The 61405-nt window shown below is 43.1% G+C and overlaps 1 protein-coding gene across 1 annotated transcript; it reads left to right on the forward strand.

Annotated features, from left to right (window-relative positions):
* The first annotated feature begins 19991 nt into the window (after positions 1 to 19991).
* On the forward strand, positions 19992 to 51763 carry RESF1 (retroelement silencing factor 1). Its single transcript, XM_052789846.1, has 6 exons — positions 19992 to 20148; positions 24702 to 24784; positions 41745 to 41829; positions 43244 to 48645; positions 49436 to 49510; positions 50709 to 51763. Exons 4-6 carry the CDS (start codon positions 43284 to 43286, stop codon positions 50849 to 50851), a joined length of 5580 nt encoding a protein of 1859 aa, XP_052645806.1. The 5' UTR covers positions 19992 to 20148; positions 24702 to 24784; positions 41745 to 41829; positions 43244 to 43283; the 3' UTR covers positions 50852 to 51763.
* Positions 51764 to 61405: the final 9642 nt, after the last annotated feature.

The raw sequence follows: 61405 nt of genomic DNA on the forward strand, positions 1-61405 counted from the left end.
CTCTGTCAAGACAGTGCCATCCTACTTTCATGCTAGTTTCCTATCAAAGTTTTCACATTAATAGTTTCTTCTAAAAAGCTAATGACTGTTTTGTATCAGGAGGTGTCAGTTCCTTTTGGTTCCCAACAAGAAAGGCACAAACATGCTCAAGAAAAATAGTTATTTTATTAATATCCCAGAAAAGGTGATAGCTAGTTAAAAAATCTCACATCCCTTCTGATATTGGGAACCCTGAGATGATACAGCATGATAGATCTCTGGTGATGCCATAGCATGCTGCGCAGATCCTATCCGTGGTGAGGTTCACCAGCTCCGTGCTGCCGGGAACCCTGAGATGGCACAGCATCAGGTGGTGATAGCATGGCACGCTGTGCAGATCCCGTCCATGGTGAGGCTGGCCGGCTCTGTGCTCACCTGCACTCTTATAGAGCTTTGCTCACAATACAGATTCATGAGCCCCAATAGCAATCAGATCTGGGATGTGGACTCAGCTTTGAGAAGTCCCTTGGCAATATACCCTAATATCCTTATCACATTAATAAACCTACAGTTCCTACAGGATTAATATATGCAATTGGTGATCAAATGTTGTCCCACAAATGGTGTTCGTTTACCCGGTGTGCAAGGCAATAACACACAGAGTCGAGGTATTTTCAAAATAATTTCATGGATGTGCATGAATGGGTGCCTGTTTCAAGGCAGCACACCCTTGTCTCAAAAATTCTCATAATTATACACTTAACTAATACATATTCATTGTTATTTTCCTTAATGATTGGTTCTTTCTTCTTTGCCCCTCATGTAAATTAGTGCCCAGACTCTGTCTTCTTCCTTCACTCTCTTCTTTTGAGTAGGTGGTATCATTTGAGTAGGTGTTCAATGAGTCGGTGGTCACGATCTCCCCCTGTAGGAATTACCTTTTGCCTAGTTCTTCATTAATCTTGGCAGTTCCAAGCGGCTCTTCAAGGTTTATTGACCAGACTACAATCCATAACCTTTTCTGACATAAACATAAAGCCCCATTGTCTAATAGTTAGTTCCTAAACCCTAAATCATGTCTAGTTACTGTTTCCCTATTTTAAATATTAACTGATAGGGGCTGTACACAGGACTTCAGCAGCTCCCTGGTTATTTCAATCGTATTATACATATTAATAACACAAAGACAAACAATATTTCAAGTGGACAGAACAATATACTATACATGTGCTTGTGATTAAACACATTGATTAATTACACAATGATTAAATACACATCTGCTAGGGTTCAGCAACGGTCACGTGGTATTCATGATACAGGGGCAAACACCTGGATTTGATATTATGTGGATCGCTAACTCCTCTCACTATAGTCTTACGGGCTGCCCACTACAAGTGACATACGTAGAAATCCTATACATCAGCAAAAGATTCTCTATAACTGTAACTGTAAGCTTAAAAAGTTTATGGGGCACATGGGAGACTGGAGAGGGCATCTATCATAAGCCTATGCTAAGGCATAGGCCTGTGCAGGCAAAGGTAAGGCTTTAGCAGAGTTAGAGCTACAGGAGATATAAAGCAGGAAATGTGAACAAGAACTAGCAGGGTGTTAGAACTGATCAAACAGCAAATTTAAAATCAATTGAAGTAAAGCCCAGTTAGTGCAGATGGACATCAGATGATTGGAAATAACAACTGTTACATCAGGAATGTCAAACAGTAAAAACAAAGCAAAGCCAAAACTAAAAATGCCAGTCCCTGTAGGGGATTGCTAGGAATGGTATTGGGAGAACTGCACCACCAATTTGCACCTGCATACTTCTAAATATGCAGAAATAGCCCATCTGCTAACACAGTTTTAGAGAAGGAAGCTGAGTGGGAATGGGGTCCAAGGCAGGAAGAGGCCATAAGACAATTAAAATTGGCAACTTTTCAAGCTGCAAGGCTAAAAATGCCAGATTCAACACATCCTTCTTAGCTACCATGCCAACACCATAGGTTATAGTCTTGCCATGAAAAACATCAGAAAGGCGATCTGGTCCCAGCTACAAATCCAAAGAAACAATCAGTACTGAGTCAGATGATACAGTCCATGTTTGGAAATGTTTGGACAAAACAAATATTCCAGGTATATATGGTCAGAGATCCTAAAACCCCCTTAAAGATATAGCTTATCAGGATCATTGGCAGGAAATAGAGTTTCTTAGACTTGTATTGCCTGAACCAGCAAATACTCCTGAAACTTTAATAAGATGAAACAGAAATACGTAGCACTGTAGAACGGCAGGGATTGATTCTGCGCGCCTGATTCTGAGGCGATGGTGCCCGTACCATACATAGTTATTATTATATTGGAATTATAACTATTAGCCTGCTGATGGTGTGTGGGGTTTCTTGTTGCTGTTGCAGTCTTAGGTGCACATCTAAAGATGGTTCCAGTTCTGATATCAGTTACACGCATCCTCAACAAATTCTGCACATGGTCAAATTACATGTCCCTTATGCAATGTTTGAATCACAGGTTTTTGGTTTTCTTCAATATCAGGCTGCAACATGTACCATTTGTGCGGACTAAAGAAATACACTTTACTAGCACAAACAATTTATTGTTTGCATAACTAAAGTCTTAACAGGAAAGCATTGTTATCAGTCTGGTGATGACAATGCTACCAATATTAATAGTCCAATTCATATAATAATTACAGGAAAAGCCACATTAATTAGCAGTTAAAACAGTTGTACAGAAACTTCCTAGTACCTACCCCTGTTCTCTGGTGTAACACTTGCCCTTCCACTTCCCTTCTGGCCCCAAAGGTTGACAGTGACAACTCTTACTTGAAAAGGAGAGTTGATTCGTTGGTGTCCCTTGTTCTTCACTGGAAAGAATCTGATGTTGATGGTGGGAACTTCTTCCTCACTCTAGGGTCTGTGCTTGGATTTATTTTTATATATTTTGTAACATGTACCACATCTTCCTCTTTCTTTATTGCTTCACAGTTCCTTATTATAAAAAAATTCACTGTCCCACATTTAGTTTATATTGTGTTGAATACTTGCTCTTTGTTCTCTTTGTTATACTTAAACCCGGTTTTATCCAGCTCCCAAGGCTGCATTCCTTTAGTGATCAGTAATTGACCACCCGCTGATTTGTTTATAACCCTGGGGCATCTGGTATCATCTGGTGCCTGTACTTTCAAGGCATCTGCTATCATCCTGCACTTGTACTCCTCTACACTTCTAGGACACAGACAGTTCCCTCTACACAGAATAATGACCTATTTTCACTAACTGTAGTTACAGAAATACATCAAAACTACTATAACAGTATAGCACACTATTGCACAAAGCTAACTAAAGTTAAAACAAGTTAGGTAATATTATAGGTAATCTGATTGTAAGGCAACTGCTGGTACAGCTAAACAAGGTAAGGCAAAGACCCAGGCAGGCCAAGGCAGGCCAAGACAAGCCCAGACAAAGCAACTGTTGACAAATCCCAGCCTTGAAGCAGTACAAAACTAAATCGCAGCCTCTGGTCTCTATACCAGCAATGGCAACACCACTTTACCTGGGCTACAAGGCTACACCATCGAGATAAAGTTTCCTGACAGCATTTCCATTTGTGACTCCATGAATTTGACATCTATCAAGATATAATTCCTTGGTAGCATCGCTCATGTTTTCTCTGATGTAGCTTAACATACTTTAACATACAGTATCTTGATAGTGTTATCAGGATGTAGAGTCTGGATGTGTGCCTCAGCTCATTCCAATGTGGTCTCTTCTAGGGTTAATGACTAGATACTTTCCTGTTCTAGCAACCTTCAAAATTCACTTTATACATTAATGGGAAAATAATACATGCATACAACACCTTCTTCAACTGCTTGTCCTTAATATCTATCTAATTATGGCATATTACTGGTATGAGTTTAAATCTGATTCTCTTCAGGTTATGATACCATGCCCTTAGTAATGAAGGACCAAACCATGAATGCCCAACCACTGTAAAAGAATACCCTATGGGTAGAAGGCTTTGAAGCATGAAGGCATAATTTCAGCACAAGCAAAATTTGGTTCACTGTTGGAAGCTCAGTGTTAAGTGGAAGATGGCACATTGGATGTGCAGCCCTGAACATCCATGGGGACAAACTTCTGGGCAGGTAATCCCAGCATGCAGGCCTGCAAGTGATTTTAGAGATCGTGAGGTGATAAAAAGATGAGTGGTTTGAGATTCTGATTATTGTGTGCAGGGAATACGATTCTGGATATTTGTTTGAGCCAAAAGGTGGTGGAAGTTAGGAGATGGGAAAATTATTTCAAATAAGGATCCGTGTAAAGAGATTGATAAATGGATAAGTCAGTCTGGGAACCATTTGTGGATCAGACGTGAAAGCTCATCAGAGGAATAGGATTAGGAAACTGAATGAAAGAATGGTGGATATGCCTGTTAGAGAAATTGCCAGCCTGAGGCATGCGATACAATCAGTAACAGCAAACATTAGTGCCCAACAGGAACATGAAAATCAAGAAAACAGGAAAGGGAAAAGAATACAGAGGAATAAATAAACATATAATGTATTACATGATAACTGGAAACATACCCCACGTGTGTGACTCCACAAGTCACTGACTCAGCTGGAGGCCTTTGCTTCAAGGCTTTAGTGACCATGACTAGTCTCCAAGGTCTGAGGATGAAGCAAAGGTTGCAAGTGCTGAATGACCTTCAGTCATCCTGACTGCACAGTGGTACATGAAAACCAAACCATTCCAGAGGCACTACGGAAGATAGTGAATAAGAGCGGGAGGGACTGAAATTACCAGTTATCCCTGATCATGGTGGTTTTAAGACGCTCCCGTTGATCGGCCTCTGGGATTTAGTTCTTCCAAACCCTTTTTTGGAATGAAGATGCTGTTTATTATGCCCTTAACTTCACTGGAAACTCCTTCAGAGGGAGATATTTTAACCTGGATAACTGAGATGCATCAGGAATGGTCAGAGATACAAGAGAAAATAAAGTAGAGGATTGAAAGAGTAGGAATGATAGAAGTGAAGGTGCCCCTTTGAATATGTATATATGCAGAGGTTGGGGACACAGTTTTGTATTTGTGTATTTGTGTATTTGTGTATGAAGTTGTTGACAGAACACAATTTGCAGGATAAAGGTGAAGGTCCATCTGTAACTATAAATAGGATGGGTCCTCTGTCTTACCAAATCAATGAAATGCCGTAATGAAAAATGAGTACGTGCATCACAGTTCAAATGTATGGACTCCTAAGAATATTCTGCTGTTTTATATCCCTTAGACAGCAGTGTTATTCGTTGCGAGATGAGGACTCGGAAGACTGGCGAGGAGTCAAGGACGTGGCTTGGTATGCATGATCTAGTCTCAGTTCACAAAGCGAACATCCTGCCCTTGCTGATAATCATCAGTTCACAGTGACCCCAGCTTCTAATTACTGCAACATTGAATTGTTTGATGTGCAACCACGTGAGCGTGATAATACATAATCTGCTGTCAAAAGGAAAAGAGTATATAAGCAGAGGCAGGGACATCCCTGAGCTAAGCCTCAACTGGACGCCTGCCCCGACTGCTTTTCCCATGGGCAGCAGGGCAGGGCTGGCAGCTGGGGCCGTCCACCGCCCCAACTGGGGAGCAGGGCAGCCAGGGGCAGCCCCAGCCCCTGGCATCGGGCACTGCTGGGACATCAGCCCATGGATGGGGGTCAGGGTCAGGCCCAGAGAGGGGAACCAGGGTCAGACACAGCCCCAGGATGGCCGGGCAGGGCCCTGGGGATGGGTCAAGGCTGGGCCAGGACGTCGACCTGTGGGTTGGTGCAGCTCAGTGGGGCCCATGGCTGGGCAGGGCAGGGCAGGGCAGGGCTGGGCTGTGGGGAGCTGGAGACCGGCCCTGCTGCGGTGTCGCTGGGACAGGGACCGACAGCCCTGGGAGGGCTCTGAAATGGGGTCCTGGGCCATGGGCAGGGTAGGGGGACCCCCTGGGGAGCTGGGCAGGGACACCCAGGGCTGCTGGTGCCCTCAGGTCCATGACGTGGATCTAGGTAGTACAAAAAAATGGATCCAGTTTGACAACATCTCCATCACAAGCGAAACACTGTTTCTTTCAGTGAAAATAGATTTTGCACCTATTACTAGTGATGATCATGGAAATAACAAGTGTGTCTGCCTTCACTACTCTGAGAATTATGGAAAGTCAGTGCAACGGGTCAGTAATATTGTGTGTATTTCAAGATGCTGGGAACAACACTTCTTCATTGGAAGAAAATGAACTCTGTGTGGACTAAAAATGATAGTAACCTGGCTTGGAGAGTTTATTCAGACTCAATCTTGTTAAAAATCAACGTAACATAAAGCAATTATAATGGAATCTGGACATCTAGATGAGCTGAAACACATGAACAAAACATGCCATGAACTGAGATTAAAATGAGTGTGAGACCCCAAGACAGAGTGGAAATTGGAACCAGGATGTGTTTAGTCCACGGTACCTCCATTTTTGAATACCACCATTGAGAAGCACTTGCCGTTCTAGTGCCAAAAGATCCCACCCTTCTTTGTTCTTTACCTCATATTATACCTAACTACCCATTTTCTCTTTCCTTGAGCCCACCTTTTCACTGTCACTACACTTATCTGCTTCTCTCTGCCGAGATTCCTCCCAAAATAAACACCACTTCCCATATTACTTCTTCCTCATTGGCCTTAATTCTGCTACTCCTGCTTCTCAACCTGGTGTTTCCAACACTGTTACCTAGACAATTTTGGCCCAAGGCAGGGTAACTGATAAAATTGCTGGATTGTATCAGCCTTCAAGTTGAGCAGGCTTGCATCCCGACACTACCTTCCAACACTTAATTCATGGTGGTTACGTTTCATTTATGTTATATGCTTTCTAAACAGAATTATATCACTTTATCCTTCACTCCCTTACTTTTTCAGAGTGCTCTCCTATCCATAGTTCAGCCATTGCACACCCCAAGGCTCATTACACACAGTTCCTATTTGCATCATCCTGCTGGTCACACCTCATTATAGGTAGCTCCTGTTTGCATAGTGTACTCAGCTCTTGACCAAGGAGAGGCCATGCCTGACAAGTGGAGGAAGGGGGCAAGGATGCCACACAAACAGCATTAGGTTGGGAGGCATGCTCTGGTAGCTTGGAATCTGGAGAAGGCAAAGGTCAAGGATCCTCAAAAGATTAAGCATGGAGTGACGAAAGAAACCATAAAGCTTTGGGCAACAAGAAAACCAATACGTGATAAGCACCCCAAGCCCATCTGCTGCAACAGACTCCTGATCTCTTTGCTGTAATGGGAAGTTGTGAAGTACATGTGAGTGTGTGTGTATGTGTGCAAGAGTAATTAGAAACATAGCATGATATTGAGCTTGTCTTAATAAACAAGTTTGAATTCCTCATTTGCATTACATCTGTTGGGCTCATGAAACCTGCTTAGCATGTTGAGGTGGCCTGGAAAAGGATATTCACCTCTGTAGCAATTGATTTTCAGATCACAGAATCATAGAATATCTCAAGTTGGAAGGGACCCATAAGGATCATTGTGTCTAACTCCCTGCTCCTTGCAGGACTACCTAAAATTAAACAATATGACTAAGAGCATCGTCCAGACGCTCCTTGAACTCTGACAGACTTGGTGCTGTGACCACTTCCCTGGGGAGCCTGTTCCAGAGACCAATGAGCCTCTCAATGAAGAACCTTTTCCTAATGTCCAACCTGAACTTCCCCTGATGGAGCTTCATTCCATTTCCTCGTGTCCTGCTGCTGGTGACCAGAGAGAGGAGATCAGCACCTCCTCCTCTGCTGCCCCCCTTGAGGAAGTTGTAGACTGCGATGAGGTCACCCCTCAGCCTTCTCTTCTCCAAGCTGAAAAAAACAAGTGACCTCAGCCACTCCTTGTGAGTCTTGCCTTCGAGACCTTTCACCATCTTGGTCACCCTCCTCTGGACACACACTAACAGTTTGATGTCCTTCTTATACTGAGGTGCCCAAAACTGTGCGCAGTACTCGAGGTGGGGCTGCACCAGTGCAGTGTAGAGTGGGACAATCACCTCCCTCGACTGGCTAGCTGTGCTGTGCTGGATGCACCCCAAGACATGGTTGGCCCTTTTGGCTGCCAGGGCACACCTTTGACTCATTTTCAACTTGCCATCAACCCAAATCCCCAGATCTCTTTCCACGGGGATGCTCTCCAGCCTCTCGTCCCCCAGTTTGTACATATCACCCCATCCCAGGTGGAGAATCTGGCACTTGCTCTTGTTAAATTTCATACAGTTGGTGATTGCCCAAGCTCTCCAGTCTACCCAGATCTCTCTGTAAGGCCTCTCTACTCTTGAGGGAGTCCACAGCTCCTCCTAATTTAGTATCAGCAGCAAACTTAATGTACATTCAACTCCTGCGTCCAGATCATTTATAAAAACACTGAAGAGCACTGGCCCTAAAATTGAGCCCTGGGGGACCCCACTTGCAACTGGCCACCAGCCTGATGTAACAGCATTTACTGTAACTGTTTGAGCCTGACCTGTCAGCCAGTTGCTCACCGAACGTGTTATGGACTTGTCTAGCTGTGTGGTGGACATTTTGTCCAGAAGGACACTATGAGATGGTGGGGCCTTCAATGCTGACTTTCTGTTGCTGGTACCACCTCAGTCTCTGAGTAGCCCTTTAATGCTTTTTTTTTTTTTTAGTTTCTGTGATCTGTGCCCCTTGTACTTCCTTATATCCTTTAGATTAACTGCTAATTGTCCCTGGCAAATCACAATTTGCATAACCAGCCCAGAGATAATCAGAGATAATTCGCCACTGAGCCCTTATCCTGCAGCTTTCTTAACACGCCTTTCAGATGTTAAATAAGCAATCTTTTAAATGTGCTAAACCAGCATGTTGGTCTTGGTCTCACCACAAGAAATGCTAAATGCGTTTGTGTTGTGTTGGGAGTTTGGTTACTGTCCTGTGGTGGCACATGGTCTCATTTCCCCTTCTGTGGGTCTGTTGCCTCTGGCAGTTCTTAGATTTCCTCTTACAAGTGGGACCAGAGAGATTTTGAGGTTGTTTTGAATAAAATGGGGATGACGCATTGTTACCTAAGGTCAGTGGTTCACCTGGATCATAGCACAAGCTACGCATGGTTTCATTCAATAACCAGACAGCAAGAAAATGAAGCCATGTGACTGGTATCCCCTGCTCCTGACACCTGGTACAGGATTGTGCCAGGACATGGTGACACCCATTATGGAACAGCGAAGAAGTGTAACAGTACGTGAGATACTCTGGACTGCAAAACCTGTGATCCCCCGGTGACCAGGGATGCCTCCTGTGATTGCTCACTCAACTTTTGCTCAGGTTTTGTTTAACACACAGCTCATGCTTAAGGCCTGATGTGTGCTAGGAGCAGCACCATTAGGTCAAAGCCAGAGCAACACCAGGTAGGCAGGATGCACCGGACAGGAAGAGATAAAGATCATTATGCAGCCATTACCACCCACAGCTTGCTGTCTTCAGCAGCCAAAATTCTTGCATATTGATTTTCTGGCAGCCTCTTCAGAATCTACTACTTTATGGAAGTGGTAAAGACCACACTCCCAAATTGAGAGGTATAAATACATCAGCTTATCCGAGAGGTTTTTGAAGCGGATTTAACAGCAGCTGGACTGCTAAGGCCTTTGTGTTTCCCAGGGTGATACAGGCACAGGGAACACCGGCACCTTCACTGTCGCTGTCCTGGTTTAACCCCGCAGGCAGCTAAACAACACACGGCCCTCCGCTCACTCCCCACCCCCCCCTGCCCCCAACCTCCACGGGGTGTGGGAGAGAATCAGAAAAAAAGTAAAATTCCTGGGTTGAGATAAAGACAGTTTAATAGGACAGAAGAGGAAGGGAAAATAATAATAATAATGATGATGATGATAAAAGAATTAGAATATACAAAACAAGTGATACACAATGCAGTTGCTCACCACCTGCTAACCGATGGCCAGCCAGTTCCCAAGCAGCAGTCCCCGACCAGCTTTCCCTCCAGCTTTTTATGCTGAGCATGACATCACATGGTATGGAATACCCCTTTGGCCAGTTGGGGTCAGCTGTCCCAGCTGTGTCTCCTCCCAACTTCTTGTGCCCCCCCAGCCTACTCACTAGCAGGGCAGTATGAGCAGCTGAAGAGTCTTTGACCACTGCTTAGCAATAACTAAAACATCAGTGTGGAATCAACATTATTCTCATACTAAATCCAAACCACAGCACTATACCAGCTACTGGGAAGAAAATTAACTCTATCCCAGCCGAAAGCAGGACAGTCAGCTAGAGTATCGGCTTCCATTGTTCTTCTTCCTCTGCGGGTTGAGTGGGTGACTCATGTACTTTTAAAAGTCAGAGTCTAGATTATGATCACCGTATCCTGCACTGATTATTAAGAATTTGACCCGATCTGCAGAGGAGGTCCAGGTGACTAAAAAGTCTAGTTAACTGAAATTTTAGGTAATAGGAAAGCTATGCCAGTTGCTAGAAATTCTGTGTAAGAATAAGCTACGCTGATTGCTGAAATCTTTCTATAATAATGAACTACGAACTTGCAGCCAGTCCTCACTCTACCAAGGATCCTTAAAAGAACCTGCCTGTCACCATAGGGTAGGGTGACAACTGGTCTGGAGCCAGAGGGTAACTAGAAAGGGAGAACAAAAGCACAGCATTGACTCAGCAACGTTTTCTTATGTGGAGGCAAAAGATCATGGTAACTGTTGACTCCAAAAGGTTATGTTATAAATTGAGACCACAATGGATCATAATCCAATAAAAATTTATTAATTGTAGCAAGTAGAATATGAGCAAAGACAGCGCTGGGCGGCAGGGGAGTCTATGTTCCGCCAACTGCCGCGCCTCTCATTTGAAACACCCTCTTTTTATCAGTCCTTCAGTTCCGCATTCGTGGAGCAATCTGCGCATGTCTCGGTTGTTGTTAGGGGGTCTTTTTCTGCCTCCTGATGGTCGTTGAGGCTGAAGGCTGAAGTCTTCCTCGGTTACCTTTAGATAACCTTTTCCATATATGGTTTTCAACTTGCTGTGTGGTAATTCTTAGAACTGTTTTACAGGCTCTATTAACAAACACTTCCACGCAAAGCAATAACTATTTCCCGTCTTGCGCAATCCTTATCTTCCGCGAAATAGTTCTACCCGTCTTGCGGTTTCTTTAAGCAATCCTTATCTTTCGCAAAATAGTTCTACCTTATGCGGTATCTGACTAGGCTTATATAAGCAATTATCTTTATATTGGCTTAGCATAAATCTTAATAAACAATACTCTAGTCTCTAGTTTCTCACAATCCCCCCTTTTTCTTTTTATTCTATTATTGTTTATTAGACACTACTTTCATTCTCAACATTATAAGCCAACCTTTTTCCACAACCCCAACATTTATCATAACATTCACAAGGTAATATCTCACGGTTACATTCATAGCATTCTCGTGGCATGGTACACTCACAATAATCTTCATCTTCATTGGTAAATATCTTCTTGTTTTCCTTCTCCAACTTCGTGGTTAGGATAAGTAGTTTGGTCATATCAAGCCGTTTCTTAATAAAATGTAAAACATAGCGTAGTATACAAGGCCCAAATATAAGTCCTAGGATTAACATAATAAGCGGTCCTGCTAAAGTAGACAACAAAGTGGTTAGCCAAGGTGAAGCATTAAACCAGTTTTCATACCATGGTCTACCTGTTTCAAAATTCTTTCTGCGTTGTTCTAATCTTTTCCGAAGTTCAGCCATTGCGTCCAGGACTACTCCTGTATGATCAGCAAAGGAGCAGCATTCTTCTTTGAGGGCTACACACAACCCTCCTTTTTCTAATAACAACAAGTCTAGTCCTCTCCTGTTCTGTAGCACTACTTCCGATAAAGATTTTACTGAAGTTGCTAAACGTTCAATGGATTGTTCGATTCTTTCTAGGTCTTCATTTACGACTTGTTGTAGACCTTGCAATTCTTGACTCTTTACCAAAGAGGCTATACCTGTACTTGCTCCAATTCCGCTTGCTATCAATAGCGTAGCCAAAGTTATTGCTGTAACTGGTTCTCGTTTTTGTCTGTCCAAATCTCCTTCAAAATGGTGTAACACCTCTTCAGAGGTGTGATATATTAGACGAGGAACAATAATTACCTGTACACAAAACTGAGATTGATCAAACACATTTAGGGATATGCAAGGTGTTATTCCAATGTCTGAGCAAACCCATTTAGCTCCCGGTGTTGGGATAGCCCATTTTTTAGCTTGGTTCTTATACTTTGTTATGTCAGTAATTGTTTGATTACACAAAGGCTGATATTCTTCGGGTACTGTACCTATACATTTTCCTTGACCTAATACCAATTGAATAGTAATTCCTTGCGTATGGTTCTTCTGGTCATCCCATGGGCATTCTTGTGGGTTTGAACCACTAGACCATTGAATCTTATCTGGTGTTCCGATTGCTTCAAAATATGGTGGTCTGGCATTGTAACATAACCAACAGTCTTTAGTTAAATTTGGTTTGCTCTTATTAAGGGCATGATAAGAGGCTTGTACTAAATCCCATAAGGGGTCTTTAAATTTCGACATTCCTGCATTCTTAGTATGGATAAAAGGTGTAGCACTTGTATTCTTAGTATGGATAAAAGGTGTAGCACTTGTATTCTTAGTATGGATAAAAGGTGTAGCACTTGTAGGAATAATACTTGTGGGAATAATGTTTTTCCTTAAAAAGGTGGGTGGATTCAGTATTTTATTCGGCCCAACAGGGAGTGGATCATGTGGTATTTTAATTTTTCTTATGAGAAAGTGTCCTCCCCAATCTTTAGGAATTCCCGCATAGACACGTATTCCCCATGTTCGTCCTACTAACCACGTGTCATCTAGGGGATGTAATACTTGAAATTTGATGTGTGTACAGATCTGTTCACGTGGAGCTACATAATCCACATCACGCAGACCTGTAAGATCTACACCTGTATTTTCGGGTACACACCCATTAGGGGTCCAGGCTGCTTTTATATATTTATCAGGAGTCTTTACTGTCCAGCCCGAGGCTATTGTCTCACATCCCCAATAACCACAATAATAGTGCCCGGGATAATTGCAGTAAGGCTGTCCAGAGGCCGGGCATATATAGAATGGAGGTCCTTTTTCACAAGGTATCGATACTAAATCACAAAGTTCTACTATGAATTCAGGTGGCCCTGGGCTGTTAAAAGTGGCTATTGTTTTCGATCCTTCCCAAGATATTAGTTCCCACTTAAATGGTTCATGTGGGTTTCCTCCTTCTGCTTGGGTTATTATCAATAGCACAATTAACGGTATACCAGGAAAAAGGGTGTTCGTTAATCTTTTAATTAATTTTTGTAAATTCTTACCAGTCCTGGGGAAGTTCAGCCATGATTGCCTTTGCATCCCATTTTTCTGATTCATTTCTCCACAGTTGGTTTCTCTTCTGCCTCGCCCATCGACTCGGTTGCTTCGAGTCACGGGGTGTACCATCTTCTTGGCAGCAAAGGAATTCTTCAGGAGAATAGCTGTTTCGGGTTTTCTGCCTGTGTACATAGGCCTCCCACTTCGCAGCTTTAACTAATGGGGTCAGGCAAGGCACGGTTAGTACTTTCCTCCGACACCGGACAGTTATGATCTCAGTCACAAAGGGGACTGGTTGATTTGGGTGGTAACAATAATATTGGGGGTGTATTCCCTTAACAAAAATATCCCACCATTGGGGGGATCCTTTTACAATTTCTCGTCTTCGTTCAAATTGTTTTAATTTCCAATCAGTTAATGATCGTTCAGATTTATAGCACTGTTCACAGACTCCGTTCGGAGGGTACCCCTCATAACAGTGCACCCACCATTTGTCCTGGCATACCTTACATTTAAAACATACAAATGGATAACAATCACACGGTGGGTTGTTACACCTTAATCGTAGGTTTTGTATATAATTGTTCCTTATTTCCGTAGGATCCCTATATTCTATATTAGGTTGCATGAATATTTAACAATTTTTACGACCACACTTAGTATGTTTCCACAAGTAATACACCACTAGAGATCCTATGAATGCAATTACAAAACAAATCACACACTTTACACCAAAGGGCAGGGCTTCAAAATAATCAAACCAAGCGTATATCATTACTTTATCTTCTTAATATAATCTTGGTGTCACCGGGTGCACTGACCACCTTCCAGTGGGGTCCTGTTACTGGGCCTTTAATGCGACTGGCATGAGTCCATCCACGCTCAGCAGTCCGAACAGCTGTGTCTGTTGTAAGCAAAACAAGATAAGGTCCCTCCCAATTGGGTTTCAGGGTTTCTTCTTTCCATGTTTTAACCAATACCCAGTCCCCAGGTTTGAGATTATGAATTTTTAAGTCCAACGGGGGTCGTTGTACAATCAGTCCATGTTCCCAAAGCTTGTTACGATGTTCTGCTAATTGTGAAACATATTCATTAATCACACGGTCTCGAATTAAAACATTTGTTTGTGGACTTTCAATTCTATAGGACATTCCATACACCATTTCAAACGCTGATATTCCTATGTCTGTTCGGGGTCTGGTTCTGAGAATTAATAGTGCCATGGGTAGGCACTTAATCCATGATAATTTGGTTTCTATCATTAATTTAGTCAGAATAGTTTTGATTTCTCCATTCATCCTTTCAACTTTTCCCGAACTTTGTGGATGCCATGGTGTATGGTATTCCCACTTAATACCCAATCTTTCTGTTAGGTCTTTAACAATTTTTGACACAAAGTGGGTTCCTCTGTCTGAGTCAATTACTTCAGGTACTCCATATCGAGGTATAATGTGTTCGAGTAACACTTTAGTAACTTGGTTAGCCGTTGCCTTGGAGGTAGGAAAAGCCTCAACATAATGTGTTAAATGATCCACCATTACTAATAAATATTTGTGACGCCCTACCCTGGGTAGTTCAGTAAAATCCACTTGTATGTGTGAAAAAGGTCTGTATGCTGGGGAACGTCCTCCAAGAGGTTTTTGTCTCATACTGTTTCGATTAACCTTTTGACAGGTCTCGCAGGCTGCTGTGACGGTTTTTGCGATGTTATATACACCTATACAGGCAAACAGTTGATTAAAATGATCAACTAATGCCTGGGTTCCCCAGTGTGTTTTACTATGTATTTTTGAAAATATTTCGAGTGCTATGCCCTTCGGCAAAACTTCTCTCCCATCTGGCAGTATGTATTTACCATCCTGTTCTTTAGCTCCCATTTGTTTTAATTTTTCTTTTTCTACAGACTCAAAACTCAAATTTTTACTAATAGATGTCTGTTGTATAGTTAGAATCATATTATAATTGCCTGCCACTAGTTTTGCTTCCGTATCAGCTGCATTATTTCCCCTGATTTGGTAACTTGTACCCCGTTGGTGTCCCTTTATATGTACAACTGCTATTTTATTCGGCATTTTTAATGCCCCCAGAACTCGTCGAATTAATTCTGGGTGTATCAGTTCTTTTCCCTGTGAGTTAACGAATCCCCTTTCTTCCCATATTTTCCCAAAAGTGTGTACTACTCCAAACGCATAGCGTGAGTCTGTATATATAGTTCCATCTTTTCCCTTGAGTGACACTAACGCTTTCCATAATGCATACAACTCACAGGCTTGAGCCGACCAGCTGGCACTCAGGGGGCCTGATTCTATTGTTTTAAATTCTCCTCTCTCTAATTTAATGATGGCATATCCAGACAATCGTTTACCTTCTACTATTCGTGATGACCCATCTATAAATAATACTTCCCCACATTGTAGTTCTTCTTCTTCTAAGTCTGGCCTAATGCGTGTCTGCTGTTCAATCGTTTGAAAACAATTGTGTAATAGTTCATTACCTTCTCCTGGGTACAAAAATTCAGCTGGGTTAATTGCTCCAATAGTTTTTAAAGATAATTTAGGGGATTCTATAAGAATTCCTTCATACTTTAATAGTCGGCTATCTGTAAGCCATTTTTCTGCTTTTTGTTGTAACACTCCCCTGATATTATGAGGTGCATATAAGACAACGTCTCCATTAAAAGTAATGCGATTTGTTTCCTCGAGCAATAAGGCTGCAGCAACGATTACTTGTAGACAACTTGGCCAACCTCTGCTTACAGGGTCCAACAGCTTTGATAAATATGCTACCGGTTTCTTTTGTCCAGCCCATTCCTGAGTTAATACTCCGAATGCCGTTCCTTCATGTATATTGACAAATAAATGGAATGGTCGCTTTAAATCTGGTAGGCTTAAAACCGGTGCTTGGCTTAGCTCTTTTTTGAGACTGACAAATTGCTCTCGATCTTGCGAGGTCCATTTGGGTATTTTGTCTTTAGACAAGTGTTCATATAAAAATTTAACTTTAAAACTATAGTTTTCTATCCATTGCCTACAATACCCAAATAGCCCTAATACCTGCCGAATTTGTTTTTTAGTGACAGGCATAGGTAATTCCTGAATTGCTTTAATGCGTTCTGGATCTAATATCTTCTTGCCGTTAAACAAATAATGTCCCAAGTATTTCACTTTTTCTTCCACAAATTGTAACTTTTCTTGTGATACTCGTAGTCCTTTTTGGGCAAGAAAATTTAGAAGTCGAATAGTTTCTTTTCTTACATTCTCCTTATTATTTCCTGCTATAAGCAGATCATCCACGTATTGTAAAAGTACATTTCCCTCCTGTACCTGGTATTCTTTCAAGAGTTCTTCCAGGGCCTGTCCAAACAAATTAGGGGACTCAGTGAACCCCTGGGGGAGCACGGTCCATCTTAATTGCTGTCTACGGCCTGTCTTTATATCTTCCCATTCAAAGGCAAAATAATCACGGCATTCTTCTGCCAGTGGACAGGCCCAAAAGGCATCTTTTAGATCAATCACACTATACCAGGAGTTATGCGGTCCTAACTTACTCAGAAGTGTATATGGATTTCCTACTACAGGGAACCGGGTAATAGTTCTTTTATTTATTTCTCTTAAATCATGTACAAGCCGATATTTCCCATTTGGTTTCTTTACAGGCAAAATGGGGGTATTAAAGGGTGACATACACGGCTCTAAGATGCCTTGCGTTACCAATCGATCAATTTCTGGTTTTAATCCTCTCCGTCCTTCTAGAGATATGGGATATTGTTTTACCCTCACAGGTATGTGGGGTTCAGAAATTTGGATTTTAATTGGTGGGATCTTTAGTTTACTAATTGTGTCCGGAGAGTACCAGACATCGGGGTTGATTTGTTTTTGATCTTCTACGGTCAAAGGATAAGTAGACACTGTTAGTTCTTGATTTTTTACTTTAATTTCTAATTGTAATTCGACAATTAAATCTCGTCCCAGTAGATTAAATTCTGCTTCAGGGACGAGCAAGAGTTCGCCCATTCCAAATTTATTTTCAGTTTCGAATAACACATTTTTGATTTTGCTGACTTTAAAGGGTTCTCCTTTTGCCCCGATTACTTGTACTTTTTCAGAAGAAACTTTACATCCCTCAGGTATTTGTTTAATAGTTGATTTCTCAGCTCCAGTGTCTACTAAAAAGGTGAACTCTTGTTTATGGGGACCTATTTTTATTTTTATCAAGGGCTCGTGATGACTCCGGTCCCCTAATATATAGAGCCCCTGACTCTCCTATTCCGTTTTTAATATTTCTTCATCCTTGATCCTTTCTCTGCAATTCTTCTTTATATGTCCCTTCTTTCCACAGTAAAAACAACATCTCTGTTCTTTCTTTACTACTATGTTCCCTTGTTTCATTCCAGCCGAAAGGTGTTCATTAGTCCGCCCTTTACGATCCTCCCTGACTGCTGCTACCATCATTCTGACTTGTCGCTTGCTGCTCTCTTCTTCCCGCCTTACGTAAACTTTCTGAGCTTCCCTCAATAATTCATCCAACCCTCTATTCTGCCAGTCCTCTAACTTTTCAATTTTCCTTCTGATGTCTTCCCATAATTTGGCCACAAACTGAGTCTTGAGGAGTATTTGCCCTAAAGGCTCGTCTGGGTTTACCCCAGAGTACAGTTGAAGGGCTTTTCTTAATCGCTCTAGCCACTCAGTAGGGCTTTCGTCTTTCTTTTGCATTTCATTAAATGCCTTATTGATATTCTGGCCACGGGGTACTGCTTCTCTAATTCCTTGAATTACTATAGTTCTCAGGTCCTGCATATGGGTTCTATGCACCGGATCCTGATTATCCCAATTAGGTCTTTGAAGTGGCCATTTAATATCTGCTTGGGGTCCCTGGACATGTTGAGTATCCCACAGTCTCATTCCTGTTCGTCTAATCATATCTCTTTCCTCGGTAGTAAATAATTGGCCAAGGATAGATTGCATCTCATCCCAAGTATAAAGACTTGGTCCCAAAAATTGATCTAATCTTTCTGCCACTCCGAGTGGGTCCTCAATTAAGTTTCCCATCTCGGTTCTTTTAAAATCCCGCAGGTCAGCCGAATTTAGGGGTATGGAAATGTATCCAATCGCAGGTTGAGGTCCCCCCATGGGTATTTCCCTTAGGGGATACATCTGAGCTGCCCCTGTTTGACTTCTAGTCACACGTCTCGGAGGAGGGGGAGACCCCTGTTCCGACCCTGATGTGGGAGGGGGCGCTTTAGGGACTTCTGGAGGAGCTGTGGGAGCAGGAGGAGGAACGTAAGGAGGGGGAGTCAGAAGGATTTCGTCCAATTCTTCCTTCTTTTTCTTTTGTTTAGTTTTTTGTTCATTCAATGGATAAAGTCTAGTTTCTGGTCTTTCCAACCAAACTTCCGCATATTGACTCTCCTCTGGGTTAAGAGGTTTTTTATTATTAACCCAGAGGTTTAATTGTTGTTTTATCCAATCTTCTTCTGACCCATAGACTGGCCAGAAGACATTTTTAGAAATCTTCTTCCCTCCCCATATCTTAGTACAATATTCTATCATCTTCTGTTTATCTTTCCCTAGAGTTCCAGGGAAATATCTCCAATTGTCTAAGATATATGCCAGAGGGGTATTCCTAGGTACAGTAGGTACCCTTCCCATGGGAGTCGAAGGCTTGCTGCCCTTCGCCCCCATCTTCTGGACTATCCGCACACACACTCACTCACTCCCCTTATTCCTGGCCCAGTCCCTCGCGGGAGGTGGGAACCGCAGTACTAAAGGGTCCACATTCGCTTGGTTCAGTATATCGAACCTCTCATTCGTTATAGTCCAGGAAAACCCAATCCCGCCCGGACGGCAAACCCGCGACCAAATATCGCAATATACTTACGCGTCCTGCATCTTCGTCCGGACTCCCGTGCACAGAAATTTTATGGGATTTTACCGGTTTTCCTTTGCTCACTATTCTAAAATTTAGGTTCGTCGGTAAGGTTGAAGTAGGCTGTTGGTCGCAGGGCCGCGAATTGTCGCGGGGCGCGCCTCCCCGGAGGACCAAAGTCTACCGTTCCTTATCCGAGTCACGGCACCAAGAATTGTTATAAATTGAGACCACAATGGATCATAATCCAATAAAAATTTATTAATTGTAGCAAGTAGAATATGAGCAAAGACAGCGCTGGGCGGCAGGGGAGTCTATGTTCCGCCAACTGCCGCGCCTCTCATTTGAAACACCCTCTTTTTATCAGTCCTTCAGTTCCGCATTTGTGGAGCAATCTGCGCATGTCTCGGTTGTTGTTAGGGGGTCTTTTTCTGCCTCCTGATGGTCGTTGAGGCTGAAGGCTGAAGTCTTCCTCGGTTACCTTTAGATAACCTTTTCCATATATGGTTTTCAACTTGCTGTGTGGTAATTCTTAGAACTGTTTTACAGGCTCTATTAACAAACACTTCCACGCAAAGCAATAACTATTTCCCGTCTTGCGCAATCCTTATCTTCCGCGAAATAGTTCTACCTTATGCGGTATCTGACTAGGCTTATATAAGCAATTATCTTTATATTGGCTTAGCATAAATCTTAATAAACAATACTCTAGTCTCTAGTTTCTCACAGTTATATATATAAGGCCTGTTGAAAAGCAGTTTGTTCTCAGCAAGGAAGAGGAACTTGGGACATACAGAGAGGATTCAGCAGCTGCCATGTCCTCCGTCACATGCCAGTCTGTTATCCTACATGTCACACCAGCCCGCTTGGAGACACGCATCCCGTTACTTGTGTGAGTAAACTGAGCTCATTTATAAAGCTTAATAAAAATTAATTTCCCTGAATATACAGTCATATAATCAGCTTTGTTGCCCTAACTGCTACTCAGGATATGTAACTTAGGTAAGATCTATTCAGTATAGGCTTGTCACCTGTTTAAAGCTTAAACTTGGACCTTTTAAACAGATCATAGCTTTCTGGTAATTTTGTGATGTGAAATTTAAGTACTGTACTGCTTATGTGTATTTTCTTTGCACATTAAATACCTAACTTCCCCCCCCCCCCCCATCTACCCAGTTTTTACTACAGAGCCTTTGTGTTTATCAGTCCCCAGCTCCTCTCTCCAATTGCAGGCTCCCTTGAAGTCTCAGCTGGTCCTCAACTCATGGCGGGGGGGGAAAGAACCACTGTATTTTTCCTAGGAATTGTGATGTGCCTGAAGCAGGGAGCTGCGGGAGTTCTCCGGAGCCCTGAGAAGGCAGGGAGGCCAGGCAGGGGGCCCAGGCAGGGGCTGGGCCTGGAGGGATTTGAGAAGCCGAAAGCCAGATCTGATGGCGCTGCACAGCTCCCTGTCGGCGGCCCGCTGAAACCACGACAAACTCCTGCTCCCGCCCGCCGAACTCGTCCTCCCAGGCGGCACCCGCCAGCCGCAGCGTCCCAGCCACCCACCGGTGCCTTCCCACCGCTTCCCGGCTGGGCCGGCGCTGCCCGGCCGGCTCAGGAGGCCCCACCGGCCCCCCGGCCCGGCACAGCCCGGCCGCGGCTGGGCAGAGCGGCGGGGATCGGCCCCGCCTCCCCTGCCCTGCCCGCCCCGGGGTGGGCCTTGGCGCGCGCCCCGAAGCCCCTGCCCGCCGGCGGTGGCGGTGGCGGCGGCGGCGGCGCTGGCAGTCGCGCTCTCCTTCCGCCTCTCGCCGACGGCCGCTGGCTCCGCCTCTGCGCGCGCGGACCGACTGGCCGGCCGGCCGCGCCGAGCTCGGTGAGGACGGGCGGCGGGGAGGGCGGCAGCGCGGGGGGCCCCCCGCGGCAGGGGCCGTGCCGCCTTCCGCCCGCGGGGCCGGGGACCCGGCGGCTGCGGAGAGCCGCTCGCCGGCCGGCCGGGCGGGCGGGCGGGGGGGGAGGGAGCCGCCGGCTCGCCGGTAAGGGCCGCGCCGCCCCGCCGGCGGGGCCGGGGGCGGGTGGGGGAGCCGTCTCCTCGGGCTGGGCCCGTTCCCGCCTGCTCGCCTCCCGGGGTGGCGGGGGAGGCCGGGGCGGTCTGCCGGGGCGGCTGCGGGTCTCTTTTGGCGCGGCCGGCGGCCCGGTCCTGGGGGGCGGAGGCGGGGGTTACCTCGCGTGGAGCGGGTCCGGCACCGGGAGGCGCGGTGGTCTGCGGCTCGTCCCGCGGAGCCGGTGGGCATCAGTGAAGCGTCGTGCGAGTGGCTGAGCGAAGACGTGAGATCTGCAGGCGCGCTTTTTGGCCGAGCTGTTTGCCTCCAGAAACATCCCCCGCCCCGATCACCTTAAGCAGGGGTTTATTTACTGTCTTTCTCCACAGGGTATGGCAATCCAGGGAGATAGGACTGAAAAATGTTATTAAAAAAAAAAAAAGCAATAGCTTTCAGGGTTGTGGGCTCGCAGTGTGGGGAAGATCAGGTGTTTCGAGCCCCCCGCGTTTAAGCTCTGCAATGGAAGTCCGGTGTTCGCTGGTGATTTTTTTTGCTTCAGCCTTTCAGGTAGGCATCACAAGGTACGCGGTAAGGAGCTGGTGCTCAGCCTTGTGTAAGAGGGACACCTGCAGTTGGGTATTGTGGTTGAACTGAAAAACCTGTTCATATAACTAAAGAAAAAAAAAATGGTTTTAAAGAGGCATAGGTTGCTATTTCTGCTTTGGGTTGTCCGAGTAGTGTAGTTGAAAGAATTACTTGGCTTATTCCATCTGCAAAGGCAGATGGAAATGTGAGAAAAAAGGCAAGTACCCCCTCAACACTTCCTTATCAACTTTTCTTTATACGCTCTGGGAAGTACGCTTCTTATGCTCTTGGTATCGGTGGAGACTAGAGGTGTCAGGTAGAACGTGAGTAGGTTTCCCCTGAAGTATTGGGTATGCTTCAGAAGCCCATAGGAATGCTGGAGGTTGTTTTCCTAGAAGTTGTTATGAGGTTGACTCAACTCTTTCTAGGAGCTCTGTGGTAATGTTGGGCCTTTCCCTGCTCTTAACTAGCCTCCTGGGATGACTTAAAAATAGAACAAAACAAATCCAGCTCATTGTGACTCCTAGTAAATATTTTCTAGCTCTCGCATCTGAGAATGCTGGGAGGAAAACTTGTTACTAACATCAAAAGTTCCTAACTGGGCTCTTATCACCTGATTTCCTTGAATTAACCAGCCAGTGTCCCAAAACAGCTTTCTGGCAGAGAAAGCAGACTTGTGTTAATGATCACTTTTATATTACTGTCTACAAAATTAAATCCTTTACTCTCGATAGCTGTGCCAGTATAAAAGTTCTCCTGAGTCTCAAAGCAAAGCCTTAACCAATGTGCTGAGGTAGCTCTCAAGGTGTTTATCAGGAACCATTAGTTCACTGTCTTCGTGTAGCTCACTGCAGTGAGTTGGGTGCAGCTTCAAAGTTAAAGGATGAAGTGCTCTTTGTAGTTCAAGCTTAAACAGTATTTTTTTTTTTCCAGGAAATAGTATATTGTCTGAAGTTTTGGCAGAAAAAAACCATTACAGCATGCTTCTTATCAAGTCTGTTATGGGGTGTTTTGGTTTCCTGCTTAATAGTAGCTAAAACTGATTCTTCCAGTTCATTGGTTTGGCAGGTTTGTAGAACAACTTTTATTTTGTCATTTCGGTTCTGTTTTCTGCTTTTTTGATCTACAGAAGGCTGTCCTTCAAACACTGGCATTTTAAAAGCCAGCAAGTTGTTGACTTACATGTTTTCTGCAGGTAGTAGAATATTTTTGTATGTTTCTAAAAATTACACAAAACAATGTTTCCCAGTTCTTTTGTTTGCCTTTTTTGGTGAGGAGAAATGATCAAAAGGGACCCCATTGTGTTTGCTTAGTCACCTCTGATGGAGTAGAAGTGTGATGGTGCACCTGGCCAGATGAGGGTGTGTGCCTCTCGGGCAGTCTTTCTTGCCAGACCTTTTGCACATAGCAGACCAGGACCAGCTGAGCTGCTTATGACGACCTTCTGAGCCACCACCTGGGTCTATATTGACTTTCGGCTGTGGATTGCAAAAAAGGGAAGTGGTTTCTTAAATCATGTATGTGCTGAGCTTGCTCAGTTTCATTTGCTGCAACCATGAGCAACATATCAGTGGGTTGGAGATGTGTGACTTTGTCACAGTGTTTGTGGTCTCTCCTGGTCCTAATCAACTCAATAATTAACCTGTTAGTTTGATGTTGAGCCTTTCTTCTCTTTGTTGATCACTAATAATCAACACATGGGTGTTACCGAAATCCGGAATAAAAACTTCTTAACAGCAATGAGAAGTTAAGAAGCAGGCACTCCTTTATTGCAGCGCTGGGCACACGGGGGATCGCTCCACCTATTGTGTGCACCTGTCTGGTTTAATTGTACAGTTTAAATATACACCTGTTATACATATTCATTAAGTTTCTGGGAAATGTTATACATAATCATCAACTTTCCAGTAAATCATTAGCATATGTATATGTCTCTTCACGCAGGCACAGCAAAGGTCTCTGGTGGTCTTCAGAAGCCCTCTGGTGGTCTTTCATAGTCTTCCTCACTTGTCCGCTTCTTGACCTCTTTTAGTTGATTCTGCGCAGTATGATTCTCAACACTATCTATATTAGTTTGCATAAAAATGTATACTATGTTCTCTTTTGAAATCTAACCTTTTCAATGATTGGTCTTTCAGTTATCAAGATGGGAAAGGTAGGGAGTTTCCAAGAAGCAAATCTTCTTGGCTTCTTAAAGGAAAATATAAGCCAACGATAATCAGCTAAAAGTACAGTACTACACATTCTTTAAGTTCTTTAACTACTATAGTCACACACTATAACTTTATATTCCTAAGATTTTAGCTGTAATCAGATTTGATTTCTTTTTAAAATGTAACATGGGCACAGGAGGGTGATCAATACTCCCCACCCCCTAATTTAAAAGGGGTCAGGAGGGAATGCTGAAGACAGCAAAGAAAGAGTAAAGGGAGCAGAAGGCTGAGAAGGTGCCATTCAGCTATCTTAATTCCTAGAGCAGCTCATGGTTTGCTAAGCCTGACTATGAGAGCTTGTGAGAAACTGTAGAGCCTGCTGGTGACTCTTAAGAGGAAAGAAAAAAAAAAAAGGAAAAAATGGTGAAAACACATTATGGTTGTTAGCATTAGATCATTGCTGTTCTTTGCATTCATGAACTGATACTGGGCACTTATAAAAGGAAGCTGTTGCTTCACAACAAATTGGATTTCAAAACCTGCCAGGAGATCTGATGTATTATTACTAATAATCAGGGACATAGGAGACTGTCCATTGATATTGTTGGTACAGGGCATTGCTACTTTGGTAAAAGTAGCACTTGCAGCTTAATGACTCGCAGCTTAATGACTATTGTCCCTTCTAGGACCAAAGTGCAGTAAGGAGCTCCTGTTCTTCCAGTGGGTGCTATGCATCTGTCTGAAGGGACACACTAACAAGATTGCTGAAGTAAGTGATCTTACCTATTATCTGTAGTCTGGTTCATCCTGAAGCAGCACAAGTAGCAGCATCAGTGCAACTGAAGATGTAGAAATGGGGAAGAAAATGGGGTTGGAGAAAATATAAACCTCTCAACCTGTCTTTGCCACTAAAAATATTTCTAAGCAATGCTTAATACTGTTACAGCCACAGTTTTTCAAAGGACTTTAGTACTTTCCCATTGCTGACAGGGAGTGGATTTTTGCTTTTTCACACATTTTATTGCTAGACACTACTAGGATCTTTCTGACTGTTATTTGTGTTTCTGATAAACATGAGAGTTGTAAGTTCTCAACAGTTTCAAAACTGCAAGGAGCAGTGAAAATGTAAACCAAAAAAGCTGTAGGATTTTATACTTGGAGGAATTGCAAGGAAGATCATTTAATGAGTGGAAGCGTTGATAATGTAACTTACAGTGTACAGGAAACTTCACAAATCAGCAGAGAAGAAAGGCGTTATCACAGCTATAAATTTTTTTTTAAAAGCACTCCTGTGATCTTGAAGCTAGTAATATGCCTTATTGCTGGTATAAATGGTCTCCATAAAATGCAAATAAGCCAAAGAGCTCTTCTAATACGTGTTTGTGAAAGATTACTATTATTCTCCATGACTGAAATTCAATTAACTTCTTAATTTGCACTTCAGTCAGTATTCTGTACATAGATTGCAAACTTTTCTCCAATTAGTAGTCATTAGGTGTTGAATGATTAGAGAGCAATACTTCTAAAAGGAGATATTTACAACTACTGGAGATGTAAGATAGTTCTTTGAATGTGCCTTAAAACTTGGAGGGAACTTGGAAAGTCTTTGGAGATTGAAGAGCATTTCATGGTTTCTGTGCATTTCACTGATGTTTCCATGAAGTGTGATAAGTAGAAATCTGCAGCTGTAGCATAGAGACATAGGTATTTTCTAAAAAATGTCATGCCATCCAAGAAAAAGCAACTTTGGACTCTGCTTTATCGTTAGCTGACCTTTCCCATCGCAGTAATGGTCACAGCTAGAAAAGCATGAGCTATAGATGTATATTTATAGGTATATATTTCAATTATATACATGAACTATCCTACAGAGGCAAGGACATTCCTATATAAAGGATTCTGATGCTAGTATTAGAAAAGCTTTCATCTATAGGTTTCTGAATAGAATATTAGGAGATGTTAATTTGTGTAATGAATCCAATCCCTGTTACTAATGCCTTTTCCCTGGAAATCTTCTGATTTTATGTTAAAAATTGCTTCCTCATGCTTATGGCTCTTAGTCAGAAGTGATCATAATTTTTGCCCTGAGGACCATAAGCAATAAATGCTTGGTTGATACCATCAAGCAGTCAAATAAAATGAAATCTTAAAAATTTGTGTTCTGAACGGTGACTTCTCTTTTGCTGATGTTGGTATGTGGCTTGGTATCGTGGAGAACTAGAATTTTAAAACTTCTTGTGAAGCATGGCCCTTCCAAATGCCTGGAGTCTGTGGTGCTTGCAGAAAATTTACTTTGATCTTTCAGAATAATCTCTTTGAGCTTGGTTTAGGTGCTGCTTATGTCAAATTCAGATTTTTCTGTATCTAGCACTTCTGAGTGTTGATAGGTGGCATGGTGTTTATCTGTATTATCTCATTCCTGGTGAGAAGAATGGCCTCTTTCCTGCTGTCCTTCTGGCTGTGACTGCAACTCCTATGACTCTTCTGGCGGTGTTGTTGGGTATGATTCTATAGCTGTAGGACTGTGGATCAGGTCCATTGCCAAGTGCCATGGAGTGCTTTTTCCTTGTTTTTTGATTTTTGTACTATCTCTGAATAAGTTTTAAAATTGAATTATATAATTGTAATTTCTCAACTGCAGAATTTCCAATTTCCCTCCAAGTTTTAAGGCACATTCAGAGAGTGAAGCGCACTTCATGGTTTCTCTGCATTTCACTGTTGTTTCTGTGAAGTGTGATAAGTAGAAATCTGCAGCTGTAGCCCTGCTTCAAATATCCCTATTGAAACATAATTTCGGATTTGTAACATAAATATTAAAATTGCCATGACTGATATATCAATGGAAATGTGTGAGAAAGCAGCAGAAGAAATAGCAGATGAAGGGTTAAAAGAATGACCTGCATTGGCAGTGAATGAACACCATTTCCAGGACACTGTTTCCAGCAGTAAAATTGGGGAATGTATTGAGCGTTAAGGGTATGTGGAAGGTGAGAGCATCTGCTTCGTTAAGGTTATCTGCTTGTGGAATAATTGCTGGATGTGACTTATTGATATGTCCACCTCTTAAGAGAAGGTAAACCTCCAGAGTGGAATGCGGTGGATGTGCAAGGAATCTGTTCCGTAATAATTCCCTAAGCAGCATAACCTGCAACCTTGGATATTAGCAACACCAGGGGAGCTTGGTATGCTGACTCCCAAGCGAAACAGCACGGAAGGTGCAGCGGAGTGGAAACACCACGGCCAGGCTCTGTGATGTCACTGCAGGGATGGGAACTGGATGGTACCATGGAACTGATAAACCACATAGTTGTTAGCCTGAGCCAGCCCTGAACGAGCCTATCCATTTTCTGTCAAAATCATGTCCCCTGAGTGAACTTTGCTCATTATAATCTCATTATAGTACCAAAACACGCCTCCATCCTAAAGGCTGCCTGCCTTCAAGGGGCGACCACCCCTCACTGAGCATGCACTCTGAGTTTCTCTAGCTTATACCTTTACCTTTAAAGTGAGGAAACTTTATACCAATCATAATAGAGGTATGTATGACTAGAGTCACTCAAGCTCCACCTAAGAATAAGAAAATAATGTAAAATGGCTTAAGCGAGGAGGAATGTTAGGGAAGATACCATCATAGACAAGTCAGGAGGACACCGCTGACTTCTGGGATCAGTTGATGGGCTGAACCACCCCTACCCCCCCATAGGGATGCCTGTTGGGTGTGATTCAGACACTCGGTTATACTGAGTGCTTCCCCAGGAAACTTAGAAATCTCTATAGCGTTATTGCATAATTTAATGCGTTTGTAGTCGGCTGTATTATTCATATTCTTGGTACTTGCACGTGCTTTGCAGACAGTGTATTTATCACTGGTAATCCAAAAGAATCTGCACTTCCATTGCTTTAATAAACTGTGCTATTTATTAATCTAGCTAGGAGAGTTCTCGCTGAACACGACCAAACTTCTTAAGTCTGGCCATGTAAGTTCATTGAACGCGACTAGACTGAAAGTACATTGCGCTATTTGTGCATCCGTAATCGCGGTAGTTCAATATATTGAACGTGACTGGACTTACAGCGTCAAATTGGGTGTCACTTGGAATCTAAGCCTAGCCTCCCCCAGCCCCTCTTGATATCTGAGGACAAGCTGGAGCACAAGGGGGTTTATTTTTTGCCAAACTACTTTACTCTTTAACGCAACACTGCTCAAGGACATTTTCAGTGCAAAAGGAGACAGTAAGGGGGAAGGAATAAACCAGATGTTCAGAGACACAAACCTGATGGGCAAACAAAACTGAGGATAGTAACAAGAAACAAACCTCCTCAGCTATGCTAATTGGTGAGAGTGTGTGGGATGTGAGAATGTTTATTTCAGCAGGGTTATCTGATCATGGACCTTGTCAAATGGGATTATAGGGAAAGGGGGGAAGCAATAAAGAAAACTTAGAGAGACAAACCTGACAGGCAAATGTGAAAGAAACAGAAGAAACAAACCTCATCAGTCTCGCTAATTGATGGTCCATTGAGAAACTGTAGGCAAACCTAGGCTTTTAAACTGGTGAGAGTGCCAACCTGGGAGCCCCATGTGTGGGTGGGAGGAAGAGGATGGCAGAGGGGGAACAGATAGAAGAGGCTCTGTCTGACTGAGCCCTATGCCTGATCCCTGTGGCCAGTCCTACCTTACGCCCTTTCTTAACTATTTCTCTGCATAGTCTCATTCTCTATCCCTTGTGTGTGAGTGCTGCAAGGACTAGATTGCCAGCCACTGAGGAGACCAGTGTGAGTTGATAACTGGGCCAGCAAATGGAGTCAGACTGGAGGTGTAGGCACCCCTGGGCCATGATGCCCTCAACTGGAGCGAGTGGGTGTGTGTCAGTAGTTGGAAGGACCATAGCTCTAGGGAGTGTCTCCACAGGTCCCACAGACTTTGTCTGGAGTGCCAGCTACTCGGGGGACAGATGTGGGGTCAGACTGGGGGTGTAGGCACACCTGGCCTGCAGTGGCCTCACCAGGGTGAGTGGAGCGAGGGGCTCAGTGCTGGTGGCTGGAGTGCGAGTCACAACCCGTGTGCCTGATGCCGGCTAGTGGTGAGGGTGTGTGGGGCATATCTTCCCCAAACTGGGTGTGTGGGGTTTGCCTGTATAATTTGCTAGCAGACTTCAAGGTGGACTGGCTGGTGGGCAAGGAGGCCCTTGGTCCAGGCAGGGCTATCGGATAGGCAGAGGGTCCATGCTGGTATTTCGGGGGGGTCTGTGAGTGTGGAGTGCTTATGAAACAAGTGAGCGAGTGTGTGCATCTGTGTGCTAGTGAGCATCAGGCTGGACCAGCTGGCAAGTCTTCGATCCTTCGAAGTGGGTAAGAGGGCCTGGTATCCATGCAGGGGTACTGGAAGGGCAGAGGGGCTGTACTGGTACTTGAGGGATCTGTGAATGTGTGTGTGCTTGTGACTGTAGTGAGTGTGGGTTTTAGAGAGAGACATTCAATCTTGACCAGCCTGTCACAACGTGGGCTGGACAGACCAGGGAGTCGTGTTGAGTTTGGAATTCCCTCATTCCCTAAATTAAGGTGAAATGACACCAAACGATGAGTTAAACATTTTATTCATGGCAGAAGCAAACTGAACTTTGGAGGCACAACAGTAGGTGACATGGTTTCTCACAACAGGAATTGGCATGGAACTACCTCTGTAAACCGTGTAACCCGCGGTAACCATGTACATCAATTCAGGGAAGACAGTGATCCTTCCCGTTGGGTCAGGAGGTTCAGAGCGGAGCCCCTTGCTTTCTGGACTCCTCAGAGAGGAGCCCAGGGGTGACTGGATCCACTCCTAGTCCCAGAGTTGGTCAGTGGTTTATGTCTAAAGGGATGAGGTGTAGGGATTGTGGAAAAAGAAAGAGAGAAGAAGACAGGGAGAGAAAAAGGAAGAGAGAAAGATTTCACCTGTCCTGTGTCCAGCGTTGGTCCAGTCAGCTGAGGGGTCCCATTTGGGTGGGCATGGGCGTGTGGGGCTTCTCCTTTTATCATCTCCTTGTCCCTCCTTTGGACAGGCACTCAAATTCATTGGGCTAATTAGGTGTAACCTTCGGGAAATGGGTTGGTGAGCTTGGGGGTCCTTTGGGGAGTAACTTCCCCTTCCCTGCAGATGTGACCGTTGTTTGATCTTTGTATCAGAACAGCTTATCAGAACAGGGAGCTGCCCACCCTGCAGCTCACCCTCCCCTCCTGGGTCCTGTTGCTGATGTCCTGTGCTGATTGTGCTGAACTGCTTCTTTTGACCTGCAGTTCCTTGCTGTGCAGGGTTTGAGAGTTCATCTTTAAGCAGAACTTGCCCCACCACAATGTTTGAGACTTTAACTCTTTCAGTCTCTCACACAGCCAAAGAGGAGGAAAGGGACTTGTCTGTCCATACTTGTGTTTTAGGTCAGTCAGATGTGTAGGTACTGTTGAAGGCAGCACCTTGTCTGTGGCTGGCTGTGTCAGTGTCCTATGTGTGTCTCTGGGATGCATGCTCAGCCTTGCTACTGGTTGAACCTGCAAGCAGGAAAGCAGCAGCAGCTGTGTCCATGGGCCTGCAGTGGAGCTGCCTGGGTCTCCAGGCTGGGCTCCAGCCTCAGAGCAGGAGGAATCACCAAGCCACAGAGCTGCTGGAGGTGGTCGATTAGGGCATCCCTTAACAAGCACCAGGGCTATGCTAATGAGATAATTTGAAGAGGATGATTTTGATGGGTTTTGTTTCAATGGCTGTTGCTTGGACTGAAAAAATCTGTCCTGTTTCTTCATCTGTTCTGAAAAGGTCCTGTTTGTTCCGAGTGCTCTTCCTGCTGTGCTGATGGCTTTGAGAATGAAGTGTGTTCTGTTAAAAAAAAAATTCCCAAACAAACAAAAAAACCTGCTAACAAACTGACTCAGAAATACTGTTGGATAATACTGAATAATGTCGCATTAAAAGTCCTGGTGGTTGGAGGAGCTAAATGCTAAAAACATGAAGGCTGGAAGGAAGAGCCTGATTCAACATGAAGTTCGTGGGCGTAAAACTAAAGCAGGCCCATCCAATAACCGTTTTTGTAACACTCATCTGTAGTAGCAGACAGCATTAGAACAGCAAAGCCAATAGGTGAAAGTGGGAAATGCACTGTTGGAAATGGTGGAGTGGGAATCTACAAAGAGAAGTGACTAGTCTTCAGGTGCTTAAAGTTAGTGTAACTACCCTGTGATTGACTGTCAGTCTGAGAGTTAATTTCTAACAAATTATCTCCTACGTAACTGCTAAGAATCCGTGTACCAAGCAACCCCCCTGTGTGCTGGTGCTGCTGTGACATCTAAAATACAGTTACAAACTGAGGAAAATGAGAATTCTTGGTGTATATGTACTGTGTATGTGCTCTTTCCTTTGGGCACATGTGTGGTTGATTCAGGCTATCTTGTACCACAGGTGCAGGTCTTGCCAAGCTGCTCTAATCTTTCTATGATACCATATGTCAAACATTGAATTCATTTTAAATGCTTTTGGTTAACGGAGATGGGCTGTTAGAAGTCTGGAAGCAGGAATGGGGGAGCAAAATTGTACTGGCCTGCAGCTGAACTTTTGTCCTTTCAATTCTTGGAAGCTTGTGTTTGCTGAGCTCCATGTCCTGGAGAGGTGGGAAACAACAGAGATCAGAGTGGCTGGCGTTGAAATACGTATGTTTGGTGTTTAGAGTTTTGGTCCAATTAAAGGAAGCTTCTAATAATACGAATATTTTATAACTGTTGTGAGTGCCTCAGTTACACTTGTTGCAGGGCAGATTTAGATGGCTTAAAGAACCACTGCCAAAGGTAGCAGCAGAAGTGGCTTTACTGAAGTAAGATATTGTAAAAGTGAGGCTTAAGAAAGTCTGATGGCAAGGTTCAATCTATGATTTCCTGTACAGAGGATATAATAATAATTCAAAAATACCTATACAAGATCTTAATGCCCTGTGATACAAGGTTATGTGCTGTATCAGTCACCAAAGATCTGCACTTGGTAAGGCATCTCTCAACCTCGAGGAGTAACCTTGTGTGACAATTAACTCTATCCCAGCCGACACGAGGACACCTTGAGAGGTGTCCTAACTCAAGGGGAGATCACCACTGTGCAGTCAGCTGCTTAGCAGGGAGAGCTCAAAAAAGGTTTGCTCAGGCTGTCACATTTATGGAATAAAGTGGTTGGCTCGTAGTCAAATTACATGCGATGGAAAAGGTAAGCATGAGACTCCTTGTACCCACAACTTCATTTGTTCCTTGACAAATTAGTCTTGGAAGAACCACCTGCTATTCACGTGTTAATCGCATGATCGGTGTTCCGGTTTCCCAGCTCATATGCATCAAAGCGTACCATGTCACCCTGTTCTCTGTGGGTTTTCAAAGAACAGGTTGGAACTAGAGGAGTTCTTGACCCGGTCATGGCTTAGGCGTTTACTTCCTTGGGAGCCTGAACCAAACTATCACTAGTTTGGTCATGGAGGCGATTGCATCCATCACACTCCACCCTGTGACTACAGTCAGTCCACTTTATTGACTCGGAGTGGTAGTACAGTTACCTCTTGCCTCTGTCATAAATATGCGCCATATTGCAGATCAATGTTAAGGGAACAGTTATTTGATAAGTTGCTTAGCTTAAGCGTTACAATTAATGCTAATTATATACCATTGCACATAACAGAATCAGTTGATTGCATGTGTTTTACATGTTGGATTAACATAATTTGTTTCATTATTTGCCCAACTTTGATAAACAGAATGATTATAACCAATAAACACAATAAAATCAAAACTAACAAAACTGTGACTGGATATAACATCAATTCAAAGCTCCAGTTGCTGTAGGTGACCATTCAGGATCATAGACATACACAGCCGTTGCTGACATACAGGAGTACTGTCTCAGCTTGTTCGTCAGAGTGTACTGAGAAATGTCAGACTCCCCCAGGGGAAATCCCTTCACACATGAGCCCCATCCTAGATCAGGGATGCAAGCTTCAATGTCTGCCTATTGTTGTCCTTTATTTCTCTGCCAGGCCTGTTGTTGATCCATGGCATGATGGATCACAGATCTGTCTCAGTATAAAGCCAGATATGACAGGCTAGATTCATTCAGTAGTAGCATCTCCTATAGTCAATACATAGGCAACAGCTAAGTCTGCGTTTGCATTATGTGTAAAGTTTACCAAGAGTTGCCAGGCTTGCAGGTGTTACTTGTTATCAGTGGCATTATTCCGGACAACTTTTATGAGTTTTAGCAGGTGAGATTCTGCTGTCACCTTCTCTTAAGATTCCAGCAACTGCAGCTTGCACCGTTGGTTGGGTTTGAAGGCAGCTCAGAGCTGAGGAAATGTTTGCTTGGGTTACCCCAAAAGGTTTAGTAATAACGTGCAATCATGGTGTTTTGGACATTCCCATAAAGGTAAAGTGTTTGTGGTCAACCACTGTCTGAGTCCCAACTTAAGTAAAGATAACTGTAAGGGAAAGTGAAGATTTTGCAGTGAGGTAGTGATTGTGTCTAGCTTATTGGTTGGGGCTTCTGCATCCATACTGTTGAGCACTCCAAATAGCCTGTACGGCCAGAGCTGTCATTGCTTTTGGGAATGGTACAAAGCAGGTGAAACACCCAGGTAAAAGATCTGGTCTTTATGTGTGTCTGTGTTCTACTGAGGTAGGGTACAGCTATGGAGCCGGGCTAGCTATCCTTCGTAAGTGGTAGACAAGAAGGGGGGGCACGTGGAGTTCAGTCTAGATACATTGGTTAGCAGTGTTAACTAGCATGCAACAAGTGTAACTGAGGCACTTGCAATAGTGATAAAATATTCTTATTCATTATTAAAAGCTTTCTTTAATTGGACCAAAACTCTATACACCAAATGTACTAGTGTTAACTAGGTGGGGCAAGGCCCTGAAACAGTCAGTTCAGACACCTGCTGCAAGGCTGGGGCAGTCACCATGCTGTGTACTGCATCCCTCTGTTGACACTGGAGTGGAGGGGCTTGAGGCAGCCTGGTTGAGTTAGATTCAGGGTATGGTAACAGACACCAGACCAGCAGCTTTAGGGTTAAACAGTTTGTCTCAAAATAACAGTACAGTAACAAGTATCAATCAGTAGTATACTTATCTGGGTCAAAATGACAGTAAATCCAGTAATTCACTAATACTGGGCTAAACTTAATTCAGTAAATCCAGCTTACTCCAAAACTTAATATTGGTGTCTGCAAAGACTTGCATGAGCATGGTTATCAGGCAGGCCAGCAGGAAGCAGGGCAGGGCTGCTTCAGATGAGCGACTCGACCAGCCAATGGGTCTGAGGAATTAAAATTTTTCTGGTTGGACTGTCCTGCTTTTATTGTTGAGTCATGGAAGTGCTATCTGGACTTGCTGACCAGGCATCGCATCCCATCCCACCTCTACTCTCTTCTGTGCTGCTTCTTTCCTTTGTGTGCTCGGAAATACTGTATAATACAATGCTAACCCCACATTTCCACCCCTTCCTTACATGACTCAGTGGGGGAAAGCATGGTCATCGTGTCCTGGCTGTGCAATGCCAGGACTGATGTCTATGCCACACATGCCTCTAAGGGTGTCAGGTGCAGAGAAGAGTTTGGTCATGGAGTCTCTTTGTCTATAGTTTCTCTTTGAAATGGAAGTACCGTGTTCTTTTCACAAATTGTGACATCTCAAATGACTGAAACAGCAAGAGTCGTGGAAGGAGTTTGTAGGGCTAAAACTGGATGTTGCCCCAGAGAATTGATCTCTCTCCTGGTTGTGCTACAGAGTTCTGGTGGGAAGATAGGAAAGTGATGCAACTAAGCGCGTTACAGATGTTGTTAGTCTTGTATTTTTTGTGAGGTTTTGTTCAGAGCTCCAGCTTGCTCTTGGGCAATCCACTGACTCAGAGAAGGTCAGATCCAAAGCAGCAAGGGTTAAACGGGAAGGGTTGCCCAGCTGCACCCCAAGGGTGAGTGGGCAGGAGTCTTTGGCAATAAAGAAAAGTAGATGGGCTGGATGGGCAGTCAGGCTCAAGTGCTTCTGAATCAACTGGACCCTCTGCTGTGGCAGCTCAGGCATCCCAGCACCGGTGATGGACGTGGGCTGGGGATGCATCATGGTGCAGTTCCCCTTCCAGGCATGGGGACAAGTGCCTGGAGTGAGCTAGGGAAAGCTGTTAGCTGCTGATGCCCTGCCCTGGGTGGCCTTTCCAGGGTGATGGCTCTCTGCTATCTCCCTTTTGTTCCCAGGAGAAGCAGCCATCTACCAGTCCCTGCTTCAGTCCGGGACTCACAGCAACCCTGATTCTCTGCCGGTGCTGCCCCAAACACCGCTTCCAAGTGAAGAGCCCCTTTCTGCTAACACATGTAAACCTGAAAAGGCTTTATAAGAATCAATGTAAATAGCAGAAGGAAGGAAGGAGAGCAGGCAGATCTGAATCGTACACCAGGGACCCTGAATCCACTCACCACAAACTTAAGGACAGGTATGAATTCTGCTCACTTCACTCATATGAGAAAGTGAAGCTGGCTCACTCTGATTCTCTCTCACTTTCTTTCTCTCTTCCTAACATTGAGAGACTTGAGTCTTTAGTCACTTGTCCTTTGCTGTAGTTTCTTTACATTGGAATTGGATAACCTCCCAGGTTCTGGGGGACTGCTTTGTCAGAGGAATTCCTGGGGATATAGCCCCTATTTGATGCTAAGTTAGTGACTTTCAGATTCAGAGGGCTGACTAAAGATACGATTCTTCAACAGTATAATTCCTGATATACCAGCGACGATTTTTAAGGAGCCCTGTAGCAAACTGTGTATGCTTGTACGTTCATGTTCCTGTATTTTATTTGCTGTCAAGTAAGACTGTGAATTTGACTATCATGATTTGTGTCTCTCACTGGGAATTTGAACCTTAAGCCTGTGTGCTTGCTACCCAGGACCTTGGAGATCCCAAACGTGTAGGGACCTGTGAGGAGATGATCCAGATCAAGTAGGGCCCTGGGCTTGCCCAGCAACAGTGAGATGACACTGCTAGGTGGTGACCGCAGAAAGCATCGAGGAGAGTGATGTATAAATTGCTCCATGGGAGCCCCTTTTGGAGTGCTCCTGAGGAATGGCTGGCCTGTACCTTGGTGATCCCCCCCTTACTTAGGATGCCAGATGAGGATACTTTCCTGGGAACTGAGTGATACCTATTAGGTAAATTATAAGGAATTTGGAATAGAAGCAGGATAGTCCTTACTTGCAGGGTGGTGTAATTGTTACCTACTTAATGAGTGCCTTATCCCCCAAAACCTCACTTTGTGCCTCAGAACCTTATTCCTTCAGGGGGTAGATAGTGGCAAAGGGTCTGACCATGACAGAAATTTGAACTAATTTCCTCACACCAGTTTCATTTTTGCACTCTGAGTGTACATGTGGCTCTTATTCCTACGCATAGGGCTTGTGCATGTGACTAGTGCCTAGAGAGAGACTACTTTTTAATGCTGTTGTACTGGGTGTTCAGGTTAACAGTTTACATAAGTAAACAAAGAAAAGTTAAGTTGAAGACACTCTCAGTTAAGTTGAAGATGCTTATTCTTAGTTTATATTCCTAGTTTTTTATATGTGTATATATACATAAAATTTTATGTCCAGTTTGACTAAAAAAAAAAAAAAGTGGGAGCTCAAAACACAATTTTAACTTCAATTCCCACATGTAAGTGAAATGCATAGCACCATTATCAGCAAAGCATGTTGGCTTGAATGTGATGCCATGTGCAGTTACCTCCAGGCTCAAGCCAGATTTTATTTGGCCAGCTGAAAACACAGAGCAAGCTTAGGTCAGTCTGTACTTAGCCAGACAGACAAGGCTCAATACTTAAATGGAAATAAGTAGTATGTTTATTAGTTAACGATTACATTTAAATTATCATTTTGCAAACTTGAGGCAGATGAACTACTTTTATTCATGTTACTTTCTATGCCATGCAATACTTCCTTACTATTTATGTCCCTGATTAATTTATTTATACTTGTGTGGCATGGGGAGATTGTTGTAGGACAGCCTCAGTGCTGTCTGTGTTCTCCACTCTCCCACCAGCTTGTCCCAGGGCAGTCATGGTGCTGGAGCACAAGGATCAGTTTGTAGCAGCTGATGCCTTTAATGCCTCCAGCATGCTGAATTTCATCACGATGTGCTGGGACAGTTGATTGATTAGCACAGAAGTGGTTATGCCAGGGAAAAAGATGAGCCCTTAATTCAAGTATCTGTTATCTAAAATTAATAAAACAGTGGTTCTAAATAAAGCATATCAGACGTGTGTGGCGGAAAAAGACTTAACTGGAAGGTTCAAGCAAATGATTTATTTGAACTTCACTTACAGACTTAACACGCCACTATTGCAGGTTTTACAGATACAATGGAGGAATGCACTATTGCAATTTTTAAAGCAAGAGTAGTACACTGTTAAAACCATAAGCAATTCAGACAACCACAAGCACACACATGTTTACAAACTTAAAGCATAAACAATATTCACTTACCCCTCCAGGGTAAGGGCTCTTAATCCCAGGGGAGAGCTACCTTGACCGGTGTCCCGATCAAGGGGGGGAAGAGTCTCCTTCACAAGCCAATTGTATAGTTGGAGAAGTGACTCCCCAATTTCCAACCTGAATCTTAGAGTTTTTATCCCCTAACTTGTGAATGGTGTGTATGACTAAGGCATATATCATAATCCACTCAGACAAAGTGGATTATGTATATCTGATTGGTGTTTCCCGTTATCTTTCCTTTGCTGGTCTGTGATTGTTTGAATACACAAGGTTGTCATTTGAAACTGAAGCTGAAACCTAGGTTTTTTTTGCTTTGCTTCCTCAGGCAACTGAATAGTGGTTGGATTGAGACTCAGGGCATACTATTTGTTAAGGGATTTCAAGGCTCAGTTCAGGTTTTGGTTCTTTGAATGGTGCAGCCACCGCCCTGTTTAGTTTAGGGCTTATCAAACAACCCAGGGCTAAGCTGTCTACACAGCTCCCCGTGAGTCGTCTCTGCAGAGAGACAGGGCCTCAAGGCAACCCAAGGCTGGGTCACTTTTGTAACCCCCCGAGTCGCCTGTGTACACTAGACATGGTGAAACTCGTTTGTGAACTATGAGCCGAACAATCCATACACCACGAGCTTTACAGTTCAGTGCCCTTTGCAGCCCTGTACTGGGTGTGGCTGGGATGGAGTTAATTTTCTTCACAGCAGCTGTATGGTGCTGGGTTTTGGATCTGTGGCTAAAACAGTGTTGGTAACTCCCCAGCGTTTCGGCGATTGCTGAGCAGTGCTTGCACAGCATCAGCGCCTTGTCTGTTTCCCACTCTGCCCCCCCAGCGAGTGGGGTGAGAGTAGGCAAGAGGCTGGGAGGAGACACAGCCAGGACAGGTGACCCAGGCTGGCAAAAGGGGGTATTCTAGACAGTGTAACCTCACGCTCTCCGATAAAAACAGGTGGAGGAAGAAGGGGGGGTTGGCTTCCAAGGTGGCTGTTGCTCAGAGACTAGCTGGGCACTGGTCTGCTTGTGGGAGGTGGTGAGTGATTTCCTTTGTGTTGCTTGTTTCCCCGCCCCCCCTTTCCTTTACCTGTTAAACTCTTTTTATCTCGACCCACGAGATTTTTCACTTTTTGTTCTTCCAGTTTTCTCCTCTGTCCTGCTTGGGGGTGAGCTAGTGGCTGCACGGGTGCTTGGTTGCTGGCTGAGGTCAACCTACCCACAAGCCCTGGTACAGTTACACCAGAGGAGCTGAGCTCCCATGAACCTATCCTGATAGGTAACTTGGGGGGAGGCCAGCCCTATGCTGGCTGTCACACTGGTAAATATGAGGTTTTGCTGACCACAGTTCAAATCAGGGTACAATGCTAGCTTCCTCCTTACCAGTGGACCTGGATGAAGTAAACTTCAATGCTTTGGAAAAGCAGTGAAGTCTACTGGTCGCTGTTTCTCCAGAGCGATCAAAGGATCTTCCACAGAGCTGGCTTTATGCTGAATTTATATTACTAGTCTCCTGGTCCCAGTGTTACGTGGGTCACCTGATCAAATACTCCTTATTTGTCATCATTCCTTTCATCTTCTGTTGCTGGTTACTTCCTCATGGTACTTTTGGGTTACCGATACTGCTAATCTCCAGGTGGATATTGTTTATTTCCTTCTACTAATCATGCTTAAGGTCAGTCTGTTAGCAGGAGCAAATGTATAGCAGTGTTACCTAGCGGAGGATTGAGACCATGACTATACAAACATTACAGTGATTTTTTTTTTTTTAATAGTCCAAGCACTACAGTGTACAATTGCAATTAAAAAAATTGCACAAATACAGTAAAGTACAGTTACGGTAAACTGTAGTAGAGAACTATTCTGTTCATGTAGTTCATTCAGGATTGAAGCAGTTGATTAAGAACATGTAATTAACCGGCACTCACTCAACTATATCTTCAGAAGGAAAATTGCTAATATAACAAATAAACTAGAAAATGTGACACTTCAAAAATGTTAGGCACCTACAGTTTCTGGAAGCACCCGCTGTTTCTAAACACCCTTCTTTTATCTCAGGAAGTTCTAATCTCTCTTTGTGACATGCATTGCTCGCTCTCCACGTGTTACTCCAATGTATGTATTACAAGCACAAGCCCTCTTCTTGCACACACCTGTGGGGGATGGGGTTGCTCCAGCTTTATGTGAGCATTTACTGTTCCCTATAACCTGCTGATCCCCATGCTGGTGAGGAAACATCCCATGAGTTTGCGTGCCCACAGCTGAGGTGTGGGTCCCTACTTGTTGCACCCTGCACTGTCAGTCCTTTAGCTGGATACGGTCCACAAGATCCTTGTATTGGCCCTTAAGAGACCATGCTTATGGTGTGGGGGCTACAGGAACACCTGTCCTTGTGTGTTGACATAGCCTGGAGAAGGGTGTTTGCCTCCATAACTGTTGATTTTCAAGGTGGTGGGGATCTTCAATGTTATGATCCTCTGCTGCTGGTCTTAGCCCACAGTTGGTGAGCTATCTTTTTATACCCTTTAATTGTGGCAACCTGTTGCCTTCTGCGTTTGCTCACTCCATTTGAACTGGTTGTGTTCCCTGGTGAACAACAGAATAGAAACCGATTGACAGGTGAGTAGTTTACCTGATGATCATCATGCAGGTGTCTTAGCTGCTCTCTTTTTGCATTTACCATTTAACCAAAATGCTAAATACGTTAATGCTAAGTTAGCAGTTTGGTTACTGCCATGCTGGTCTCTGCAGAAATGGTAAATGGTTGCTCAGGGTTGACCATTCAGTTACTGTCCACAGTAGTTGGCACAGTAGTTCCCACACCATGGTTCTGTGGCTTCCTGCTGCGTTTGTTGACTTTCTCTTCCAGCAGTGTGTAGGATAAGGGATGTAACCTCATGAGTCTTTACTCCATGTCGTACTGTCCTCTTGACTGGTGACAGTGAACTCGTTTTGGGTGCACTTTCTACACCCTTTAGGAGTCAACTGTTACTGTGATCTTGGTTTGCCTCTCACAAGTCTCACACAACATTGCTGAGTCCCATACTCTCCCTATGTTTTCCCTGTTTAGGTGTTTTCTGGCTCCATTATGCAGGTGTATAGACTTTAATGTTAAGTTACAGTGTTCTGTGAATGAAGTATTAAATCTTTGCTGGAACGTCTTACCCAGTCCAATAGATCAAAAGCCTGTAACAATTTATTCTGTGTTTTAGGCTTCATTTACTTTCCTCTGTGTGTGTGTTTTCCTAGAGGAAGGCCTCTCAGAAATAGTAATCAATAACAAACATTGCCAATAAAAACTGAGGTCTTTCGTATCAGAAATGAATTTAGATGTTTTGTGTAGATTAAGGCTATTAGAAAACTGAAGGAAACATAGCCTTCCACTGTTTGGATATATTGTTCCTTTTCCCCTAGAACAGAAACCCATAATCAATGAACTTGCTGGTCTTTTATACAGATGGCCCAAATACCCCTCACATCTGTGAGGTGAATGTGAGGTGTCTCCACAGAGTGATTCAGGGACATCATATAAGGCAGAGGCCAGAGACATGCCAAAACTATCTGATAGAGAAGTCTAGGTGTAGGCATTTTAGTTGTGTGATAGATTTGTTGAAGAGCTGTGCTGTTACTCTTGCGTTCAATGGGGGTGTCTCTCCATTCCCTTTCTATGCACCGTCAATGAAAAATTGGCAGTTGCCTGTGTAGTAGTTGCTGATGATTTCTGAGGCTTGTGGTCAAGGTGAGAAAGTAGTAGATGAAGGAGTGAAGCGGGCATGTGTGACGAATAGTCTTCTCTCTGTCTTTCGGAGTCTTATACTGTTACTGAACTTCTCAAATGTTCTTCCTAAGACAAGCGCTTTCTGCCAAATACCACTTTTTAAAGTAGCATGTTTTGTTGCATTAAAGTTATAAAAAAATTTTAAGGTTGTGATCACAGTTGCAAACTTAGTTTTCTTAATCCAGCTAATAATGATGGTGAACTAAGGCTATACTCATTTTTATGGTTTTGACAGTGACAAGAATTGGGTTTTACTTTTGGCTAAGTTTTGTGTTGCATGTAATCAAAGTTTCTCCTCTAGCAAAGATTTTACAATTACTGCTAGTTGGCATCTTAGTCTTGTTTACATATCTCAATCATGTTTCTAGAATGTATAAATGTCTTAAATTTCTTCAGCAGTTATCTAATTCAAAGACATGATTGTTTTATCCCCTGATTATTTTTCAGGAAATACCCAGAGTAACATTAGCAGTCTGAAATCTTTAGCTTGGATGCAAAAGCCTGTTTTCTCATCTAAGATTTCTGCATCACTGTAAGTACTGCCTTAATACTGTTGTTGATGTTTTTTATGAATTTAATATGTGACTTTGTTTTCCTGTTTTCTTTTGTTATTGGTGTCCTTTGAGAGCAGAGAAAGTAAGTGAGTGAAGAAGATAGAGCTATCTTTGAATTTTAATAATAACACCTGGAAAATTGTAACTTTGTGACTCTTACAAGCTAGGTCTGAGTCATGCTTCTAATTCCTAAGTCTGAAATCAGGAGAGTCTTAAAATCTAAAAGAGTCCATGAAAGAAAGTCAGGAACCTTGGGTGATCTGAGAGAAATGACCTGAAACATTTTGTTGAGAAATTGTCTAATACCCTGCACAAAGTGAGCTGTTTGTTCTGTCCTAGGTAGGTTTGACCACACTGAGAAGAATTTACCGAGATGCAAACAGCGTTCATGCTTGTAGGTTGTCATGGTTTTTTTGTGCTTTTCCATTTTTGAAGACTGAAATAGTGTTTGACTTTGAAGACGCTGTCTCTAACAACGTTCCAGAGGTCATTCAGAAGTAACATGCTCACCCAGTTGGGCTTGTTGGTAATTGGCGTAAATTCTGGAATATAACACATGAAGAGTTAGAGATTTGTGACACTGTTACCTCCTGGAGGTGTACTTACTGAAATAGCAGAGGTGATGATGTCATCTCCATGCTTCATGCCTTCTGCTGACTAAGTTAACACTACCAAACTGAATTAGGGGTGGTGTGCTTGTAGCTACATGTGGTGTTAACTAGAGTCATAGACTTGTGTTTCTCAAAAATTAGTAACTGCCCACAGTGTCAGGGAAGAGCAAATGACATGTAGAATAAAAACAAGTGGGCTATGTTATTATGAGAGATCTTTACTGAACCCAAATTCATTTTCTCCTTTTTTTTTGTTGTATTTGAAGGTATAATTGAAGTCAAGTCTTCTTGTCTGGAAACTCTGACCTGTATTGTATTGTGTAGGTGCTTCTTATGCTCAGCTCTTAAGCATTGCTTATTGTATCATGTTATACAAATACATTGGGCTTTTTCCATCATTTTTGGATGAGAAGGTAAATATAGCAATCTTGTTAAATTAAAAAGTTGAATGATAATAGAATTAGGAGAGTAACGTGAGGATTTTGTTACTCATTAGACAGTCAATAGAATTGTTAGTTGCTGCTCTGTCGTCTTGTACCTTAACTGTGTTCTGGGAAATAATTTATGCAGCTTGACATTGACAACATCGATGTCCATGGGATGTGCCAATGGAGTTGCTCTTCTGCCTAGCAATTTAAGTTCAATGGTTCTGTTCATAATGCATTCTGAATCACTTCTTGCTAAGTGAAATAGGATCTGATCGAAAGATTAAGGTTTGGGGTTTTGTTGTTGTATTTTTTTGTTTGGTTGTTTTTTTGTTTGTTTGTTTGGTTTTTTTTAGCATTTTGGCTTTTGGCTGAAGAAAAAGAAATAAAAAAAAGATGGACTGGAATGTAAGACCATTCCAGAATGCTGATGTAAAGAAGAACCTGCAAAGTAAAGAAGCATGTTACACTCAGTCGCTTTCTAATGCACATGTTTTTCCTCTGACAAATGCCAATTCCTCTAAAAATGTATGCACTGATGCTGGAAATAACCAAATGGTGTATCTGCCAACTAGCAATGCTGCCTTCCCTCTTGTCGATGCTGAAAGATTCAAAACTTCATATCGGGCTTTACCAGGAGCATCTGTAGCTAGTAATGATTTTTTCATCTCAAAATACTCACTTGTTCGACATCCACTGTCCTGTGTACCAGTCACTCCAAAACCTCCCAGTCAGACATCGCTTTTGCAGGCAGAGATGACTCAGACTTCTTGGCCAAATTCCCATGGCTACGTTTATTCCTGTAGAAAGTTACCTCACCCATCTCAAATGAACGCTGGAAATAACATGAGGAATGTACTTCAGGAACCTCAGTACGTCCCCAGAAACGGTTACGCTGTGCGGCCACAAATACAGCAGCATAATTCTGTGAGAACTACAATGTTATATCAAAGTAACATTCATTCCCAGAATAGTTCTATGTCTCTTGGTACATCTGGGCAATGTGTCCAAAACCAAATATATCATTCCAACAATCAGTTTAAAGTTTTACACTCACTGAATCAAAATACTGAAGCAAATGTACAGCCGCTACAGTATCGACCAAGTCAGATGGGATCAGAAGCTCCTAGTGGATGTTCTGCACCATCTTTGTTGCCTGCCAACTGTGATTCAAGAGCTGCAGCACAGTCTTTAATAGGTGTAGCACAGGCAGTTCAAAATGTGCCTAATGGATACACCCTTAGCCAACAGAGGCGCCCATCAGATCCAGAAAATGCTTCTGATTTTAACAGTGTTCAGCAACACTGTCAGAAACAGCCATCTGGAGAAGTCAGTCAATCAGTTAGGAATGTCAGTAATTCAAGTGGAAATGTGACAGCAAATCAGCCTTTTAATGAAAAGTCTGTGCCATACCCTGGCATTTCCAAAGAACTGTATGATATTGTGAAAGAACTGGAAACTCTTTCTTCGGTGGCTGCTTCAAAGCCACTGAGTGATAGTGCTTCAGTTCAGGAAAGCCAGACTAGTAGTTTAATGAATGGGCCTGTTAATTCTCAAACTTCTTCAGCAGCAGCAGCAGATGGAAGAACAATTACAAAGGACAGACTAGCTTGGGAAGCTCAAAAGCTGCTCACTATTAAAAAAAAATGTGTCCTGCTTGAAAGGATGCATCATTATAGAAGAAAACTCTTTGCAGCTTCAAAACATGGCAAAAGTACTCCCCCACTTCCTCCAAGTTATCAAGCTGCTCTTGCTAATTGTCTTTCACGGGTGCCCAAACAAAATGTACCACCTTCCCCATCTGAAACAGTGATGACAGAGAGTCCAATACTTAACTCTTCACCTGAAGAAAGAAATGACAAAAATGTAGCCAATGCTGATAACAGAGGATTAGAGGTGACTCGAAGTAACCCTCAGGTGGAGCAGGGAAGCCTTTCATCAAGCTCTGCTCCTATTCCCTCTCAAAGCAAACTCCCAGCTCAATTAAATAATCCTGAGAGTACTCCCATCTTGGAACGAAGGGATGCATGTGCCTTGGCCTCTTCTCAAAAAACTGTGACATCCTTGAACAACGCTTCATGTTTTAGTCAAGTGGATAGCTCTATCAAAATTGCATCAAAGAATGTGCCAGCTACCCCCAAGAATTCATCATTTCTTCAGTTTGTATTGAGCAGCACAAATATATTGAAAGAGAAGACAGCTGGTGCTATTGCTGATAAAATACTGACTAGTCTCCTGTGTAGTGAAAAACCACTGGTAGATAGATCTGCCTCAGGTGGAAGCTTACTAAAAGACACTAGTGAGAAGAACATAGAAAGTTTGAAAAGTGAGCAGGCATTTATGGTTCACACAAACTCTCCTGCCGAATCTGGTGAAGCTAAATTCCAGAGTGAAGTAGCTCAGAAGAAAACACCATTTACTGAAAATACATCTGTTAATCAGAGCAATTATAGTTACTCTGTGGAAGAGCTAACTGCATGCCTGGGCTTGTGGAGAAAGCATCCGTCAGAATCTGTAACTGTGCAAAATAGCCAGTCAAAGGAAAGCCCCACAGCAAATCAGACTTCGCCTTGCAGCCAAAACACAAAAAATAGAGAACAAAATAATGTTCTGGTTAGTACAGATGAAGCAATTTTGCCTGTAACAACTGCTTCTGTAACACAAAAACTTGATACATTGAGTTGCAATTTGATAAAAAGTTTTGAACTCCAAGTTGCAGTTGTCTCTCCTTTAGTACTTTCTGAACAGAGAACACAGAGTGAGCAGGCAGACAAATGTCCAACATCTGCAGGTAAAACCTATCCAGTGATTGACTCAGGAAGCATATGTAGCTTGCAAGAACAGGGGAAAAATGTTTTAAGTGTGGTAAATACTGATAAAGGAACAATAGAAACTGTTTGGTCATCACCCAGTGATTGTGTTCTGGTACAGAAAGTGGACTCACATTTGCAACAGACCAAATTAGCTGATGGAAACAGGAGAGTAAAAAGCAGTGTGAGTGCAAATAATTCATACGATGAAAACCAAAGGAAAGTTGGTCAATTGGCACAAGATGCCAGAGAAAATCTGCAGCTTGGGTTACAAAACAAGCCTTCTCTTCCTGAATTGGTCATGAATTTTTCTAGTAAAATCTTTCAAGAAAGTGTAAGAGACCATAAAGACAAGCAAGCTGTGTTAGAGACAGGAGATACATCCACAGCTGTGTTGGAAGAACAGATGTTTTGTATTTCTAGTGTATGTTCTCTTGTTGAAGGTCATATGTTTTATAATCCACAAATAGCAAGTATCTTCAGGTCAGTCCCTGAGACATGTACATTAAGTGATACCTCGTCAGAAGGAAATGCATCTGACCCAAGGCAAAAGGAACAACAGCTGGACTTGTCTAAAAATGAGCTGAGCAATAACACTCCCCAAAGAGAGAGCTTCCTGCAAAATGTGTTGGAAGAATCATCAAGCTGTATGAATAAAGCAGGTAAGATTTGGGATGGTATCACAACTAGTCATTTGGAGAAAGAAAGCAGTGGCGATCCTCTTAAAACAATTTCTACCTCAGAACAAAAAATGTCATTCAATGCATCTTTGAAGCATCCTGAAAATGACTTGGAAGTTCTTGCTAGGTTAAACCAGCAGTTAGCTCAAAATTCACTAGATTTCTCAATCAGTGTAACTGCTGAAACAAATGCGTTCACCGTTCCAAGAGACAACAGTAAACAAAATTACATGTCCAGTAAAAACAGCACAGAAAGAGAGATGAACATTTTTGGAGCAGAACCTATTAAATATCTAAACAATCAGCTGTCTGAACTAGTGGAAGAGTTTCCATATGGCATTGAAGGTGCTGATATGCTAACAAAAGAAGCCATACAAAATGATTCTGTGGCTGAGTGGATGGAGAACAGACCTCAAGAAGAGACTCAAATTTGTGACAAGAATTCTCATTTGAAGGACCCAGTAGATCAGATAAAAATTGAAGTGTTAAACTTTGATCAGATACAAGAACTGTTTCCCGAACACAACTGGTGTTCCTCTAGTGACAGCGAGAGAGTAGCGAGTCAACAGTCAGGAGAGGCTTCAGCTGAGAAGGAGAACGTTGAAGGCAGTATTCAGCCTTGTCAGAGTCTATGTGAGAAGAAAAAAAAACAACAAAAAACATCCAACCGCAGGGGCGGGGAAAAAAAAGATTGTTCTTTAATGGGTTGGCTATCTGCAGCATGTAAAATGCCACAGTGTCCCTGTATATTTGGAACGTCTGGTGCAGAGAAAAATGATGGTCAGCTTTCAAAAGCTGAAAATACTAGCTCTGCAGAGAGGCAAGAAAAGAACAGTAAATCTGATGCCATAATGAAGAAAAACTGTGCAGTGGGAAACCTGCCAATTTCTGAAAAAATCTCAAACAATGTTAGCAAAAATAAAAAAGATATTTGCAAATACACCTCTGCAATGAACAAAAAAGCTAGGCTAAAGGTGAATAATGAATACAAACCACTTACAACACAACAGGAAATAATTGGACCAGATAATTCCTCTGAAAACCAGGATGCTGATAAATCTAAAAGGAGCAGCTTGAAGAAAGAGCTGCAAATCGACAGAGAAATCCCATTGTTAGGCAAAGAATTTCATTCTGACAAAAAAGAACATCAGACAGCTGGTCATACAGATGCAGACAACATGACAAAGTCATCCAAAAAGAAAGAGAGAGTTTTCAAAATGGAGTCCCTTTCAAAAGATAAAACCAAAAGAGATTTGGCCATGAAATCCAAAACAGACATTCACAAATTTACAGAGTCAGAAACTGTTGAAATTAAGCATGCTGAAGTCAATGAAGGACAAAAAATTAAAACCTGTGAAGAGAATTCAGCTGAAGAACAGAATGGTAGGAAACAAAAGGAGATACTTGGGCAAGATGTAGGAATTAACATCAAAGAGAAAGCCAAATTATCAGCAGAAATAAAACATAAAAAGCTGAATAGTTACCGTGCTGATGCTATAAAGTTCCCAAATTTTGGCACTGTAGACTTAAAGTCAAGAAACCCCAAATATTCTCAGCCTAAATCTATTAAAGTTCATCCTTCACAGGAGCAGTCATACAAACGGAAGAGGAAGGAAAATAAGATTGGGAAGAGAGACCCTAAGAAAACAAAAGTGGAAGAGGAAAGACTGAAACAATCTGAAGCAAAGAATTCCAAGCAGCTTTCACATAATTGCGTGATAAACACTGACAAAGCTAAAAAATTGAATGGAGAAAATGGTTGGAAATCAAAGAGTTCATTAGCAGATCGCTCTGTGCTTAAACTACAGAGAAAAAGGGCTCGATCTTCTACCATCTCAAACTACTTTTCTAACAAAGAGAGGCGTCTCGATGCTCAAAACAAAGACAAGTGCTCTGAGAAAATGTTTCCTGATAAAAATCTGCTATATTTAAATAGAAGAAATAACAGATTAAAATTGCATCTTCAAAAGGAACCAAAAAAACACTACCTGAACAGAGTTGCATTTAAACGTACAGCACAGGAACGCATATATCTGACAAAATTAGAGACATCACCTGTCAGACCCATCTGGCCTATAAAGCCCAAAGTGTCACAAAACAGCCCAGGTGTGAAAAGAGATGCTTCTGTCTCAGAAGTTGAGAAATCATGCAAACTGGAAGTACTTGAATTTAAGCTGTGTCCAGAGATACTGTTCAGAAATCCAACCACTGATGAAGAGAGCTTAGCTGCAAAGAATTCCCTGGAAAGAGAGAAAGCCATTGTGGCAGGTATGATACTATCTTGATTATTAATTTGTAAGTAAATTAATTTGCAAGTAAAAAGCGTGCACTCCTTGAATTCATGTTACACAAAACTACAGACAGTGAAAATGTGGGACTCTAGAAGCTGAAGGTTGAAATAGCTTAGCTAGCTTTCTGACAGACTGTAGGTGTGTGTTAAGCTGAAAAACAACATGAGACTTCCTTCAATTTTACATTTTATTCTTTTTTCCTTAAGTTTTACAGAATAAAATTGGAGTAGTTCAGAGCATGGCAGTTTGAAGTCACTTTGCGAGAAGACTTTCTAACCTATTTGTAGAAGATAGCTTGGCTTGTTCATAGAAAGCAGATTCCCTTGGCATAGTTACCAAAGGTGATCTAATTTGTATTCAGTGTTCACCTGGTTGTGTGTAAATCTGGCTGGGTAGACAGTGGAGGGAGAGATCTTTTGTGGCATTGAGGAAGAGAGAGGGCTTCGGCCAGACATACCCTGTACACAGTCTCTGTAACCTTTGCCATCTTTGCTTTAAGCTGCCTTTTTTACCTTCTCTACTTCCCTATCCCCAATCTTTTGACATTTTACGTGGTGCATTGTGAAGCATATTTGTGTCAAATACTATATTTGATTTTAAATAAAACCAAATCTTAAGTTATACATACCAGCCCTTGCAGTCATTTTCACACCAAAAGGAAATTCCCTTTTGCATGTGCTAGTGTATGTGTTAAAACTTGATGCTGAATAGAGACCAGAACTTGTGATATAGGATCCTCAAAAACATTTTTGAAATTTTCTCTTTAGGTGTCAAGAGTAAAAAAGAAGATTGGTTAAAATGTGATCCAGTGAAGCAAAAAAAGCTGGAAGAGATCTCTACAGGTGAAATGACTTCTGATTATCTGTTTTGAAATACAAGTTAAATACTCATTGCTTGGTTTTAAGTGTTCCTTTATAATAGCAAATCTTAATAAAATATTTTAACTTATTCTTTACTTGCTCTGCTGCTGAAATGGATACCGTAGAGTAGACATGAGTTTCAAAGATTTGTGGAGATTTTTATTGCCATAAGAATATGTTGTTGGAGATTGTTGGAATTTTCCTGCATATGTGTGTGCAGTTGAATCAGAGGTAGCACTGGTGACAAGATTCAAGTACAGTTTTAAACTGTAGGTAAAGACTAAGCTACCTCTTTCCCACTTCAAAATGTAGGAAGTGATGTAACAAAATCTAGTGTGAGACTATAAAAGCAGAAAGTGATTTTTTTATTTTATTTGGCTTTCACAGTTAAGTTGACGCTGTCCGCACATACACGCGTGCTCACAAGTACCAGGACCTGTGTGTCCCAATAGTCTGGACAGGATTACTTGTATGACACACAGAGGAAAAGTGGAGCCACTACGACCTCTTCCTTGTTTCTCTTGATTGGCAAATTACTTTTTGCATGGTCTTTTGTACCCTTTAGGAGTCAACAGTTAAAACAGTGGCATCTTTCATCTCAGGATCTTGGTTGTTCCGTCCTTTGTAAATCTTGGGCGAGGTTACTCCCTGCTGTCTTTGTTTCTTTGCTTTGGGTATCTTTCTAGCTATAGTCTTGTTTTCTTACTGGTCTAATAGGAAGCAAAATGGTACATTCAGCATGCTGTAACCTTGTTGCCATCCTGTTCTTATCAGAGTGCAAGTCCTCTGCTGACAAGTTACCTGTGTTGTAGTCTTGATGAAAGCAACATATTTGGCAGCGTTTACATCTTTTATTGCTGTTGAATGTGTCCTAGGCTATTGGTGTCTGCTATTATTTTAGCCCTTCCTCTTGTTTTTTCTCTTTCTTTCACAAACGCACGTTTTCATTCACACCTTTCTTAATATTCTTTAGAAATCTCTTAGGAAGACACCTAAATGACCATTTGGTGCTTGAAGGTGCATTGGAGATTGATTTAAGTCTGAAGTACTTGATGATTTAGGAAGGAAGTTTGTGGCATCCTTCTTGACAGTGGGTGGCCTGAAGTGCCACATGCATAAGGAGTAGCATCATTTGAGACTCAGACTTTTGCTTTAACCTGCTTCTCTGTCTGTCTTTCAGCTGAGGACAGTATTCCACTTGATACAGCTATACAGATCCTGGATGGAGATGGCAAGGCTCTTCACATTCCAATCAAAGACTCAAAAGAGGTGTTTCAGACCTACAGGAAAATGTATCTGGAAAAAAAGACGCAAAAGCCTTGATAGCACTCCTGTATCATAGGTCTTATTCAGTATCACTAGGAAAAAAAATGCCAACACTAAAATGCTTTTACCAGTTTACTTCATATTTCTGAATAACTGTAAAAAAATTTTTTTTTTTTGGTGTTGGCAATTTCCCCCCCTATTTGCCTTGTATTTGTGAATGATTGAGATCTTAGTCTGTATTTATTGCACAAATATGCTTTGGTGCTGAAAATGCCATTGTCAAATGTACTGTTTTCTTTTTGGGATGTTTGAGTCTTTTTTTTTTTTTTTTTTTTTTTTTTTAAAGATACAGGAGTTAGTTGAATCTTGACCAAAAAACCTCAAACTTATTTAAATTGTCATAGCCTGTTTTGTTTTCTGACTCTGGAGAACTTGTACTTGTGGTACTTTCCATTGCTGGCAGTGGAAAAATACTCCAACTGGAAAGGGATTGCAGTGGATTCCCAAGCATTACACCTTTATTTTCTACTTACGCTAGTCTGATTGTTGTGCTTCTAACAAGATTTTCTATTTTTGTAGAATTTTTTTTTAAACTGGGAATACAAATATAAAACCCTCAAATTAAACATATAGATCGGGGATACCATGAAGTATTTATGCTGCTACCCAGTTTTCTTACATTTCTTTTTGTGGAACTTGTACAAATTGAACTCTTGAGTTCTTCATCTGAACGCAGTGCTGTAAACTGATAGTTGACTGAAGACTTCTCTTGGTTTTTTCCTCTCTCTGTCTGCTTTCTTTACACTTGAAAGAAAAGTGTGATTGTTAAAGTGCAGGGAGTTTGAATTCACTCTTGTCTGGACTATGTTGCTCACTTTAACCAGACTGTAATTAATTTCTTTGTTTATAAAGTTAGATAATGTTTGGCTACATGTTCACTCTGACATAAAGGTTATATTTGTTGTTGGATATCTTATGTTTAAGTGCCTTTTCATTTTTCAGAATTTTGAATTGAATCATATTTTTTCAGAAATTTGGTACTTGATTCTTTCTATCTGTTTAAACCTTTATACTGAAAATAAAAACTCTGTAGATATTTCACTGAACGGTTTTTATACTTGAAATAAACTTTTGAAGGCCATGCCTTGTCTTTTTTTAGTTTAAAAGTATAAAGTTGTGTTTATTGCAGTTAGTTAAATAGGCATTGAAGATATTCCTGTAGATGAAAAGCAGCTTTAAAATAAGTGCCAGATCCTCTTTCTTAAAATGTTTGCAAGTGAGAACTGGACTTGAGTCCAGGCTTTTTCTAATGAACTTCTAATAGCATGTACTTATACTTAAGAAAACACATCAGGAATGTTTTTCTCTTCAGCATTTTTTTTTTCCTCCTGCTCTGACTTGGGAATTGATTGGCATGAGTACTTAAAAAGCCTGCAGTACTACTCCATTGCTGAAGATGTATGCTTGTAGGCATCTTGGATATAATTACCCAGTGGAGCATAACATTAAAATTTCCTAGCTTTATCTGTATGCTGAATTAAAAATTGGCTTTTTTGGGGAGAAAAGTCCTCTCCTTCCATCATGCGTACATTTCTTCTCTCAAACTGGGGAACTATTTGGGAGGTTTTTAACTCCCTTCCTGTCTGGCACAGCTATCCTAGTAACTTAGATTTTTTTTTTTTTTTTTTTCCCCCCCCCTGGTTGGATGCCCAACTATTAGTCTGGGGGAGAATGTTCCACTGGAGAATTTTGTAATAATATTGGCAACTCTGAGAAGGTTTTATTTTGCATTTTCTTGGGAGTTCAGCACCTGTATTATACTGCCTGCATTAGGGAAGATTCATTGTACCTTTAAGTGTACCCAGTACAAACAACACATAGCCCCTGTCAAGAATTTATTTTGGGTTTTGTTCTGCATAGTGATACATGAAGCTGACTTAAATGCTTGAGTGACTTCTTTTCAATAGGAAATTATTCAATCCATTGACCCATGATGATTATATTCTAAATATTTGGAGAAGTTTGCTCATTGACCCTGTGCACCCGCTAAGTGAGAACGCCAGTTTTGAGTCCTAGTAGATACAGCTACGTCGTCTTCCTCTCTTATACCAAAGAGTGAATCTTGGCTCTGTGACTGTGTTTATGCAGTGACTTGTGCCTACACTGCTTTGTTATGGCTAGGATCTTTGGGATAGACTGGCCACATCCTTTCTGCTTGGTTCATGTGTTGGCTCAATAGGTATCTTGAAAGCCTTTGCACTTAAAGTACTTTGCACTTACATATGGCTTCTAGCCTATGCTATGATTATTGCGTAATTGTTGTATGCACCTGCATACTAAGGGGGCTGTGCCAGATGCTCTTACTCAGTCGCCATTTCTCCTGCTCCTTATGGTGCTGACTGAAGCCACGATACTACAGCAAGCCCTTGGCCTTGGACAGGCAAGATGGTGGCATCCACCTAGATGTGGCTACTGTGAGAAAATGAGTGTTATGTTGCTTGAAGCGAGCTGATAAATGTGAGCATGAGGGCATTCCCTTAGCATTGAAGATACCTGTCATGGATGTGATGTGTGCCCATTGTCTTGTGTGTTGCCTGTGCTTGAAAGGACTTGTAACATGAATGTCACCAGTGGGGTTACTTTGTAAAAACCATGGATCCTGTCATGGCTCTGAGAGCACTAATAGGTCTTAATGGTCCTGATCATCCATATGTGGGACCTCTCCACTCACACCCCCTGCTCAGGGGCCCAGGAACTCCATTTAAGATAAGCCAGGGCTTCAGTCCCTGCCTGAGCAATGTTCAAGGTCTACCTGTTTCTAGCTCCATTACAGTCATGCCTGTGTGTGGGCATGGAAATTGGCCATTGATCCAGACCCTGACCCATGGATGGTCTTCCTGCCTGGACTCAGATGTGTGTTACTGTGAAGCTGCCTGTCAATTGTGACTATGTCTGACCCTGGTTGCCATTACTGGATCTGATCCTGGCCTGCGATTGACTTCCCAGCTTCACATTGACCCTGCTTCATTGCTACAAGCTTGTCTGATGACCTGGACTCTGGCTTGACCCTGGTTACCATCCCTGTCCGGCTTGGGTGCTGTGGGGATGGGGCCTTGGCTGGTGAGGCCCCTGCCTTGCCAGTTGTGGTATCTCCCTTGGTTTCTGGCCCCTGGCCCTTAGGGAGCTGCTGGTCCTTGCTGAGCCCTGACAGGTACAGAACTGTGGGATGTGGGCGTGCAACATCCTGTCCTGTTGGTGTCTGTCTTTTCTGTCCTTCCCCTTCTCAGAAACTTTCTGTGTCAGTAGGAAGAGCTACCACTTCTATCATTCTTGCCTTTGTGCCCCAAGAGAGTCATGGATGAGGTTCCTGATAACTGTAAAAATGTAAATGTCATTTGCCACCCATTTTCAAAGACAAGAAGATGACCCACAGAACTACAGGAGACTGGTCAGCCAGCCTGATCCCTTTCTTTGGAACGATTATAGAACATTCCTCCCTGAAGCCATGACTACCCAAGTACAGTAAAGATAAGGTGATTTGGAATAGTCGGCATGGATTTACAAAGGGTAAGTCACACCTGACCAACCTGATGGCCTTTTATGATGAGGTGACAGATTCTGTGGACAAGGGGACTGTAGAAAGTGTTGTTTACCTTTAACAAGGCTCTTGATGTGGTTTCTCGCAGTATTCTTGTAGCCAAATTGGAGAGAGATGGTTTGGATAAGTGACTTGCACGGTGGGTGGAAAATTAGCTGACCAGCTGGGCTTGGAGGGATACTACTGTCTGTGATCAGGGGTACAAGGTCCAGCTGGCATCTGATTACTACTGCATTCTTCAGCACTTGGTACTGGGGCTGTCATTGTTCACCATCTTCATTAATGAATTGGGAGAATGGGATGTAATGAACCTTTGCAGGTTTTCATGGAGAAATGGGGTCCTCAGGAAACTCAAGAGTAACTGTCATGGTTTAAGCCCAGCTGGCAACAAAGCACCACAAACCTGCTTGCTCACTCCTCCCCTGCACCTGGCCCAGGTGGGATGAGGAGGAGAAAATATAAAGAAATGCTCCTGGGCCAAGACAAGGACAGGGAGGGATCACTCACCACTTATGGTCTCGGGCAAAAGACAGGCTCAACTTGGGGAAAAAACAAAATCAGTTGAATTTACTACAAATCAAATCAAAATAAGGATTATGAGAAGTAAACCCCGAATCTTAAAACACCTTCTCCCCACCCCTCCTTCCTTCCTGGCTCAAGTCCTCCTGATTTTCTTTACCTCCTCCCCTCAGCAGCGCAGGGGGATGGGGAATGGAGGTTGCAGTCAGTTCATCACACGTTGTCTCTGCCGCTCCTTCCTCCTCAGGGGGAGGACTCCTCACTCTTCCCCTGCTCCAGCGTGGGGTCCCTCCCAGGGGAGACAGCCCTTCACAAACTTCTCTGGCATGGGGCCTTTCCATGGGCTGATCTTCAGTCACAGGCTGCTCCAGCACAGGCCTTCCCATGGAGTCATGGCCATCTTGGGGGGCATCCCCCTGCTCGGTTGTGGGGTCCCCCCTGGGCTGCAGGTGGGCATCTGCTCCCCCGCTCCCCTCCGTGGGCCGGGGGGGGACAGCCTGCCGTCTTGTCTCACCACGGGCTGCGGGGGCATCCCCTCCTCCGGCACACCTCCTCCCCTCCTTCCTCACCGACCTCGGTGTCTGCAGAGGGGTTCCTCTCACATCCCACTCCCCTCTCCGCTGCAGGTTCCCCTTCTGAAATCTGCTCTCCCAGAGGTGCTACCACCATCGCTGATGGGCTCGGCCTGGGCCTTCTCCCGTCTTGGAGCCGGGGAAGCTTCCAGCAGCTTCTCACAGGAGACACCCCTGTGGCCCCTCCCCGCTACCAAAACACTGCTACACAAACCCAAACCAGTAACTTTCTGTGGACATTCAGGAAAGGCACACAGGGTGTCTCCCACAACACTTGCTTCCTCTCACTTCCAACAGGTGAAACTAGAGATACTCACGAGAGCTGGTTTCTAATGGTGTGACGAGGTCATGGCCCCAAAGGATGGCCTGTCCAGCAGATGCCTATCTTTGGCTTCTGGCAGCAATGCTTGTGTGGAAACTGGGCTCACATCTGCTCCAGGACCTGATAAGGAGCCCCTGCCCTAACCATCCAGTGAAGTGGTGTTCGAGAAGGTCAATAGGATGGAAGTCTGTAACAGCAAGATAACAAATTTGACATGGTTAACTGCAACACTGTTATTTCCTTTGACCGGATATGAACACAGATGCCATAAATTCAGTGGCCATTTACTTCACGTAATTGTCATGACGTTGTAAATCACACCCATTGTCTTGCCATGTGTCCAGTCGTGCAGTGACCTGGCCCCTGTAAACTGAGAATAGAGCCAGTCATCAAGAAAAAAAAACCACGCAGGAAAACATCCATTTCAAAGTGCTGGGCTTGGGAACTTGGAAAAATGTTACCACCTGTCGTGAATGGAGTGATGCACTTCACTCGTAAGAGAGAAGCAGCAATAGGTTTATTGACATAATACAGTGATTTAACCAAGTTTGATAGTAAATGCAGCAGTGGTTTAACAAGATCTGATGGCAATATATCAGATAAGAGCCATTGGTTAGTTTGCAATGCTAACAGAGAAGACTGCAATGTGTGTTCTAATTTAAGTCACTTGTGTTTGTGCTCCGTTTACAGTAACATGAACACAGCATTTCTGTTTGCCATCCTGCAGGGTGCTGTAAGAGAAAATAGAGACTTGTTTCAGCAGGGAGAGTCTGAACAGGTTACCCCATTAAAAAGAAAGAAAAATCCATAATGCACTAATTCTATGTTTTGCACCACTGCTATCAGTAGCTTCCCGGGCAAGTGGGCCATAAGGTTTAGTTAAGGTCAACTCCTGTTAGATAGGTATATAATTTTCTGATAGTGGGGTTTTGTGCAACTCCTTCTGGGGGAGCAGTCACCTTTAGGATTGCTTCTAGTAAATTAAATGGTCCACTGGTTTGCGCAGGTTGTCCCTGATGTATTTTCTCCATTTGTTTAACTGCTCAGACTAAAGGTAAAAGTCCCTTTTCCCATTCAGAGTATCGTTGTTCTGTTTTTTTAAATGTGGTTGAGCTAAACAATAAAGGTGTTTTTGGCCCATGGGGGCCAGTTTGGAACAGGTTACAGTAAGTAGTGTGTTCGGCGAAACCTTGTTAGGCTATAACAGGGTCACCAGGGTGTACTGGTCCTAGTGACTGATACGTTTTTAATTTTTCGGTTAGAGTTTTGACCACCTCTTTATGTTCTGATTTCCACTCCCAGGGTTTGCTTTTCCGTAAGAGTGAGTATAATGGATGGGAAATGATAGAAAATCTTAAGTATATGCTTCCTCCAATATCCTAAAGTTCCCATTAATTGTTGTAACTCCTTTCTTGATTGGGGCATTTGCAGCTCTTTGATTTTTCCTAAGGTATCTGGAGGAATCACTGCACTGCCTGCTATCCACCAAGTACCTAAAAATTTTACTTCTTTACTCAGTCCCTGACATTTTCCAGGTGGAATATCAATTTCTACTTTATTTAGTGCTTGCCATGCTGCTGCTGCCACTTCCCCCACCTTCTCAGGGGAAGTTCCTCCAATCAGAATATCATCTATATATTGGTACAGTTTCACATCTTGGGGGAGTGAGACTGTCTGTAAAAGTTCAGCAAGTGCAGCATGAGCAATTGTGGGTGAATATTTATACCCCTGTGGGAGTCTGTTAAAGGTATATTGTATTCCCTCCCAAATGAAAGCAAACTTCTCTTTGTCCTCCTCCTTCAAGGGAACCAAAAAGATCATACCTTTTACATCTAGCGCCGCTATCCATGGGTGTGCAGCTGCTTCCAAAGTAGCTGTTAGGTTTGCAATGTTTGGTACAGCAGCTGTTCGCAGGACTGTATTGGCATTCAAGCGCCGATAACCAATTGTTAAATGCCACCTCCCGTCCGGTTTCTGAACTGGCCAGGCAGATGCGTTATGTGGGGAGTGGGTTCTGGAAATCATTTGTCGTTTCTCCAAATCAGCTAGGACTTCAGAAATTCCATTTCATGCCACAACAGAAATCGGATATTGCGGTACATTAGTAATTTTGAATCAGGGAGTGCAGGGGCTGCTTGAAGTACACGCACTGTGGCCTCCCTATTTCTACCAGGGTTGGGATCGATTTTTGAGCTGAAAGACCACACACTGCTATTCGGCAGGCACCAGGTTCGTCCATTTAAAACATCGAAACCTAAAATATTTTCAGGATGATCTTTAATTGCAAAGCAAGTAGTCAACATACGCTTCTCACCCGGGAGCCATAAATTGACATTGTCTATTTGACATACAGCACTTGCTCTGTTCACACCAGTAATCTTAACTCTTTGCTGTCCAGATCGCACGCCCAGCTTCTCGGCATCTTGTTGCATTAGTATTGAAATTTGTGCTCCTGTATCTGTTAAAAACTTCACCAACTGTCCCTGAGGACAAACTGGAATTAAAATGTATGGGCCATCATCACTTATCCACTAATAAGCCTCTGCTTTCCGAACAGGCAGACCCAATTAACTTCCGGGCATTACTCATATTTTGACTTCATGTCCTGCAGTTCCTCCCTAAGGGGGAGGAAGGGGTTGTCTCCCTTTCTAGGGACTGGTGCTGGAGGAGTTGAAATACGCTCCTTCCTTTCACTGTTATCTCATTTCTGGAATGCTGCTTCAATTGGACTCAAGATAAGACCAGTAGGCTGACCTTGAATCTTGGTTCTGGGAATGCGTAGGGCAACAGCTTCCCAATTACACCAGTTGTCACAGGCCCATTCTTCTGAGAAGTTGGGACTCGGATTCACCCCATGCCTCCATAAACAATCGGTGATACTACTTGCCATTGTGCCAACTATGACAATTTGTCGCGAATCGAGTGATGCACTTCACTCGTAAGAGAGAAGGAGCAATACGTTTTTTGATATAAACCAGCAATTTAACAAAGTTTAATAATAAATGCAACAGTAGTTTAACAAGATTTGATGGCAAGGTACACTTGAGTATTTACTGCATAGAGGACAGGGTCAGACAAAACTGTCAGAGAGACCCTCCCGTTGGTTGAGTCATGAGGTTCAGAAAGGACCCCCTTGCGTTCTAAACTCCTCCTCAGAGGGGAGTTTAGGTGTGGCTGAATCCAGACTTAGTCCCAGACTTGGCCAACGGTTTATGTCTAAAGGATTATATATGCGCAATCAATCCTTTATATCACTTAGCTAAGACTTGAAAGTTTCAGTGTGCTTATTCCCAATTGACTTACCGAGTATTTGGCGCGATAAGGATTCTCTCAACCTCGAGGAGTAACCTTGAAAGGTGTCTCTAGTCAAGGGGAGATCCTGGCGTGCAGCCCACTGCCATGCAGGAGAGCTCAACGGGCCCTGGGCTGTCCACTATTTATGAAGTAAGATGATGGACTCATAGTCATATTTGCGTACCAACTAGAGCCATTAGTTTCTTCCGAACTTGCTTGAGTCAGACATTGACCATGTCCTGGTTTCAGCTGGGATAGAGTTAATTGTCTTCCTAGTAGCTGGTATAGTGCTGTGTTTTTGAGTTTGGTATGAGAAGAATGTTGATAACACACTGATGTTTTCAGTTGTTGCTAAGTAGTGTTTAGACTAAAGTCAAGGACTTTTCAGCTTCTCATGCCCAGCCAGCAAGAAGGCTGGAGGGGCACAAGAAGTTGGGAGGGGACACAGCCAGGACAGCTGACCCAAACTGGCCAAAGGGGTATTCCATACCATGTGATGTCATGCCCAGTATATAAACTGGGGGGGGAGTGGGGCTGGGGGGAATCGCCAGTCAGGAACTAACTGGGCATTGGTCAGCAGGCGGTGAGCAATTGCACTGTGCATCGCTTGTATATTCCAATCCTTTTATTATTACTGTTGTCATTTTATTAGTGTTATCATTATTAGTTTCTTCTTTTCTGTTCTATTAAACTGTTCTTATCTCAACCCACGAGCTTTACTCCTTTTCCTGATTTTCTCCCCCATCCCACTGGGTGGGGGGGAGTGAGTGAGTGGCTGTGGGGTGCTTAGTTGCTGACTGGGGTTAAACCACGACAGACCAGCACTGTAGTTAGGTGGGTGCATTGGTCAAATTAGCCCTTGGCTATTGTGTTGTTATCTGTCTCCCAGATGCAGTCATCACAACCAGACGCATCCATTACAACTGCCGCTGGTGTTTATCACTTGAGCAGGGTTGCAGTGGTGGTCATCACTTGAGCAGGGTTATGGGAAATACAGGGCAGGTTGGGGGCAGGGGGAGCACGCTGTCACACCACCACATTTGGTGTTGACAGTACTTTCCTTCCCAGGTGTTGTAAGTAATCTTTTTTCCTACTGGTGCCTCATTAGCTGAGTGCTAGACAGGTGTGTCTTCTGCTTTCCAATCAAGAGTGATTTTCATGGTGGCAGACAGGTGGGTTGTAATCTAGAATACAGCCTTTATTCTAGAAACCTGGTCCTTTCAACAAAGTCTTCCTTTAAACTTGGCTGTAGTGGCTACACTTACTACATCCCTGTCTCAGTCCTTGTCTCTGTGCCTTCCTAGACCTAAATATTTTGCCCTTCATTTTGGAAACCTTGCCTTCATCATCACTTTTTTTCCCTCCTGGGACTTCTTGTCGAATTTGCAAGGTTGCCACTGCAACCCTATTTTTGAAAATCTTTTTCTCTTCTCATCTTCCTGGGCTCCAACTTGTCTTCCTCTGCCTGCAGGCCCCCAGCCTGTTTTCATCACAGCAAAGCTCACAGTCTTGAAACTTTTCCTGGGCTCTAGCTCCAGTGCTACCAGCTCAACCATGCAAAACCTATCTCATTTTTACACTTCTGCATTTAAGCCGGGGGTCGTTTTATTTTTACTTTGTTTGCTGTGTGTTCATCAGCATTAAGACTACAAGGGGAAAATGGTTCCCTGCTTCCAGCTCTTACGCTCATTGGTCTTAACATCTTCTAGCTGACAAGCAACTGAGAATATTTGCATCCTCCCTCTAGGCTTGGGCTGGAGCATGCCCATGGCAGTGGGAGCTTTGGAGCACTTAGCTGTGAGTCTCAGCAAGTGCCCTTGGGCACATGCAAACAGATTATACAGGCTAGGGTGCTCTGATTTTGTTTGCTTGCCCTTTTTTTTCAGATGGGGTAGTGGTTTTGGGGAAGATCAAAAGGCACACAGCCACACCAGGAACCCATGGTCCAGGTTTCCAGCCCTTCATCGTCAATCAATAGAAAGATGCTGAAATTTCCCAGTGAATGCAGCACAATATTTCTAGAATTTTTTTTTTAAATGGCTGAGCTATTTCTGAAGAAACTTTAAAAATAACCTGAAGCTAAGTTCCATTCATATGGCATTTCAGATAAGGCAGTTAAAGTTTGGCAATCTGTGGTGGGTTGACCCCAGCCAGCAACTAAGTACCCACCAGCCACTCATTTGCTCACCACCTCACCCCCAGTGGGATGGAAGAGAGAATAGGAGGAACAAAAGCAAGAAAACTCATGGGTTGAGATAAAGACAGTTTAATAAGTGAAGAAGAGGAAAAAAAACCCCACAAGTGAT

Source organism: Harpia harpyja, chromosome 6 (genome assembly GCF_026419915.1).
Source record: "Harpia harpyja isolate bHarHar1 chromosome 6, bHarHar1 primary haplotype, whole genome shotgun sequence".
NCBI classification, from domain to species: domain Eukaryota; kingdom Metazoa; phylum Chordata; class Aves; order Accipitriformes; family Accipitridae; genus Harpia; species Harpia harpyja.

Excerpts from the sequence above, each read along its gene's own strand:
- RESF1 (XM_052789846.1), top strand. The coding sequence starts at position 43,284 with ATGGACTGGAATGTAAGACCATTCCAGAATGCTGATGTAAAGAAGAAC. Across the intron at positions 48,646-49,435 it reads AGAGAAAGCCATTGTGGCAG|GTGTCAAGAGTAAAAAAGAA; the intron begins GTATGATACTAT and ends TTTTCTCTTTAG. Across the intron at positions 49,511-50,708 it reads GCTGGAAGAGATCTCTACAG|CTGAGGACAGTATTCCACTT; the intron begins GTGAAATGACTT and ends TCTGTCTTTCAG.